This window comes from Ranitomeya imitator, chromosome 1 (genome assembly GCF_032444005.1).
Source record: "Ranitomeya imitator isolate aRanImi1 chromosome 1, aRanImi1.pri, whole genome shotgun sequence".
NCBI classification, from domain to species: domain Eukaryota; kingdom Metazoa; phylum Chordata; class Amphibia; order Anura; family Dendrobatidae; genus Ranitomeya; species Ranitomeya imitator.
Window position 1 is genome coordinate 411,496,603 of NC_091282.1, and position 72,089 is coordinate 411,568,691.

The following is a 72,089-nucleotide window of genomic DNA, read 5'->3' on the forward strand; positions in this document are numbered from 1 at the left end:
CATAATCTAGTTGATTAAATTCCTGACATGCAATTTATGCATCATCTCCTCTCATTTCTTGGTTTAAAAAAAAAGCCCAGACTTTACAATGTTTCTCTTGGTTCCAACTAATTGTGAAAGACAAAAGAAGAAATGTGTTAATGAGTTTTATAGATGGACTTCGTTATCTGCATGCATAATTGAAAGCTTTACTTGAGCATAAATTCTTGATGCAGAAAAATGATCATTACCGTGACAGACACTTTTGCACTGGCAATTACTCTATTCTGTTCATGAATTAATTATGATTAGAATAAAAATTTATGTAGAGAGAAACACAGTGTCTTAACATGATAAGCCTTTCTGCTGAAAATTCTTATTATTATGTACTTATTTCCACTGTTTTTAAGGTATGTTCTTCCTTGTAACATTTTGGTTTTTATGGCTTTCACAATCTCACCAGTAACATGACTGTCTTGCCTTCAAAAACTGTAAGATCCAATATGATTTAATGAAAAGACTCTATAATTTTGAAATCTGTGTTCACCAGTTTTAACAAACTTCCCCAAATTATTATCTGAAATTCTTAATACAGCAAAGCCTCTGATTTAACTGAAAACAGATGTTTAAGGTCTCCTGGGTCTGTATTGAACCCTGTTCGAGCTCTTCATTGAAAACACAACCTTATTAACCCCTTCCCGACCCATGACGCCACGTAGGCGTCATGAAAGTCGGTGCCATTCCGACCCATGACGCCTATGCGGCGTCATGGAAAGATCGCGTCCCTGCAGATCGGGTGAAAGGGTTAACTCCCATTTCACCCGATCTGCAGGGACAGGGGGAGTGGTAGTTTAGCCCAGGGGGGGTGGCTTCACCCCCTCGTGGCTACGATCGCTCTGATTGGCTGTTGAAAGTGAAACTGCCAATCAGAGCGATTTGTAATATTTCACCCATTATAACGGGTGAAATATTACAATCCAGCCATGGCCGATGCTGAAATATCATCGGCCATGGCTGGAAATACTAGTGTGCCCCCACCCCACCCCTCCGATCGCCCCCCCAGCCCTCCGATCTGGCCGGTACACTGCTCCGGCTCCCCTCCGTCCAGTGCTCCGCTCCCCCCCGTGCTCGTGTCCGCTCCCCCCGTGCTCCAATCACCCCCCCGTGCTCCAATCACCCCCCCTGCACTCCGATCCACCCCCCCCCGTGCTCCGTTCCACCCCCCCGTGCTCCATTCCAGCCCCCCCGTGCTCCGTTCCACGCCCCCCGCGCTCCGTTCCACCCCTCCCGCGCTCCGATTCCCCCCCCCCGTGCTCCGATCCCCCCCCCCGTGGTCCCCCCCCACCCTATCATACTTACCGATCCAGCCGTGGTCCCGTCCGTCTTCTCCCGGGCGCCGCCATCTTCCAAAATGGCGGGCGCATGCGCAGTGCGCCCGCCGAATCTGCCGGCCGGCAGATTCGTTCCAAAGTGCATTTTGATCACTGAGATAGATTATATCTCAGTGATCAAAATAAAAAAAATAATAAATGACCCCCCCCCCTTTGTCACCCCCATAGGTAGGGACAATAAAAAAATAAAGAATTTTTTTTTTTTCCACTAATGATAGAATAGGGTTAGGGTTAGGGGTAGGGTTAGGGGTAGGGTTAGGGTTAGGGGTAGGGTTAGGGGTAGGGTTAGGGTTAAGGTTAGGGCTAGGGGTAGGGGTAGGGTTAGGGTTAGGGGTAGGGTTAGGGTTAGGGGTAGGGTTAGGGGTAGGGTTAGGGTTAGGGCTAGGGTTAGGGTTAGGAATGTGCACATGTATTCTGGTCCTCTGCGGATTTTTCCGCTGCGGATTTGATAAATCCGCAGTGCTAAACCGCTGCGGATTTATGGCGGATTTACCGCGCTTTTTTCTGCGCATTTCACTGCGGTTTTACAATTGCGATTTTCTATTGGAGCAGTTGTAAAACCGCTGCGGAATCCGCACAAAGAAGTGACATGCTGCGGAATGTAAACCGCTGCGTTTCCGTGCAGTTTTTCCGCAGCATGTGTACAGCGATTTTTGTTTCCCATAGGTTTACATTGAACTGTACACTCATGGGAAACTGCTGCGGATCCGCAGCGTGTGCACATACCTTTAGAATTAGGCTATGTGCACACGGTGCGGATTTGGCTGCGGATTCGCAGCAGTGTTCCATCAGGTTTACAGTACCATGTAAACATATGGAAACCAAATCCGCTGTGCCCATGGTGCGGAAAATACCGCGCGGGAACGCTGCGTTGTATTTTCCGCAGCATGTCAATTCTTTGTGCGGATTCCGCAGCGTTTTACACCTGTTCCTCAATAGGAATCCGCAGGTGAAATCCGCACAAAAAACACTGGAAATCCGCGGAAAATCCGCAGGTAAAACGCAGTGCCTTTTACCCGCGGATTTTTCAAAAATGGTGCGAAAATATCTCACACGAATCCGCAACGTGGGCACATAGCCTTAGGGTTAGGGTTGGAATTAGGGTTGTGGTTATGGTTAGGGGTGTGTTGGGGTTAGGGTTGTGGTTAGGGGTGTGTTGCAGTTAGGGTTGTGTTTAGGGTTATGGCTACAGTTGGGATTAGGGTTAGGGGTGTGTTGGGGTTAGTGTTGGAGGTAGAATTGAGGGGTTACCACTGTTTAGGCACATCAGGGGTCTCCAAACGCAACATGGCGCCACCATTGATTCCAGCCAATCTCGTATTCAAAAAGTCAAATGGTGCTCCCTCACTTCCGAGCCCTGACGTGTGCCCAAACAGTGGTTTACCCCCACATATGGGGTACCAGCATACTCAGGACAAACTGCACAACAATTACTGGGGTCCAATTTCTCCTGTTACCCTTGTGAATCTAAAAAAATGCTTGCTAAAACATAATTTTTGAGGAAAGAAAAATGATTTTTTATTTTCACGGCTCTGCGTTGTAAACGTCTGTGAAGCACTTGGGGGTTCAAAGTGCTCACCACATATCTAGATAAGTTCCTTGGGGGGTCTAGTTTCTAAAATGGGGTCACTTGTGGGGGGTTTCTACTGTTTAGGCACACCAGGGGCTCTGCAAACGCAACGTGACACCCGCAGACCATTCCATCAAAGTCTGCATTTCAAAAGCCACTACTTCCCTTCTGAGCCCCGACGTGTGCCCAAACAGTGGTTTACCCCCACATATGGGGTATCAGCGTACTCAGGAGAAACTGGACAACAACTTTTGGGGTCCAATTTCCCCTGTAACCCTTGGGAAAATAAAAAATTCTGGGCTAAATAATTATTTTTGAGGAAAGAAAACGTATTTATTATTTTCACGGCTCTGCATTATAAACTTCTATGAAGCACTTGGGGGTTCAAAGTGCTCACCACACATCTAGATAAGTTCCTTTCAGGGTCTAGTTTCCAAAATGGGGTCACTTGTGGGGGGTTTCTACTGTTTAGGCACATCAGGGGCTCTGCAAACGCAACGTGACGCCCGCAGAGCATTCCATCAAAGTCTGCATTTCAAAACGTCACTACTTCAATTCCAAGCCCCGGCATGTGCCCAAACAGTAGTTTACCCCCACATATGGGGTATCACCGTACTCAGGAGAAACTGGACAACAACTTTTGGGGTCAAATTTCTCCTGTTACCCTTGGGAAAAATAAAAAATTCTGGGCTAAATAATTATTTTTGAGGAAAGAAAACGTATTTATTATTTTCACGGCTCTGCATTATAAACTTCTATGAAGCACTTGGGGGTTCAAAGTGCTCACCACACATCTAGATAAGTTCCTTTGGGGGTCTAGTTTCCAAAATGGGGTCACTTGTGGGGGGTTTCTACTGTTAAGCCACATCAGGGGCTCTGCAAACGCAACGTGATGCCCACAGAGCATTCCATCAAAGTCTGCATTTCAAAACGTCACTACTTCACTTCCGAGCCCCGGCATGTGCCCAAACAGTGATTTACCCCCACATATGGGGTATCAGCGTACTCAGGAGAAACTGGACAACAACTTTTGGGGTCAAATTTCTCCTATTACCCTTGGGAAAATAAAAAATTGCAGGCTAAAAGATCATTTTTGAGAAAATATTTTTTTTTTTTATTTTCATGGCTCTGCGTTATAAACTTCTGTGAAGCATTTGGGGGTTCAAAGTCCTCACCACACATCTAGATTAGTTCCTTTGGGGGTCTAGTTTCCAAAATGGTGTCATTTCTGGGGAATCTCCAATGTTTAAGCACACAGGGGCTCTCCAAACGTGACATGGTGTCCGCTAATGATTGGAGCTAATTTTCCATTTAAAAAGCCAAATGGCGTGCCATCCCTTCCGAGCCCTGCCGTGCGCCCAAACAGTGGTTTACCCCCACATATGGGGTATCAGCGTACTCAGGACAAACTGGACAACAATATTTGGGGTCCAATTTCTCCCATTATCCTTGGCAAAATAGGAAATTCCAGGCTAAAAAATCATTTTTGAGGAAAGAAAAATTATTTTTTATTTTCATGGCTCTGCGTTATAAACTTCTGTGAAGCACCTGGGGGTTTAAAGTGCTCAATATGCATCTAGATAAGTTCCTTGGGGGGTCTAGTTTCCAAAATGGGGTCACTTGTGGGGGAGCTCCAATGTTTAGGCACACAGGGGGCTCTCCAAACGCGACATGGTGTCCGCTAACAATTGGAGCTAATTTTCCATTCAAAAAGTCAAATGGCGCGCCTTCCCTTCCGAGCCCTGCCGTGTGCCCAAACAGTGGTTTACCCCCACATATGAGGTATCGGCGTACTCGGGAGAAATTGCCCAACAAATTTTATGATCCATTTTATCCTACTGCCCATGTGAAAATGAAAAAATTGAGGCGAAAATAATTTTTTTGTGAAAAAAAAGTACTTTTTCATTTTTACAGATCAATTTGTGAAGCACCTGAGGGTTTAAAGTGCTCACTAGGCATCTAAATAAGTTCCTTGGGGGGTCTAGTTTCCAAAATGGGGTCACTTGTGGGGGAGCGCCAATGTTTAGGCACACAGGAGCTATCCAAACGCGACATGGTGTCCGCTAACGATGGAAATAATTTTTCATTCAAAAAGTCAAATGGCGCTCCTTCCCTTCCGAGCCTTACCATGTGCCCAAACAGTGGTTTACCCCCACATGTGAGGTATTGGTGTACTCAGGAGAAATTGCCCAACACATTTTACGATCCATTTTATCCTGTTGCCCATGTGAAAATGAAAAAATTGAGGCTAAAAGAATTTTTTTGTGAAAAAAAAGTACTTTTTCATTTTTACGGATCAATTTGTGAAGCACCTGGGGGTTCAAAGTGCTCACTATGCATCTAGATAAGTTCCTTGGGGCGTCTAGTTTCCAAAATGGGGTCACTTGTGGGGGAGCTCCAATTTTTAGGCACACGGGGGCTCTCCAAACGTGACATGGTGTCCGCTAAAGAGTGGAGCCAATTTTTGATTCAAAAAGTCAAATGGCGCTCCTTCCCTTCCAAGCCCTGCCGTGCGCCCAAACAGTGGTTTACCCCCACATATGAGGTATCAGCGTACTCAGGACAAATTGGACAACAACTTTCGTGGTTCAGTTTCTCCTTTTACCATTGGGAAAATAAAAAAATTGTTGCTAAAAGATAATTTTTGTGACTAAAAAGTTAAATGTTCATTTTTTCCTTCCATGTTGCTTCTGCTGCTGTGAAGCACCTGAAGGGTTAATAAACTTCTTGAATGTGGTTTTGAGTACCTTGAGGGGTGCAGTTTTTAGAATGGTGTCACTTTTGGGTATTTTCAGCCATATAGACCCCTCAAACTGACTTCAAATGTGAGGTGGTCCCTAAAAAAAATGGTTTTGTAAATTTCGTTGTAAAAATGACAAATCGCTGGTCAAATTTTAACCCTTATAACTTCCTAACAAAAAAAAATTTTGTTTCCAAAATTGTGCTGATGTAAAGTAAACATGTGGGAAATGTTATTTATTAACTATTTTGTGTCACATATCTCTCTGGTTTAACAGAATAAAAATTCAAAATGTGAAAATTGCGAAATTTTCAAAATTTTCGCCAAATTTCCGTGTTTATCACAAATAAATGCAGAATTTATTGACCTAAATTTACCACTAACATGAAGCCCAATATGTCACGAAAAAACAATCTCAGAACCGCTAGGATCCGTTGAAGCGTTCCTGAGTTATTACCTCATAAAGGGACACTGGTCAGAATTGCAAAAAACGGCAAGGTCTTTAAGGTCAAAATAGGCTGGGTCTTGAAGGGGTTAATGTTCAAGTGGCCTCAGTCTATCTGTCTGGGGAAAAAGGGATGGTAACAGGAGGTAAATGAATGGTTATTTCACAACACACTTCAGTATAAAGGTACTGTCACACTAGACGATATCGCTAGCGATCCCTGACGTTGCAGCGTCCTCGCTAGCGATATCGTCCAGTGTGACAGGCAGCAGCGATCAGGCCCCTGCTGGGAGATCGCTGGTCGAAGAAGAAAGTCCAGAACTTTATTTCGTCGCTGGACTCCCCGTAGACATCGCTGAATCGGCGTGTGTGACACCGATTCAGCGATGTCTTCACTGGTAACCAGGGTAAACATCGGGTAACTAAGCGCAGGGCCGCGCTTAGTAACCCGATGTTTACCCTGGTTACCAGCGTAAAAAAACAAACAGTACATACTTACATTCAGCTGTCTGTCCCTTGCCGTCTGGTTCCTGCACTGACTGCTGGCCGTAAAGTGAAAGCAGAGCACAGCCACAGCGGTGAGTCACCGCTGTGTGACTCACCGCTGTGCTGTGCTTTCACTTTCACTTTACGGCCAGCAGTCAGTGCAGGAACCAGACGGCAAGGGACAGACAGCTGAATGTAAGTATGTACTGTTTGTTTTTTTACGCTGGTAACCAGGGTAAACATCGGGTTACTAAGCGCGGCCCTACGCTTAGTTACCCGATGTTTACCCTGGTTACCGGGGACCTCGGGATCGTTGGTCGCTGGAGAGCTGTCTGTGTGACAGCTCTCCAGCGACCAAACAGCGACGCTGCAGCGATCCGGATTGTTGTCGGTATCGCTGCAGCGTCGCTAAGTGTGACGGTACCTTAAGACTTGTTAGGCTATTTAAATTGTAGAAATTGTAGAAATCGGCCAAAAATTATCCCTTTTTGGACTCAGATGTCTGCCTTTTTAGTGTTTTGTAAGCAGGTAGTGCAAACAGAAGAAAAAGTGGATTTTTCACTATGCAGAGTTTCAAAAGCTTTTTTCTTTTGTAATGATTAAGCAAAAACTTTTGTTACAATCCATGAAAAAATTAACTATTTACTTACGGAGCAAAAACAGGTGTACTCTACACTTTTGAAAATGAAGAAGCATTGGCTTCTTAACTAGGAGTGAAAATATTATTAGTTTTTAGAAATCCGCAACAGGATTGCTATTCTCAAAACCAGAAAACAATTAAAAACGCATTTTAACAATCCATCCAAATGTTATCACTTTTTTAAAGAAAGCTGGAATCAGCTACTTATTTTCAAAGTGGAGAAGCAATTAGGGTTGAGCGAAACGGATCGGACAATTAAAAAAATCGCCGACTTTTGGCAAAGTCGGGTTTCGTGAAACCCTGGGATCGGCCATGAGGCCGGCGATCTGCCCGCCAAAGTTGCATTTCGTATGACACTTTAAGCGTCATTTCTCCGCCAATGAAGGAGCACGCAGAGTGTGGGCAGCGTGATGACATAGGTCTTGGTCCCCACCATCTTAGAGAAGGGCATGGCAGGGATTGGCTTCCTTTCTGCGGCATCACAGGGGCTATAAAGGGGCGTGCACGCCGACCGCCATCTTACTTCTGCCGATCTTAGCATAGGGAGAGGTTGCTGCAGCTTCATCAGAAGACGGGATATAGTTAGGGAGGGAAGATTAACTATGAAGCTACTTGTGCTGTAGCGATTTCCACTGTCCAACACCACCTTTTCTTTGCAGGGGGAGAGTGGACACCCCAGAGCTGAGGGGTTAGATTGAGAAAGAAAGAAGGCGGTGTAGCTTGCTTCATGGGTGGGGTACTCTGCTGAGTAGCAGAAATTGCTACTAGGCCCAAAAGGATTTCCTGGGCCAAATGCCGTTAAAAAATAGTACTTAGGTAAACAGGCGGTGTAGCTTGCTTCATGGGTGGGGTACTCTGCTGAGTTGCACCAAATTCTACTAGGCCCAAAAGGATTTCCTGGGCTAGATGCCGTTACAAAATAGTAGTTAGGTAAACAGGCGGTGTAGCTTGCTTCATGGGTGAAGTACGCTGCTGAGTAGCACCAAATTCTACTAGGCCCAAAAGGATTTCCTGGGCTAGATGCCATTACAAAATAGTAGTTAGGTAAACAGGCGGTGTAGCTTGCTTCATGGGTGAAGTACGCTGCTGAGAAGCACCAAATTCTACTAGACCCAAACGGTTTTCCTGGGCTAGATGCCATTACAAAATAGTAGTTAGGTAAACATGCGGTGTAGCTTGCTTCATGGGTGAAGTATGCTGCTGAGAAGCACCAAATTCTACTAGGCCCAAAAGGATTTCCTGGGCTAGATGCCGTTACAAAATAGTAGTTAGGTAAACAGGCGGTGTAGCTTGCTTTATGGGTGAAGTACGCTGCTGAGTAGCACCAAATTCTACTAGGCCCAAAAGGATTTCCTGGGCCAGATGCCATTAAAAATAGTACTTAGGTAAATAGGCGGTGGGTGGCTGGGCTACTCTGCTGACTAGCAGACACTGAAGCTTTGGAGCAGACCTCTGAATCCCAGGCCATAGTATGAGGAAACAACTCTGCAGACGACCCCACCCACCTGGAATTGACGATGGCAACGTCATGTAAAACTCAACAAGGGGACTAAATAAAAGAGTCTCATGTTTTTTCAAAAATTCGGCCACAGACACCACTTAAGTGGCATCAATTTCGCCGGCGTTTTTTAAAACGGTTGGTGAGGTGATTGTCAAAAATCATCAAGCTTTTAATCTCCCCAAGATGACACAGGGGTAGAAAAGTCCTTGCAGATCCAGGATTTGTTCATCTTGATGAACGTTAGTCTGTCTACATTATCACTGGACAGCCGCGTGCGCTTATCTGTCAGCACACCACCAGCAGCGTTCAGAGTGAACGCTGGCTGCGGGGCATGACAAGATCTCCAAGGCATGAGTGGTGGGCTCAGGCCATTTTTCAAGATTGGAAGCCCAAAATGAGCAAGGGTCCAGTTCCACAGTCATGGCATCGATGTTAACTTGGAGATACTCTTGTACCATCCTCTCTAGGCGTTGGCTGTGCGTCAGACTCCTTGTCTCCTGTGGCCTTGCAAAGGATGGTCTAAAAAAATCTTGAAACGATTGGAAAAAATTGCTGTTACCACCAGATACAATGTTACTGTTGCAGTTTGAGTGATGACTCGATAGTCCCACGGTTGGCAAGTTAGAACTCAGAGATTCACTACGTGCACCACTGGTGTTTTGTGGAAAAGCAGATGTTAGATTCTGTAACAGTCTCTGCTGATACTCCTGCATGCGTGAATCCCTTTCTATGGCAGGAATTATTTCGCCAAATTTGCTTTTGTACCGGGGATCTAAGAGTGTGGCAACCCAGTAGTTGGCATTACTTCGGATTCTGACAATCTGTGGGTTATGTTGCAGGTAGTGCAGCAAGAAGGTACTCATGTGTCTTGCGCATCCAGGAGGACCAAGTCCTTGTTGTCTTGGTGGTGGCGAGGTGAGAATCATGCATCCTTTGTCAGCCCTCTCCCCCCAACCTTGCACAACAGAAATTTGATCAAGGTCTCCCTCATCTGATGAGTCTTACATGCCCAGGGCCAGTTCGTCCTCCACTTCTTCCTCGCCTCCTGCACCTTCCTCAACAGTTTGGCTGCTGCCATGCGCCCTCGGTAATCCCTCTCCCCCAGCCACCAATGCCAGCCACCTTGGTGCTGCTAACCTTCTTGACCTTGGAGATATGATCCCTTCCGCATATGACTCCTCCTGTTCCTCCTCCTCCTCCTCCTCTTGTTCCACCACCTGACTCCGAACACTGTGTAAGGTGTGCTCCAGCATGTAAATCACCGGAATGGTCATGCTGATAATGGCATCGTCAGCACTAAACATCTTCATCGCTATTTCAAAACTGTGCAGAAGGGTGCACAGGTCCCTGATCTGAGACCACTCCTGCAGCGTGATTTGCCCCACCTCTTGATCTCCTTGGCCCAGGCTATATATCATAACGTATTGACCAGGGCTCGTCGGTGCTGCCACAGTCGCTGCAACATGTGCAGAGTTGAATTCCACCATGTGGGCACATCGCATTTCAGCCGGTGAACTGGCAGGCCCAACGACATCTGTAGAGATGCAAGTCATCGAGCTGTGGGATGTAAACGGCGGAAGTGAGCACACAGCAACCGTGCCCTCTGCAGAAGCCCATCTAGTCTGGGATAGTGGGATAAAAATTGCTGGACAACCAGGTTCAAAACGTGAGCCATACAAGGCATGTGTGTGACATTGCCCCGGCGAATGGCCGCACCCAGGTTTGCAGCATTCTCACACACAGCCTTACCTGGCTGCAGGTTGAGTGGAGACAACCATTGATGGAACTCGGTCTCCAGAGCTGACCACAACTCATCAGCTGTGTAACTCAAATTTCCCAGACATTTCAATGTAAACACTGCCAGATGCCGTTGAGCTCTGGTGACAGCATAGTGAGGAGGTGTGCAGGATTCCTTCTGCACAGTTACAACACGGGTGGCATTACCAGACAGCCTTTGGGTGCAGGTGGAGGACCGAGAGGAGGTTGAGGAGGCAGAAGCAGTGGAGGAACTTATAGATACAGAGGATTGATGAGCAACTCGTGGCGATGGCAAGACTTGGACAGCAGCCCCTTCTCCTGATGTCACCGTAGTTACCCAGTGCCCAGTCACTGACATGTAATGCCCCTGTCCATGTCTACTCGTCCAAGTGTCTGTGGTGTAATGCACCCTGTCACACACAGAGTTTCTCAAGGAAGCGGTGATATTGTGTGCGACATGCTAGTGTAGCGCAGGCACAGCTTTCTTTGAGAAGTAGTGGCGACTGGGCATCTGGTACTGGGGCACTGCGACGGACATAAGGTCTCGAAAATCCTCTGTGTCTACCAGGCGGAAAGGCAGCATTTCTGTAGCCAACAGCTTGCAGATGGAGAAATTCAACCTCTTAGCTTTGTCATGGCTAGGAGGAAATGGTCTTTTACTTGTCCACATCTGAGGGACTGAGGGCTGGCTGCCGTGCTTAGATGGAGTTGAGTAGGGTGTCCCCGGCAAACTGCTGGTCTGTGAGGAAGGTGCAGGCAGAGACGTTATGTTGCCTTGATCAAAATGTGGTGTCGATGTCGGAGAGCGCTCAACACCAGCAGGTGTTTCCACTTGCAAATGTCCTGACGACCTGCCAATCACACTGGCTGTTGCGGGTAAAGAGGTGGAAGGTCTTTATCCAAAACCATGTGCGACTGCTGTCTCCACAGTCACAGAGGATGAAGAGGAAATGGATGCACTTGATGGGGCAGACGGTGGTTGACCCAGCCCACTAGGCCACATTGTAGCACAGTGAGCTTCCCAGTGCAACTTATGCCTCATATCCATGTGACGGTTCATGCATGATGTACTCAAGCTAGTGATTTTTTGGCCTCTACTGAGATTTTGTTGACAAATCTTACAGACAACATGAGTTGGGTCATCATCCTTTGTGATGTCAAAAAATGCCCAGGCTATGCAAGGCTTAGAGCCCTTGCGACCTGAAGAGCCACCACGACTTCTGGTCTGAGGCACAGTTGGGGTTGAGGATGCAGTTGTTGACATGCTTCCAGTACTCCGTCTCTGTCCAGGAAGGCGCACCATTACCTTGTTGTCATTCTCGTCTCTAGCATCCTCTTCCACCTCCTCTGCTGACCTCATGGACTGGCGGACTGGGGGTTGACAGTAACTGGGGTCTATAACCTCGTCATCATCATCCCGTGTGTTCTCACACCCGTCGTCATCAGAGCCAGCCTCTTCCTGCCCTGACCGAAAAGTCAAGTTTTCATTCCAATCAGGTATCTCAGTCTCATCATCATCTTCCTCATTGTCTCCACCAACAGGAGTTACAGTTTGGGAACGAGGGTCTACATTGTGCTCAGAACCTTCTTCATCTGGGCCTGAATCCGACTCACAAAGATTCTGGGCATCAGTGCAGATCATTTCCTCATCTGGATTCACAGAAGCTCTGGAGCAGACCTCTGATTCCCAGGCTGTAGTATGCGTAAACAGCTCTACAGACTCAACCATGTGTGTTACCCCATGCTCAGACGGGCAGCTGGAGACTTGGGAGCTGTGAGGAAGCAAGTGCGATTAAGGTGACAACTCTGAGGACTGGAGCAGTTGTGATGTTGAAGTTGACATGGAGGAGAGCCCACTTGAACGAGCAATTGATATCCGTTCAAGCACCTGCTGTTTTTGTGCCTCATCTGGAATATCAGATTGTCCACGAAAAGAAGTAGACATCTTACTTTGGCTGGAAGATGGTCTTTCTTTTGCAGATGTTACTATTGCTCTACCACTAGTGTTGAGCATTCCAATACCGCAAGTATCGGGTATCGGCCGATATTTGCGGTATCGGAATTCCGATACCGAATTCCGATACTTCCCGCGTATCGGATACCGGAATCGGAAGTTCCCAGAATTCAAACTGCACGCATCCTGTTTAGCATGGTGGGCATGTAAGTACTGGCAAGGCTGTGATTGGCTGCTGAAATGATGTCACTCTGCACTATAAAAAACGCTGCCGCCATTTTGCGCTCACTCTGCTGTGATTTCTGTTAGGGACAGGACGCTGTGTTCTAACTGAGGGCCAGTTGAGATAGCTAATTACTTTATTTTGCTTTCCCAAGGCTAATTTAGCAAAACGCTGTGTGTTCTTCACTGTTCACCTTGCTCTTGCCTTGCAGCGCTGTTTTAACAGCGTTCTGCAAGGTCTCTGTGTGTGTGTGTGCAGCTCACTCTGTAGTCTGTGTGCAGCCATATACCCGGTTGTATTTAGCTCAGGGGGGGTTCACACTGCCTCATACAGTTCTATCCATTGTCCTTTTTTGCTCATAGTGCAGCCTGCTGCACATTTTTTCTAAAATTTCCTATTAGTGTTTTTCCACCCGTCTCTAGCTAAATAGTGGAAAAACACTACATAGGATAACCTAGAGGAGGGTTTTTGGGCCTTGCAGCGCCGTTTACGGCTGTCTGCACGGTCTCCGTGTGAGCGCAGCTCGCCCTGTAGTCTGTGTGCAGCCACAGCCCGTTGTATTCAGCTCAGGGTGCGTCACTGCCTCATACCGTTGAATAACTTGTCCTTTTTTTCAAATAGTGCAGCCTGTTGAAAATTTTTTAAAAAATTTCCTATTAGTGTCTTTCCACCCGTCTCCAGTTAAATAGTGGAAAAACACTACATAGGATAACCTAGAGGAGGCTGTATGCACGGTCCCCGTGTGAGTTAAAGTCGCTCTGTAGCCCGATCTGCAGAAAAAAAAAGTAAAGTTCACCAAACACCACTTAACACTTGTGTAGGCCACATTTTATCAAAAATAAAGTCTAGTCCACACTTTACAACATTAGTGTTTCTTACACCTGTTAGGAGGAGCATTTCAGGAATAAGCACACTAAGGCCTTAGTACTTTTCTGCTTATCTTTATCTGTCAACCAAGATGAAGAGGGCAGGGAGTAAGGCACGTGGGCGTGGGCGCGGAGCAGGGAGAGGAGCAGGGAGAGGACATGGTGATTCTGTGCCTGCTGCGGGCATCGGTGACTCGTCATCACTCAGTTTCAGCAGGGAACAGTCCTTCATGCGCAGCTTTGTCGGAGAGCGCCGTGCACCGCTGCTGCGTGAAGATCAAATTGAAGCCGTTGTCGGATGGATGGCAGCTAACGCATCGGCATCGACTTCAATTAGTGCCACATCCTCTCAGGCACAGACCACTGGAGAGCAGCCATCTGTCTCTTCACCACCTGCCAAATTGGCCAGGCAGTCAGAGAGCCCAGGACAGGAGCCGTCTCTACTTCTGTTCTCTGAATCTCTTGGCTTGGAAACAGAGGGCCAGCCAAGCAGTATTGGAGAAATGGAAGAAGAGGCAGTGTGCAGTGATGCCCAACAGCTTTGTCTCTCTGACTCTGAAGAGGCGGGTGGGCCAGTGCCTGCGGTGACCACAGCGCAGTACGCATCTGATGATGAAACTCAGGTGCCGCTTTCTGGAGCATACTGTGCTGCCGACACTACCCAGGAGGAGCAGTTGGTGGCAGAGGGTAGTGGAGATGATGAGGTCCTTGACCCATCGTGGCGTGAGGAACAGGAAGGTGGTGGGAGCAGCTCCTCTGAGGAAGAGATTCCCCTAACGGGCCAAAGAGGGAGAGGGAGGGGGAAGACTGCGGAGCCTGTAGCCTCCACTTTGGCACCCGTTAGGAGCCTGTCTCTTTCAAAAGCCAAAAAGGGCGCTCCCAAGACTTGCAGTGCCTGGTCCTTTTTTGACACAGTTGCAGATGACATTTGTTTTGTCAAATGCAAGCTGTGTCATCAGAAAGTCAAAAGAGGTAAAAGTGTCAGCAACCTCAATACCACAAATATGTGGAAACATGTGCGGACCAGGCACGCGGTGGAGTTACAAAAACACACTGAAGACCTAGGCCAACCAACAGCGGCAGCTACCACCTCTTCAGCTCGTGTTGCCTCTTCCTCCAGCTCACACACAGCTGGTTTGGCTTCCTCCCAGTATCGCCATGGAAGAACCTCTGGCACTGTTGTCCAGAGACCTAGTGTAATTCCACCCACAGCACCACATTCCCAGTCATCCTCACACTCCCAGTCTACTCTACAGCCATCGGTAGTACAGGCATGGGAGAAAAGGCGGGCATTCTCGGCCAACCACCCCCGAGCACAGGCTCTGAATGCAGGCATTGCCAAACTTCTGTCACTGGAAATGCTCTCATTCAGGCAGGTGGAGACTGACAGCTTCCGTGACTTGATGGCATTGGCAGTCCCACAGTACAAGGTGCCCAGCCGCTTTTACTTCAGCAGGCAAGCTGTCCCTGCCCTGCACAAGCATGTGGAGGGACACATAAAACACGCGCTACTGAACGCCGTCAGTAGCAAGGTCCACCTCACCACCGATGCGTGGACCAGTCAACATGGACAGGGGCGATACATTTCTCTCACTGCCCATTGGGTTAATGTTGTTGAGCCAGGTACAGATCGTGCGAGTGGCGCAGGACGTGTCCTGCCCACTCCAAGGATTGCAGGAATCCAGTCTGTACGCATTGACTCCTCCTCATACACAAGTTCCTCAGAATCATCGCTGCAGGAGCTGTCACAGTCCACCTCCACATGGGCCCGTGAACGTTTACCTGTTACGACCGACATGAGCACAGCCGTGGCCAAACGTCAACAGGCCGTCAGCTGATCCCTAATAGCATGCCACGGCCGTGACGCCGCACAGTCTGAAGAAGAGGGAAGGAGGGGAGTGGTAGTCGAGGATATGCACTGTGCATGCCCATGGATCCAAGGCCCGCAGTGGGATTACATTAGACGACACTGCGAGGTGGGATCTGTAGCAGCGTGGACACACAGGCACTCACAGCCTGACACCAAATTATGTCAGAAGACAGGCAGCGCAAATTGGGCATGGCCAAGCGATAACAGAACAGCGCAGGCTCCGTGACAGCTTTAAACAACGCTGAGGAGGCAGCGCACGGCACCAAGGGGATAGGAATGACAGCTGTGCTGCGTCCCATTACGAAGGAAATTCCCACCTCCGGGACGGTTTTACTGTATAAGGGGACACATTTTTAGTGTTTACTTCTGTGTTTGCAAGGAGCATAATTAAAAGAGCAACCTTTTCCTTTTGCATCCTTAGTGCTGCACAAGATGGCTTTTTCAGCTACAAACGTCTTGGGGGGGGGGGAATTAAAGGTTCCCTTTCAACTTGCTCCAATCTGGCTTCGGCCTACACTCTGTTCCTCGGCTCCTCCTGCTGTCCCTGGGCTCTAACACCGCCAGTTGGTGCCTGGAAGTGCTGTCTGCACAGTCAACAGTCGCTCCTCTGTTATTGGGGTTCAGTAACGTCAGCTGATCCTCAGCTGTGTGTGCGGCAATACCTCCAATCTGCTCCTCCTGCTGTCCTTGGGCTCTAACACCGCTAGTTGGTGCCTGGAAGTGCTGTCTGCACAGTCAACAGTCGCTCCTCTGTTATTGGGGTTCAGTAACGTCAGCTGATCCCCAGCTGTGTGTGTGGCAATACCTCCAATCTGCTCCTCCTGCTGTCCCTGGGCTCTAACACCGCCAGTTGGTGCCTGGAAGTGCTGTCTGCACAGTCAACAGTCGCTCCTCTGTTATCGGGGTTCAGTAACGTCAGCTGATCCCCAGCTGTGTATCTGGCAACGTGTCATGCAACCGCCACGCTGGCACAACAAAAATGTAAGGAAACCTGTCCCCCCCCCTAGGCGTTTGTTACTGAAAGAGCCACCTTGTGCAGCACTAATACTGCACAAGGAAAAGGTCGCTCTTGAAATTATGCTCCTTGGAAACGCTGAACTACACACTCATGTAATGTGTCCCCTCACACCGTCAAACCGTCCCGGAGGTGGCACTTTCCTTTGTAATGTGACGCAGCACAGCTGTCATTCCTACCCCCTTGGCTCCTTGCGCTGCCTCCTTAGCGTTGTTTGATTCTGTCATGGACCCTGCGCTGTTATGTTATCCCTTGGCCATGCACAGTTTGCGCTGCCCGTCCTCTGACATCATTTGTTGTCGTCCTGGCTGCGTCTGTGCGTCCACGCTGCCCGAAATCCCACCTCGCAGTGTCGTCTAATGTGATCCCACAGTGGGCCTGGTATCCATGGCCATGGGCAGTGCATTTACTAGCCTCTCACTCCCCTTCTTCACGCTTCTTCAGATTAGGCAGAGTCAGCTGATCCCTAATAGCATGCCACGGCCGTGACGCCGCACAGTCTGAAGAAGCAGGAAGGAGGGGAGTGAGAGGCGATGATATGCACTGCACATGCCCATGGATCCCAGGCCCGCAGTGGGATTACATTAGATGACACTGCAAGGTCGGATCTCGGGCAGCTTGTACACACAGGCACTGCCAGCCTGACACCTAAATGATGTCAGAAGACGGGCACCGCTAACTGTGCATGGCCAAGGGATAAGCTGAGGAGGCGGCGCACGGCACCAAGGGGGTTGGAATGACGGCTGTGCTGTGTCACATTACAAAGGAAAGTCCCACCTCCGGGATGGTTTAACGGTGTGAGGGGACACATTATATGAGTGTGTACTTCAGCGTTTGCAAGGAGCTTAATTTTAGGAGCCGCCATTTTTCATGTGCAGTATTACTGCTGTACAAGATGGCTCTTTCAGCAACAAATGCCTGGGGGAAGGTTAAAGGTTCCCTTTCAACTTGCTCCACTGCAGGCTTCGCCTACACTCTGCTCCTCTTTGATTCCCTGGGTTTCAACACTGTCAGTTGTCACCTGGAAGTGTTATCTACACAGAAAAAACACTCGCTGATGTGTCAGTGGGGTTCAGCGCCGCCAGCTGTTCCCCTGCTGTGTAGTCGGCAACGTGTCCAGCACTAGCCACGCTGGCACAACAGAACAAAAGCTGCCACCAGTGCAGGCTTCGGCCTACACTCTGCTCCTCTCCTCCTCCTGCTGACCCAGGGCTCTAACACCGCCAGTTGGGGCCCGGAAGTGCTGGTTGCACAGAGAAAAACACCAGCCAATGTGTTAGTGGGGTTCAGCACTGCCAGCTGTTCCCCTGCTGTGTAGTCGGCAACGTGTCCAGCACAAGCCACGCTGGCACAACAGAACAAAAGCTGCCACCAGTGCAGGCTTCGGCCAACACTCTGCTCCTCTCCTCCTCCTGCTGACCCTGGGCTCTAACACCGCCAGTTGGGGCCTGGAAGTGCTAGCTGCACAGAGAAAAACACCAGCCAATGTGTTATTGGGGTTCAGCACCACCAGCTGTTCCCCTGCTGTGTAGCTGGCAACGTGTCCTGCAAACGCCATGCAGGCACCTGAACTGAAATTAAAGGGAACCTGCCCCCCCCCAGGTGTTTCTATGTATAACAGCCACCTTGTACAGCAGTAATGCTGCATTTGTACAAGGTGGCTGACTTTTTCTCCTTGCCCACGTGCAACTAAACACCTACAAAATGTGTCTCACTGGAGACCATTACACTGTCCCAGAGGTGTGACTTTCCTTGTTAAGGATACGCAGCACCACCCTTGTTAGCGCTGCCCGTCTTCTGACATCATTGGTTGGCTGCTTGTGCTTGTGCGTCCGCACTGCCCGACACAGCGCCCCTCGTTGTCTCATATATTTTGACTGCGAGGGTGTGATTGATGGGCATATGTAGTGCATATGTTCGCCTGTCTTCACTCATCTTCTTCCGCCTTCTCCAGACTGTGCGGCCTGAAGGGATCAGCTGAGGCCGCCCAGTCTGAAGCAGGTGTAAGGACATGTGTGAGCGGCAAACATATTTACTGCGCAAGGCCACGAATCACAGCCCCGCAATGTGACTTTATGAAAAGACACTGTGGGTCTGGGATTCATGACCATCGCTAACCGCACCGGCCAACGTGAAATGAGGTGAGAAGACAGTCAGCGCTCACAGCGCATGGCCAAGGGCTAACAAGAGCGCAGACTCCTGTACAGCAAATAACAACGCTCAGGAGGCTGCGCCCAGCACCGAGGCGTTATTTTTGGACACCTGTGCCGCATCTCCTTAAAAAGACAAGTCACGCCTCCAATACAGTTCTACTGTACAATGGGCAAAATTGTGTACGTCTTTCATTCTGCGCGTGCAATGAGCAAAATTTAAAGAGCAACCTTTCACTTGTGGAGCATTACTGCTGCACAAGGTGTGGATCTTCTACATTGTAACACCTGAGGGTGTGTTAAAGATTACCTTTGAAATTGGTTCAATTAGGCTTCGGCCTACACTCTGCTCCTCTCCTCCTCCTGCTGTCCCTGGGCTCTAACACCGCCAGTTTTTGCCCGGAAGTGCTAGCTGCACAGAGAAAAACACCAGCCAATGTGTCAGTGGGGTTCAGCACCGCCAGCTGTTCCCCCGCTGTGTAGCCGGCATCGTGTCCTGCAAACGCAACGCAGACACAAAGCTGCCTCCAGTGCAGGCTTCGGCCTACACTATGCTCCCCCTGCTTACCCTTTGCTCCAACACCGCTAGTTGGGGCTCTAGGAAGACAATCTTGAATAGGCAACGCATCCGTGTTCCAGCACCGCCAGCTGGTTCTCGGCAGTGCTTTTGTCACGGGTACTCCCTCGTGCCCAGCCTGGTTCCAGCACCGTCAGCTGTTTCCGGGTACTGTCAAGCTCACTGAGACGCCTATGCGTTGCCCTGTCGTGTTGTGGTCGGGTTAGCCAACTCCAGGGTGCCTCCACTTTAGGAGCTTCCTATGTGGGCTGCGTGAATTGGCAGTCAAGGCTGGTTCTGTAGTGCCAGTAGGCCAAGCTCCCCCCTGTAGGACTGTTGGGGTTCGGTAACTGCGGCTGCCTCACGGCCTAGCTGTTCTCTCCTCTCCTGTGGACCTTCTGGTCCACATCCTGGTTCCAGCACCGTCAGCTGGTTCCGGGCAGAGCCTTTGGCTTAGGTGCCTCCTCCTGGGTATCCGAGTTCCGCCAACGCCAGGCGGTCCTTGGTAGTGCTTTTAAGCGCGGGCACCTACAGCTTAGTAACCGGGTTCCAGCACCGTCAGCTGGTCCTCGGTGCCATTGGCTCTTGCACCCTGGGGCAACGCATCCGGGTTCCAGCACCGCCAGCTGGTTCTCGGCAGTGTTTTTGTCACGGGTACTCCCTCCTGCCCAGCCTGGTTCCAGCACCGTCAGCTGTTTCCGGGTAGTGTCAAGCTCACTGAGACGCCTATGCCTGCCCCGTCGTGTTGCGGTCGGGTTAGCCAACTCCAGGGTGCCTCCAGTTTAGGAGCTTCCTATGTGGGCTGCGTGAATTGGCAGTCAAGGCTGGTTCTGTAGTGCCAGTAGGCTAAGCTCCCCCTGTAGGACTGTTGGTGTTCGGTAACTGCGGCTGCCTCGCAGCCTAGCTGTTCTCTCCTCTCCTGTGGACCTTCTGGTCCACATCCTGGTTCCAGCACCGTCTGCTGGTTCTCGGCAGTGTTTTTTGCTCTTGTACCTTCTGCTCCCCATCCTGGTTCCAGTAACGTCAGCTGGTTCCGGGCAGAGCCTTTAGCTTAGGTGCCTCCTTCTGGGTATCCGAGTTCCGCCAACGTCAGGCGGTCCTTGGTAGTGCTTTTTAGCACGGGTACCTCCTGCTTAGTAACCGGGTTCCAGTAACGTCAGCTGGTCCTCGGTAGTTCCATAGGCTCTTGAACCTTCGGGTAGCCATCCGAGTTCCAGTTCCATCAGCTGGTTCTTGGCATTTTCTCAGCCTTCTTGTACCTTCTGCTACATTTCCAAGTTGAAGACCCTAAAGACAACGACTCGGAACACCACCCCTAAGATGACGACGACACCAGAGACGACAACCAGTGAGATGACAACGACCCTGAAGACCACCCCGATGACGACGACGACGGCGGAGACGTCGACGGCGGAGACGACGACCCTGGAGACGACGACCCTGGAGACGACGACATGGAAGACCGAGAAGCAGAAGAACAAGAGGCTGCAGAACAAAGAGCAGAAGAACATTAAGCATAACACTTAATATCAGAGCAAAAGATATTATCTAAATTATATGCAGAAGAAGACTAAGCAGTGTATGGGGGTGAGTCCGTTCCTCCTCGTGGTGCCCCTGGATAAAGCCTGATGCTGCAGGCCAAACTGAACGCGGACAAATGTAACTTTTGTGACAGGCAGAACGGAAGGTGTAATCTTCAAACTTTTATAGATAACAACTACAGGAATGCCTGTCACAAATGAGAATATGATGAAGAAGTAGAATAGGAAGAATAATAATAGTTGAATAAAATGAATATGTAGAATAGGAAGAATAATAATAGTTGAATAAAATGAATATGAAGAATGTAATAAAAAAAAAATAGGTAGAAGATGAAGAAGAAGATGAATAAGGTGAAGAAGAAGTTGATGTCAAAGATGCTGATGATAATGAAGATGAAAGTGTGGGAAAAGTAAAAAAAAAGAAGGGGAAGGGCGTGGAATAGTGAAACATCAATATCTGACAAAATAAAAAAAAATTTACATAGTCAATATCTTTGTCACTCCGAACGTCTTTAAAAAAAAAAAAAAATCATGCTATTCTATTTGATTGGGCTAAACCTCTATGCCTTTAATGTCTCCGCCACCTCCCCAAATACATCCTGCATTATTCTTAGTTGTTTTCCTTCATGTAGAATGAACCTACAAGGAAAGAAAGGGTTTATTTTAATACCGATATATTGGTCCCTTTGACTTGCATTGGGATCGGGTATCAGTATCGGCGATATCCGATATTTTTTGAATATCGGCCGATCCAATCCGATACTGATACTTTCCGATATCGGAAGGTATCGCTCAACACTATTTACCACCTACCCCACGGACACAACCTTTTTTTCCCTTTCCAACACACCTATTCCCCTTTCCACCAGCAGCAGGCCTTTTGCCACTCATTTTAGTGTTTAACTAATTGGCAAATCTGTATCTGTAGTTGTTGGCACAACAAGCAATGGATGAAAACCGAGCAGAACTGAGTGGCCAAAATGTGGTACTAGGCCCAAAACTAATAACTGGATTAGATGCAGTGAAAATTGAGATACACAGGTGGTATGGATAGTTTAACAGGTGGGGTACTCTGCTGACGTGCAGACACTGCTCCTATGCCCTAAACTATTAACTAGATTAGATGCAGTGAAATTTGAGATACATAGGCGGTGTAGTTAGTTTCACAGGCGGGCTACTCTGCTGACTAGATTTGAGCGACTTTTAAATTTTTAGGATCGAGTCGGGTTTCGCGAAACCCGACTTTGTCAAAAGTCGGGTCGGGTGAAATCGGCCGATTATTGCAAAAAGTTGGGTGCCGACTCAAACCCAATGCAAGTCAAGGGGGAATCAAAGTCGGCAGTGAGTTGAGGACAGGAAAACACCTACAGTGCCCATTTTAATGCCAAAAACATCAATTCATATTAATGAAGTTTGTCAATCTTAATTTACCTTATAATAATAGTTAGGCATTGAAAACAAGGGCTCATTTGGCTAAAGTTGTGGGGGTAGTGCTGGCTCAAGATTTTCGTGGGCCCAGGAAACGCAGAATATGTCACGGCATGGAGCAGGGAGAGGTAAGTATTTCAACTTTGCAAGTGCTGTGATCCTGAGCAAGCAGGGATGGCCGACTAGTTGGCACTGGCACAGGGCCCCTCATAGTACGGTGGTGTGCTTGATGGCGGGCGGCGCCTCCCACTGCCAGAGACACTTTTGCGTACTATGAGGGGCCCTGTGCCAGTGCCAACGAGTATGCCCCCCACACCTAATGAAGGAACCTGCACTTTCATCTGCACCTTCCTCTTTGTCCCCGTGTAAGGTGGTATAGTCTAAGGGAAGGAGAACCTGACTTTCAGCAGGGTCAGATTCTGGCTGTTTAGAGTGCAAGGGGAATGTAGTGGTCTGGAGGAATGTACCAGCAGACTCATCTATCAGTGGCTGGGCAATGGGCAGGATGAGGAGGAAACACAGACATAGGCCCAAAATAAAAAAAGTAGGCTAAAAGCAGTTCAAAATTGGTAACAGGACTAAACAGGTGGCATTGCTTTGTTCAGTGGAGGACAACTGTAATAGGTGGCTCAGACAGACTTAGCAGGCTTAAAATAAAAAAGTAGGCTAAATGCAGTTCAAAATTGGTAACAGGAGTACACAGGCGGCATTGCTTTGTTTAGTGGAGGACAACTGTAATAAGTGGCTCAGACAGACTTAGTAGGCCTCAAATAAAAAAGTAGGCTACATGCAGATCAAAATTGGCAACAGAAGTACACAGGCGGCATTTCATTGTTCAGTGGAGAACTACTGTAAGGAGTGGCTCACACAGTTACTAGGACCAAATAAGTAAGTAGGCTAAATGCAGTTCAAAATTGGTAACAGGAGTACACAGGCGGCATTGCTTTGTTCAGTAGAGGACAACTGTAAGGAGTCGCTCACACAGTTACTAGACCAAAATAAGTAAGTAAGCTAAATGCAGTTCAAAATTTGTAACAGGAGTACACAGGCGGCATTGCTTTTTTCAGAGGAGGAGGACAACTGTAATGAGTGGCTCAGAAAGACTTAGTAGGCCTAAAATAAAAAAATAGGCTAAATGCAGTTCAAAATTGGTAACAGGAGTACACAGGTGGCATTGCTTTGTTCAGTGAAGGACAACTGTAATAAGTGGCTCAGACAGACTTAGTAGGCCTAAACTAAAAAAGTAGGCTACATGCAGATCAAAATTGGCAACAGAAGTACACAGGCGGCATTTCATTGTTCAGTGGAGAACTACTGTAAGGAGTGGCTCACACAGTTACTAGGACCAAATAAGTAAGTAGGCTAAATGCAGTTCAAAATTGGTAACAGGAGTACACAGGCGGCATTGCTTTATTCAGTGGAGGAGGACAACTCTAATGAGTGGCTCAGACAGACTTAGTAGGCCTGAAATAAAAAATTTGGCTAAATGCAGTTCAAAATTGGTAACAGGAGTACACAGGCGATATAGCTTTGTTCAGCAGAGGACAACTGTAATGATAGGCTGACACAGTTACTAGGCCCAAATAAGTAAGTAGGCTAAATGCAGTTCAAAACTGGTAACAGAAGTACACAGGCAGCATTGCTTTGTTCGGTGGAAGAGGACAACTCTAATGAGTGGCTCAGACAGACTTAGTAGGCCTGAAATAAAAAATTTGGCTAAATGCAGTTCAAAATTGGTAACAGGAGTACACAGGCGACATAGCTTTGTTCAGCAGAGGACAACTGTAATGATAGGCTGACACAGTTACTAGGCCCAAATAAGTAAGTAGGCTAAATGCAGTTCAAAACTGGTAACAGAAGTACACAGGCAGCATTGCTTTGTTCAGTGGAAGAGGACAACTGTAATGAGTGGCTCAGACAGACTTAGTAGGCCTAAAATAAAAAAGTTGGCTAAATACAGTTCAAAATTGGTAACATGAGTACACAGGTGGCATTGCTTTGTTCAGTGGAGGACAACTGTAATAAGTGGCTCAGACAGACTTAGTAGGCCTAAAATAAAAAAGTAGGCTAAATGCCGTTCAAAATTGGTAACAGGAGTACACAGGCGGCATTGCTTTGTTCAGTGGAGGACAACTGTAATAAGTGGCTCAGACAAACATAGTAGGCCTAAAATAAAAAAGTAAACTAAATGCAGTTCAAAATTGTTAACAGGAGTACACAGGTGGCATTGCTTTGTTCAGTGGAGGACAACTGTAATGAGTGGCTCACACAGTTACTAGGCCCAAATAAGTAAGTAGGCTAAATGCAGTTCAAAATTGGTAACAGGAGTACACAGGTGGCATTGCTTTGTTCAGTGGAGGACAACTGTAATGAGTGGCTCATACAGTTACTAGGCACAAATAAGTAAGTAGGCTAAATGCAGTTCAAAATTGGTAACAGGAGTACACAGGCGGCATTGCTTTGTTCTGTGGAGGAGGACAACTGTAATGATTGGCTGACACAGTTACTAGGCTCAAATAAGTAAGTAGGCTAAATGCAGTTCAAAATTTGTAACAGTAGTACACAGACAGCATTGCTTTGTTTAGTGGAGGAGGCCAACTGAAATGAGTGGCTCAGACAGACTTAGTAGGCCTAAAATAAAAAAGTTGGCTAAATACAGTTCAAAATTGGTAACATGAGTACACAGGTGGCATTGCTTTGTTCAGTGGAGGACAACTGTAATAAGTGGCTCAGACAGACTTTGTAGGCCTAAAATAAAAAAGTAGGCTAAATGCCGTTCAAAATTGGTAACAGGAGTACACAGGCGGCATTGCTTTGTTCAGTGGAGGACAACTGTAATAAGTGGCTCAGACAAACATAGTAGGCCTAAAATAAAAAAGTAAACTAAATGCAGTTCAAAATTGTTAACAGGAGTACACAGGTGGCATTGCTTTGTTCAGTGGAGGACAACTGTAATGAGTGGCTCATACAGTTACTAGGCACAAATAAGTAAGTAGGCTAAATGCAGTTCAAAATTGGTAACAGGAGTACACAGGCGGCATTGCTTTGTTCTGTGGAGGAGGACAACTGTAATGATTGGCTGACACAGTTACTATGCTCAAATAAGTAAGTAGGCTAAATGCAGTTCAAAATTGGTAACAGTAGTACACAGACAGCATTGCTTTGTTTAGTGGAGGAGGCCAACTGAAATGAGTGGCTCAGACAGACTTAGTAGGCGTAAAATAAAAAAGTAGGCTAAATGCAGTTTAAAATTGGTAACAGGAGTACACAGGCGGCATTGCTTTGTTCAGTGGAGGACAAATATAATGAGTGGCTCATACAGTTACTAGGCACAAATAAGTAAGTAGGCTAAATGCAGTTCAAAATTGGTAACAGGAGTACACAGGCGGCATTGCTTTGTTCTGTGGAGGAGGACAACTGTAATGATTGGCTGACACAGTTACTAGGCTCAAATAAGTAAGTAGGCTAAATGCAGTTCAAAATTGGTAACAGTAGTACACAGACAGCATTGCTTTGTTTAGTGGAGGAGGCCATCTGAAATGAGTGGCTCAGACAGACTTAGTAGGCGTAAAATAAAAAAGTAGGCTAAATGCAGTTCAAAATTGGTAACAGGAGTACACAGGCGGCATTGCTTTGTTCAGTGGAGGACAATTGTAATAAGTGGCTGACACAGTTAGTATGCCAAAATAATAAAGTGGCCTATATGTCTGCCAAAATAATTTTCATAAATAAACAGGTGGCATAGCTAGGTGCAGGGGTGGGCTCCTCTGCTGAGTAGCAGACAGTGGTAGTTGGCGCAAAGTATTAACTGGTCTAAATGGAGGCCAGGGTCCCTGTATATTTTTACTATCATCTATTATTTCAACAAATTTGTACTGGCAGTGCCATTGAAGAATTTAACAGCACAGACTACACATTCGTGGAGCAGGGAGAGGTAAGTTTTGCAAGTGGTAGAGCACAGTTTGAGCTGGGGGAAACACTCTCTCGTGGGAGGCGGTACTGGCACAGGGCCTCTCATATTACGACGGTGTGTCTGACATTGGTTGTGCACCACCACCGTCAGAGACACTTCATTGTACTATGAGGGACCTTGTGCTAGTGCCGTCGCCCAAGAGTGGGCACCCCCACCTGTCCAGGCAAACGGCACTTGCACAGGTGCTTGTGCCAAGTGGTGACCACAGCACTGTGGGGGGAGTCAGCCCATTTAGGGAGGTATAAAAATGGCCTATGGTGGACATTCAGCAGCTGCAAATGGAGGAATTGGAGAAGTCAGTAAGAGGAGGCCAAAAGCAAGACATTTTTCAGGCAAATTACGTGTCAGCAGGGGAAGATGGGGCAAAATAATTTGAAATCCATGATTGGTTCATTTTAATGAAGGTTAGATCATCAACATTTCGGATAGCCAGATGTGTCCTTTTTTCGGTCAGTATTGAACCAGCAGCACTGAAGACTCTTTCTGATAGCACACTAGCAGCTGGGCAAGCGAGCTCCTGTAATGCATATTCTGTCAATTAAGGCCAGGTGTCTATTTAAGATGCCCAGTAATCAAAGGGGAATGACCTGTGAGGGAGAACATCGATAAGGGAGGAAAAATAGTTGGTAACCATACTGGACAAATGCTGTCTCCTGTCACTTTGAATCGATGCAGCAGTACCTGTCGTGTCTGCGGTCATTGCAAAATCACTTCACAACCTGGTAATAAAACCCCTCTGTCCAATGCCACTTCGGATTTGTGCATCTCTAACACCTCTGCCATGTTGCCCCCTACAGCTCGTGTGAGAACCATCACCACCGCTGTGTGCTGGGAATGTCTGAACCAAATGGTCTACAAGAGTTGCTTGTTTGGTAGCCAATATTTGCTCAAGGTTCTCATGTGGCATGATATTTTGTAATTTTCCTTTATATCGTGGATCCGGGAGGCAGGCCAACCAGTAATCGTCATCAGTCATCATTTTCATAATGCGGGGGTCCTTTTTAGGATACGCAAGGCATACTCAGCCATGTGGGCCAATGTTCCAGGTCTATTCACTGCTTGTGCTGGGTTGAGGAGCACTTTCTTGCAAATCAACATCACTTGTGGCCCGCAAAAACCATGTAACTGACCTTGCAATGCCACCAGTTTCTATTGCCCCCTGAGAAGCATCCTCCTCCCATAAAAATTCATCCCCATCATCCTCCTCCTCTTCATCCGCCACCTCATCCAGGAGAGTTCCCTGAGCAGACAATGGCTGACTGTCATCAAGGCTTCCCTCCTCCTCAGCTGCAGACGCATGCTCCTTAATGTGCATCAAACTTTGCATCAGCAGACGCATTAGTGGGATGCTCATGCTTATGATGGCGTCGTCTGCACTTACCAGCCGTGTGCATTCCTCAAAACACTGAAGGATTTGACAGAGGTCTTGTAGCTTCGACCGCGGCACACCAGACAACTCCATGTCTGCCATCCAACTGCTTGCCCGTGTATGTGTTTCCTCCCACAAATAAATGACAGCACGTCTCTGTTCGCACAGCCTCTGAAGCATCTGCAGTGTGGAGTTCCACCGGCGGATGTGCGAGCAAAGTCTATACACCTTCAGGAGCAGGGCTGATAACGCTGGATAATTTTTCAGGAAGCACTGCACCACCAGGTTCAAGGTGTGAGCCAGGCAAGGTATGTGTTTCAGTTCTGAAATGGCTATGGCAGCCATAAAATTCCTTCCATTAGCACTGACTATCTTACCTGCCTCAAGATGTACACCGCCCAGCCATGACTAAGCTTCTTGCTGCAAGTACTCGCCCAGTACTTCCGCAGTGTGTCTGTTGTCTCCCAAACACTTCATTTGTAGCACAGCCTGCTAACGCTTACCACTAGCTGTTCGATAATGGGACACCTTGTGTGCAACACTGGCAGCTGTGGATGGAGTGGTCGTGCGACTGCACTCTGTGGACGAGCTTTCGCTTCTGGAGAAGGAAGAGGAGGGTGGCTAATGCCTACAGCCAACTGTTTCCTATACCGTGGGCTAGGCAGAACTGTGCCTCTATGGCTGTCCCCTGTGGACCCAGCATCCACCACATTAACCCAGTGCGCCGTGATGGACACGTAACGTCTCTGGCCATGCCTACTGGTCCATGCATCTGTTGTGAGGTGCACCTTTCTACTGTCTGATTGCCTCAGTGCATGGACAATGTCTTTGACATGCTGGTGGAGGGCTGGGATAGCTTTTCTCGCAAAGAAGTATCGACTGGGTAGGTCATAGCGTGGTATTGCGTAGGCCATCAGGGTTTTGAATGTTTCGCTTTCCACCAACCGGTAGGGCATCATCTCTAACGAGATTAGTCTCGCAATGTGGGCGTTCAAAACCTGTGTACGCGGATGAGAGGTGAGTACTTTCTTTTCCTAGTCTCTTGTAGGGTGAGCTGGACTGGAGAGCTGCATATGGTGGAACTAGCAGGGGTGGTGGTGGACATGGCAGATTGAGAGAGGGTTGGTGATGGTATTCTTGATGTTGGCCTACATACAGTGTTTCCTACCAAGATCCTTGTGATTCCCTGACTGCTTTGGCCTTGCCATGATACCTCCTCATTTGCTGCTGGTGGTGTCCTAACCGGTGGGCTTACAGTGAGGGAGGCAATGTAGCATTGCTGATTACCTTCATTCTGAGCATGTGAACCAACGGTACGGGACGTTTGGTAGTTAGTCCAGGATTGTAAATGCATGCTGTATAAATGGCTAAGCATGCACGTTGTATTTAAAATTTGGAGATTCTTCCCTAATCTAAAGGTCTTTGAGCATTTCTTACAGATAACTTTGCACTGATCATTCAGATCTTGGTTAAAAATTCCAACACTGCACTCTTCCTACTATGGAATACCTTTTCAGGCATTGCACGCTGTGCTACTTTCACCGGATGGCCACGCTGTCCTAAAATTGTTTTTGGTTTTGACAAACGTTTTGGGCCAGATACGGGCCTGCCAGATGACAGCTGTTGCGATGTAGATGGCTGCGGATCATCCTCCTCCGCTTCTGAGCTACTGGCAGCGGCACCCTCTTCTCCCAATGGCTACCAATCTGGGTCAACAACTGGGTCATCTATCACCTCCTCTTCATTGTCATGTGCACCTTCCTCTGTGTCACCGTGTAAGGTGCTATAACTTTCGGGATGGGGCACCATAGTCTCATCAGGGTCAGATTCTGGCTCAGTACACTGCAAGGGCAATGTAGTGATCTGAGTCAATGGAACAGCATAATAATCTAGCTGTGGCTGTGCATCGGTGCACTCCATGTCCGATTCGTCTTGTAATGGGCTCTTAACAATTTCCCTCTCTAACCCAGGCATGGTTTGTGTAAAGAGCTCCATGGAGTAAACTGTAGTGTCACCTGCTGCATCCTTCACTTTTGGTTTGGGTGAAGGACCCAAGGAAGAGACTTGTTCCTGACCGGGAGCATCCACTGATGACTGGCTGCTTTTATATTTCGAACTTTCTGAAGAGGAGGCAAAAGAGCTAGAGGCTGAGTCAGCAAGGAAAGCCAAAACTTTTTCCTGCTCCTCCGGCTTTAAAAGCTGTTTTCCTACTCCCAGATAAGTGAGCCTTTGAGGCCTTGTGTAGCCAGACGATGACGCAGGCTCATCACCTCGAGTGTTTGGTGATATTTTGCTTTTCCCACTACCACCAGATGCTCCACCACCACCACCACCACCATCAGTACCAGCTGGCAACGACCGCCCATGGCCTCTTTCACCAGACTTCCTCATTTTTGGAAAAATCCAACCAAAATAACAACCGTTATATGGTACTGTAAAACAAGGTAGCAGGTGTATATAAACTTGTTGAGAATTTAAATCTCCCTTTTTTTGGGGGGAGACCGCACCAAAACTCAGGCACAGTGAATTACACTACACAATGTAAGTGGCAGAACGTGGCTGGAAGATGTACGACAAACTAACAGAACTGACGTACATCCACTTAGTGACAATTTAAATCTCCCTTTTTTGGGGGGGAGACTGCAACAAAACTCAGGCCCAGTGTATTACACTACACAATATAAGTGGCAGAACGTAGCTGGAAGATATATTAAAAAAAATACAAGGGATGTAGTACAATTTCAATCTCCATACAATGATCTCAGGACAAATATGGCAGCAATAAAAAGGACTGCTGCACACAAAAGTGTGGACAAATAAACAAGATAACTGTGCAGAAAGGAGCAACAGGATTTTTGCTTTTAAAAAAGCAGTTGGTTTGCACAACGGCATACAAACAGCAATGCAGCTATCAGGGAGCCTTATAGGGCAGCCTAATAAGCTACAGAGCTGATGCACAAAAATGTAAACTCCACTGTCCCTGCAAAGAAAAGGTGGTGTTGGACAGTGGAAATCGCTACAGCACAAGCAGTTTCGGGGCTCAATCTTCCCTCCCTAACGATATCCCTTCTTCTGATGCAGCTGCAGCAACCACTCCCTATGCTACGATCTGCAGAAGTAAGATGGCAGTCGGCGTGCATGCCCCTTTATAACCCCTGTGATGCCACAGAAAGCAAGCCAATCACTGTCATACCCTTCTCTAAGATGGTGGGGACCGAGACATATGTCATCACGCTGCCCACACTCTGCGTCCTCCTTCATTGATGATACACTAGCGAAGAAGGTAGCATAGACACTAAAATTTGTTGAAAAATGTACAGATATTTTATTGATAAACAAATATCAAAAAAGTGACATACAAATAATCAACATGACAGAATACATATAAAATTCCACCATGTGGAGAGAAGGAAAACCAGCCAGTACACTAAAGGTAGGGCACACCAACACAATATGACCTGGGTAAGTAACAAAAAAACAAGGTTTCCTTGGATAACAGTGTTCCTACAATGAGAGATCGTCTCCCAGGTACCAAGAAACCCCATATACAACTAAGAGTCATATGATATCATATTCAAACATGTCACCGAGGTAGTATGAACTTTCCCATCATAAGTCCGAGTTCTTTGTGTGGCCTTCCCACCACCCCTGACGCGCGTTTCGCGTAGTCGCTTTCTCAAAGGGGGAGTGCTCATTCATTGGCTGAAAAATGGCTGAAAAATGGCACTGAAAACATCATACGAAACGCGACATTGGCACGCTGATCGCCGACCTCATAGCCGATCCCACACTAGGATCGGGTCGGGTTTCACGAAACCTGACTTTGCCGAAAGTCGGCGATTTTTGAATTTCATGAAGAAAAGAAAAAATCGTTCCAGCTCCAAATAGTAAAATCCAAATTCCAACTTTATTAAGCCAATATTAAAACAACGGTGGACATATGCTCTACATGTGCATATCAGGACACGAGCGACGCGTTTCGATCCTACACAGATCTTTATCAAAGCTACATATGAAATGGTCATCAACCAATATATAGACCCTATACACCAATGGCATTCAAATGAACATTATATTACATGATCGTATGGGCGGTCCTTCATGAATACACATAGTAATGAAAAAAAAGAAAGAAAAAAAGGAGAAAAAAAAGGGAAAAAAAAAAAAGTAATAAAAAACAAAAAAAATGAAAAAAAAAAAAAAAAAAAAAAAAAGGAAACAAAAAACAAAAAAACAAAAAAAGGAGAAAAAAAAACAAAAAACACACTATGATAAAACCAAATCTGTGATAAACCACATAGCAACAACATATATAAACACATTCTAATAATGAAACATTAATTCGTTACGTCTATTCAAACCTGTGGGAGATCGAGTGCTGAGATGGTAAATCCAAAAGGCCTCACGGGTATGGAGGCAACGAATAGTGTCTCCACCCCGTAGAGGTTTATTAACACGTTCAATCCCGTATGCCCGAAAGAATTTGGTGCTGCGAGCATGAGCAGTTACAAAGTGTCTGGAAGCCGCTGATAAGGTACGTGTAGATTCACCTGTATAACCTATATCATAAAGATGTTCATTGATACGAATTTTCAACTTTCGTGACGTACATCCAACATAGGACAACTGACATGCAGTACAATCAATTTTGTAAATAACACATTTAGTATTGCAGTTAATATACTGCTTGATATTAAAACATTGTGTGTTATTATAATTAGAAATTTTTTTGGTAATAACAGCATGTGCGCATGTTCTACAGTTATTAGTACCGCACTTGAAAAAACCATTGCACTCTAGCCATGTTTTATTTCTTTTTTTATCTGTGCAGAAAAAACTCGGTGAGACTCTGTTACCTATAGACGGTGCTTTTCTTGCAACAACATTGACACCAGTTTTCAAAATTTCTGCTAAATTTGCATCCTCATATAATATGGGAAGGAATTTATTTATGATCCCTTTAATTTGGTAAAATTGTCGACTAAATTGAAAGCACACATAGGGCTTTCTGTATGTGGGAGATGTCGATGTTGATATTTTCTTCTCTTTCCGTGCAATAAGATCATAATAATAATGATAATAAAAATCGTGATGATCTTATTGCACGGAAAGAGAAGAAAATATCAACATCGACATCTCCCACATCATAAATAAATTCCTTCCCATATTATATGAGGATGCAAATTTAGCAGAAATTTTGAAAACTGGTGTCAATGTTGTTGCAAGAAAAGCACCGTCTATAGGCAACAGAGTCTCACCGAGTTTTTTCTGCACAGATAAAAAAAGAAATAAAACATGGCTAGAGTGCAATGGTTTTTTCAAGTGCGGTACTAATAACTGTAGAACATGCGCACATGCTGTTATTACCAAAAAATTTTCTAATTATAATAACACACAATGTTTTAATATCAAGCAGTATATTAACTGCAATACTAAATGTGTTATTTACAAAATTGATTGTACTGCATGTCAGTTGTCCTATGTTGGATGTACGTCACGAAAGTTGAAAATTCGTATCAATGAACATCTTTATGATATAGGTTATACAGGTGAATCTACACGTACCTTATCAGCGGCTTCCAGACACTTTGTAACTGCTCATGCTCGCAGCACCAAATTCTTTCGGGCATACGGGATTGAACGTGTTAATAAACCTCTACGGGGTGGAGACACTATTCGTTGCCTCCATACCCGTGAGGCCTTTTGGATTTACCATCTCAGCACTCGATCTCCCACAGGTTTGAATAGACGTAACGAATTAATGTTTCATTATTAGAATGTGTTTATATATGTTGTTGCTATGTGGTTTATCACAGATTTGGTTTTATCATAGTGTTTTTTTTTTTTCTCCTTTTTTTGTTTTTTTTTCCTTTTTTTTTTTATTACTTTTTTTTTTCCCTTTTTTTTTCTCCTTTTTTTCATTACTGTGTGTATTCATGAAGGACCGCCCATACGATCATGTGACCGTTCATTTGAATGCCATTGGTGTATAGGGTCTATATATTGGTTGCTGACCATTTCATATGTAGCTTTGATAAAGATCTGTGTAGGATCGAAACGCGTCGCTCGTGTCCTGATATGCACATGTAGAGCATATGTCCACCGTTGTTTTAATATTGGCTTAATAAAGTTGGAATTTGGATTGTACTATTTGGAGCTGGAACGATTTTTTTTTTTCTTTTCTTTTCTTCATGAGATGACCGCGTGGATCAGCGTTGGGTTCCGTGCTCCTGCGGTGGCTACTTGGTGAGCTGGCTTTTTTTCTTCTTTGCTATTTCCAGTTGTGATTGCCGTTGCTCCCTTGTGGATTGTTTCTATTTTTCTGTTTCTATGGCAAATAGTGCTGACAAATAAATTGACATTGCTGCATTCAGGACCGATATTTTATTTTATCATTCATTTATCATTTTTTCGTTATGGCTACAAATCTAACAAGAGACAGATCACACAAAGCTGCTCAGGTGTTCTCTAATGATATGGAGGAATGTATTGTGGCACCTGACTTGCATGATGGTTTAAAAAGTCTGGAAAAACTTTTACTGCAAGAGACTAAGATTTGGTGGGATCAAACAACGTTGAATAACTATATTTAGAAAGATATGGTCCCAAGGGGACTGCGCATTAAAAAATTACCCACCACCGTTTATTCCATGGAATTTATGGATGAATGGAATACTCTTTTAAGCAATTGTTCTTTGAATCTCATGAGACTAATCGTCAAGCATGAAGAGGTTAAACTGAGGGAAGTTCAGCAAGAAATGGAGGCTGTTAATTTGTCCCTGGTTCAATTTAAAACTATGGCACAGTTTGATTCTCTTGTTAATAAAATGCAGGACAATGTGAATGCTGTGGAAGAGGACATTATGGAGAGAAAAAAACGCAAGTTTGCCCGAGATCTCAATGACTATGCCACTAACAAAGTCTATGAGTGGGGCCAATGGGAGCACGGCAATAGGACCCCTAGGTCCATTTTGAAAAGCAGCTCAGGTAACCGTAGACAACTAGCCAAACCGCATGTCAATTTCAACCCATCTGATCCTGAGTCATCGGACAATAATCTCAGCATGTCAGATGTGTCATCGGGAGAATCTGTATTTGGAGCTAGAAGAAAGTTTTTTCGTCACTCAAAAAACGCAAAAGGCGTGGTGGCAGGAAGCACCACAGAAGCATACGGAATTGTGACTCGTCGGAAGAAACGTCTGTTCAAATAAATTCTACGGCTAATAACAATGTTTTGAATTTATCATCAAGGACTCTAACACAAGACCAACTTGAGGTTCTGTCTCTGGGTCTGAATTTTGTGCCCAATCAGAACTTTGACTTATTTTCTACAATTTTAGATATCAACAAGTTTGTCCGAAACCTTACTGTGAAAAAACATTTTCTGAATAATATGGACAACACAGATGGTATTAATCCTGATGAACATATCTGCCGTGACACAGGTTTGATTAATGAGTTTTTGGGTATGAATTTTTCAGAGCAAGTCGCTTTGGTTTCTTTACAGTCTCTTGATATGGAGAATCGGGTTGATAATGTTATTATAGATCATTCCCCTAGTTTTGTAACGAAAAATCCATATTTTTATCCAGTCCATGCTAGATCTGACTGCATGGACAGATTTCAGGAGATTGTGGAGAGAGAACTAAAAAAGCTGAGTGATAATCTCACCTCTGTTAATGGTAATTACCAGTCTGGCAATTTCTCCTATAGACAACGCAAAGCGCTACATGAACTCAAAGAAATGGATGACATTGTGATTAAGATGTCAGATAAGGGTGGATTGGTGGTTGTATTAAATTCTACAGATTATTGCTCTAAAATCATGGAATTGCTTTCTGACACACTAGTGTATGATAAACTGAGTTGTGACCCTTCGGTTAAATTTAAAGAAAAGGTGGACAAAATTATTGAGGAAGGGCACAGCATTGGTGTATTATCTGTGAAACAAAAAGAGTATATGATTGTGCACAATCCTGTGTGCCCAATCCTTCATGGTCTCCCCAAAGTCCATAAAAGCGATGTGATTCCACCCATGAGGCCAATAGTGTCAGGCATTGGCTCAGCAAATGAGCACCTGTGTGAATGGGTAGACTCAGTATTGCAGCCTCTGGTACGTAGAATTCCTGGTTATTTGAGAGATTCCAAAGAGGTATTAAAAGTCTTCTCTGACAAATTATGGTTGCCCAACTATTCATGGCTATGCTGCGATGTCATCTCATTATACACATGTATCCCACACAAATTGGCTATGCATGCTATTCAATTTCATTTGGATCATTTCAGTAATTATTCGTTTGATTTAAAAAATTTCATTTTACAGACAATTCTCTTTCTGATGACACATAATTTTTTTTCGTTTAATGGTAATTTTTTTTTGCAAAAATCAGGCGTGGCTATGGGCGCTAAATTCTCACCATCTCTAGCTAACCTTGTAATGGCCTTTTGGGAGTACGAATTTATTTTTTCAGCATCCAATCCTTTTCTGTCGTGTTTGATATGGTATGGTAGATATATTGATGACCTACTAATTATTTGGGGGTCCGATATATCTGCCATACCTAAATTCATTGAATATTTGAATTCCAATCAATACAACATTCGTTTCACATACAGGCAAGATCCGGCTCATATTCAATTTTTGGATTTAAAATTAAAAGGTATAAATAATTGTTTCATTTCTACTAGCACCTACCATAAGTCGTTAAGTGGAAACACTATACTACATGCCAGCAGCGGCCACCCCAGACACACCATCCGGTTTGTGCCGGTTGGTGAATTTGTTAGAATTAAACGTAATTGTAGCGATCAGGGTGATTTAAATGCGGAGATAGATTTGGTCTCTAGCAAATTGAAACGTCGTAACTATCCAGATTGGACGCTCAAAAGAGCTAAAAAGATTCTTGATAATAAAAATCGTGAAGATCTTATTGCACGGAAAGAGAAGAAAATATCAACATCGACATCTCCCACATACAGAAAGCCCTATGTGTGCTTTCAATTTAGTCGACAATTTTACCAAATTAAAGGGATCATAAATAAATTCCTTCCCATATTATATGAGGATGCAAATTTAGCAGAAATTTTGAAAACTGGTGTCAATGTTGTTGCAAGAAAAGCACCGTCTATAGGCAACAGAGTCTCACCGATTTTTTTTCTGCACAGATAAAAAAAAGAAATAAAACATGGCTAGAGTGCAATGGTTTTTTCAAGTGCGGTACTAATAACTGTAGAACATGCGCACATGCTGTTATTACCAAAAAATTTTCTAATTATAATAACACACAATGTTTTAATATCAAGCAGTATATTAACTGCAATACTAAATGTGTTATTTACAAAATTGATTGTACTGCATGTCAGTTGTCCTATGTTGGATGTACGTCACGAAAGTTGAAAATTCGTATCAATGAACATCTTTATGATATAGGTTATACAGGTGAATCTACACGTACCTTATCAGCGGCTTCCAGACACTTTGTAACTGCTCATGCTCGCAGCACCAAATTCTTTCGGGCATACGGGATTGAACGTGTTAATAAACCTCTACGGGGTGGAGACACTATTCGTTGCCTCCATACCCGTGAGGCCTTTTGGATTTACCATCTCAGCACTCGATCTCCCACAGGTTTGAATAGACGTAATGAATTAATGTTTCATTATTAGAATGTGTTTATATATGTTGTTGCTATGTGGTTTATCACAGATTTGGTTTTATCATAGTGTGGTTTTTTTTTTTTTTTTTCTCCTTTTTTTGTTTTTTGTTTCCTTTTTTTTTTTTTATTACTTTTTTTTTTTTTCCCTTTATTTTTCTCCTTTTTTTCTTTCTTTTTTTTCATTACTATGTGTATTCATGAAGGACCGCCCATACGATCTTGTGACCGTTCATTTGAATGCCATTGGTGTATAGGGTCTATATATTGGTTGATGACCATTTCATATGTAGCTTTGATAAAGATCCGTGTAGGATCGAAACGCGTCGCTCGTGTCCTGATATACACATGTAGAGCATATGTCCACCGTTGTTTTAATATTGGCTTAATAAAGTTGGAATTTGGATTTTACTATTTGGAGCTGGAACAATTTATTTATTTTTTTTTTTTTTTCTTTTCTTCATGAGATGACCGCGTGGATCAGCGTTGGGTTCCGTGCTCCTGCGGTGGCTACTTGGTGAGCTGGCTTTTTTTCTTCTTTGCGATTTTTGAATTTGTCTGATCCGTTTCGCTCAGCCCTACTGCTGACGTGCAGACACTTCTAGGCCGAAAACTAATAACTGGATTAGATGCAGTGAAAATTGAGATACACAGGCAGTGTAGTTAGTTTCACAGGCGGGCTCTTCTGCTGACGTGCAGACACTGCTCCTAGGCCCTAAACTATTAACTGGATTAGATGCAGTGAAAATAAAGATACACAGGCGGTGTAGTTAGTTTCACAGGCGGGCTACTCTGCTGATGTGCAGGCACTGCTCCTAGGCCCAAAACTAATAGCTGGATTAGATGCAGTGAAAATTGAGATAATAATAATAAATAATAATCTTTATTTTTATATAGCGCTAACATATTCCGCAGCGCTTTACAGACATTATCATCACTGTCCCCAATGGGGCTCACAATCTAAATTCCCTATCAGTATGTCTTTGGAATGTGGGAAAAAAACGAAGGGCCCGGAGGAAACCCACGCAAACAAGGAGAGAACATACAAACTCTTTGCAGATGATGTCCTTGGTGGGATTTGAACCCAGGACTCCAGCTCTGCAAGGCTGCAGTGCTAACCACTAAGCCACCGTGCTGTCCACAGGCGGTGTAGTTACTTTCACAGGCAGGCTACTCTGCTGATGTGCAGACATTGCTCCTAGGCCCAAAACTAATGACTGGATTAAATGCAGTGAAAATTGAGATACGCAGGCGGTATAGTTTGTTTCACAGGCGGGCTACTCTGCTGACATGCAGTCACTGCTCCTAGGCCCTAAACTATTAACTGGATTAGATGCAGTGAAAATTGAGATACATAGGCGGTGTAGTTAGATTCACAGGCGGGCTACTCTGCTGACGTGCAGACACTGCTCCTAGGCCCTAAACTATTAACTGGATTAGATGCAGTGAAAATAGAGATACACAGACGGTGTAGTTAGTTTCACAGGTGGGCTACTCTGCTGACGTGCAGACACTGCTCCTAGGCCCAAAACAATTAACTGGGTTAGATGCAGTAAAAATTGAGATACACAGGTGGTGTAGCTAACTTCACAGGCAGGCTACTCTGCTGACGTGCAGACACTGCTCATAGGCCCAAAACTATTAACTGGGTTAGATGCAGTAAAAATTGAGATACACAGGTGGTGTAGCTAACTTCACAGGCGGGCTACTCAGATGACTATCAGACAATGCTACTAGCACAAAACGATTGGCTGAGCTAGATTACACCAAATGCTGTGACAAACACTTGCACAGCACTGGCGCAAACTTACCTGGCAAACAGTGCTATGAACTGCTGTAACCTACCCTGAAAAGGGCTGATATTACAACTAGTCCCAACTCCCTAAACCTATCTCTCTGACAATTCGCTCCAAAAAAACACTCTTAGTCTGTATAGCGCCCACAGCAGCAGCGGTGCCATCTAACACTAAGCTGCAGAAGTGAGGAAATGGTGGCGACTAGGGTTGAGCGACCTTCACTTTTATAGGATCGGGTCGGGTTTCACGAAACCCGACTTTTGGAAAAGTCGGGTCGAGTGAAATCGGCCGATCCTATAAAAAAGTCGGGGTCGGGGTCGGCCGAAACTCGAAACCCAATGCAGTGCATTGGGTTTCCATGGTTCCCAGGGTCTGAAGGAGCGGAAACTCTCCTTCAGGCCCTGGGATCCATATTTAAGTGTAAAATATAGAATTAAAATAAAAAATATCCTTATACTTACCCTCTGACGCGCCCTGGTACTAACCGGGAACCTTCCTTCCTTAGAATCAGCCTTCCAGGACCTTCGGTGATGTCGCGGGTGACGTCGCGGCTTGTGATTGGCCGCGCGGCCGCCCATGTGACCGCTCGCGCGGCCAATCACAAGCCGCGACGTCACCCGCGACGTCACCGAAGGTCCTGGAAGGGCTGATTCTTAGGAAGCAGGGCGCTTCCGAGGGTGAGTATATTCCTATTAGGTATATACTCACCCTCGGAAGCGCCCTGCTTCCTTCCGACAGCCTTCCTTCCTAAGAATCAGCCCTTCCAGGACCTTCAGTGACGTCGCGGCTTGTGATTGGCCGCGCGAGCGGTCACATGGGCGGCCGCGCGGCCAATCACAAGCCGCGACGTCACCGCGACGTCACGGCAAGGTCCTAGAAGCGCGGATTCGAAGGAGGAAGGCTGCCGGTTAGTACCAGGGCGCGTCAGAGGGTAAGTATTGCAATATTTTTTATTTTAATTCTATATTTTACACTTTAATCTGAATTCCGATACCAATTCCCGATATCTTAAACATATCGGGAATCGGGATCGGAATTCCGATTCCAGATTCAAAAGATCGCCGACTTCATGGCCGACCCCCCACTGGGGTCGGGTCGGGTTTCATGAAATCCGACCTTGCCAAAAGTCGGCGACTTTTGAACAATTTCGACCCGTTTCGCTCAACCCTAGTGGCGACGGGGCAAATGGCTGGTTCTTATAGGGCAAGGAGGACATGTGACATACACAGCCAATGAAACATACCCTTGTTTGTGTGCATCACATGCACATTGCTGTGTGTGTGCATACTGCTGATAGGCTGGGAGACTGCACCACCCCACTGTAAATGCGGGAAAAAAAAAAAAGGAGATCGGCGTTATTTCAGCACAGATCTATCCCCCGCCCACTATACACTGAAACAGTCCATTAACAATGATAAACAGTTTTAATATGCAAATCAAGCTAGGCTTTTGGTGAACGAACAGTTATCGAACAGAAACTCGAACAGCCGAATTTTAAGCAAATTGTTCGGGTTCGTCGAACGACTCGATCACCGCCAAAAACAGCTCTATGCCAAGTTGGAGAAGTGCGTGTTTGAGCAGGAGTCCTTGCCTTTCCTGGGCTATATGATCTCCGCCCAGTGATTGGCTATGGATCCTGCAAGCTACAGGCTGTGATAAACTGGCAGGATCCCCATTCTCTCAAATCGGTGCAGCGCTTTATAGGGTTCATTAACTATTATCGTCAGTTCATTCACCACTTATCCACTTTGGTAGCTCCCTTGGTAGCCCTAACCAAGAAGGGAGCAAATCCCAAATTGTGGTCGGAGGAGGTGTCCAAGGCCTTCCTCTCTATCAAGTCCCACTTCACTAGAGCTCCCATTTTACATCATCCCTATGTAGATAAACCATTTATAATGGAGGTGGATGCCTCATCCGTCAGAGCTGGAGCAGTCCTCTTCCAAAAGGATGCTCAAGGTCGGAAGCATCCTTGCTTCTTTTTCACCAAGACCTTCACACTGGCGGAGAGGAATTATTCCATTGGGGACAGGGAGTTGCTAGCTATGAAGTTGGCCTTCTCGGTGTGGAGAAACCTCCTGGAGGGGGCTCATTTTCCCTTCCAAGTCTACACTGACTACAAGAATTTGGTGTACCTAAAGACTGGCCAGCAGCTAAATTCCCGCCAGCCTAGATGGTCCCTGTTATTCTCCCTCTTCCATTTCACTCTCCGTTTTCTCTCCGGGGAGAAGAACATTCGTGCCTACGCTCTCTCCCGTTCTGTAGTGTCATCAGAGGAGGAGGCTCAGTTAATTGTCCCTTCTGAGAGCCTGAGGACCATGGCTTCGGTTTTGCTAGAGTCTGTGCCCCCGGCAAAAACTTTTGTGCCACCTAATTTGTGACCAGAGGTTCTCTCTTGGGCTCACTCGTCCAGGGTGGGTGAACATTTTGGGAACAAGAGGACATCTGAGCTTCTGGCGAGGATGTACTGGTGGCCGCATGTGGCCCGTGGCATCGGAGACTATATTCAGGTGTGTGTCTCATGCACCATGAGTAGGTCTTCTCGACAACGGCCTGCTGGGCTACTTTACCCCATGCCGGTGGCGGACAGGCACTGGGAAACAGTCAGAATGGATGTTTGGTTTGCTTACCCAAGTCCCTTTGCTGCACAGTCACTTAGGTAGTCACCGACCGTTTTTCCAAAATAGTGCACCTGGTGCGTCTCCCGCCGGTACTTTCTGCACGGGTCTTGGCGGCATTATTCATTAAGCACATTTTTTACCTACATGGTATGCCTGACAAAATTGTCAGTGAGTGGGGTCGCCAGTTTTCATCTCGGTTCTGGAGAGAGCTTTGTCTCCTACTCAGCATTGAGTTGAATCTCTCTTCAGCTTACCATCCCGAGATAAATGGGTTGGTGGAGAGGGCCAACCAGACCCTGGTCACATATCTGCAACATTTTTTTTCAGCCAGGAAAGATGACTGGGCATCCTTGCTACCATGGGCGGAGTTTGCGCTGAACAACGCTGCAGCTGATTCCACTGTGCAAACCCCATTCCTCCTTAACTAAGGCCACAGGTTCCTGTATCCATGCCCATGTCTTCGACCAACTCTAGGCTGGCAGGCTGGGTGGTGAAGGCACGTGACATTTGGGACTGCACTCAGGATGCCATCCAGGCCTCCAAGGAGAAAATGAGGTTTTTCGCCGATGCACATCACCCCCACTCTGACCTTTGCTCCTGGTGACTTAGTGTTGCTCTCTGCCTGTAATATTAGGCTGTAAATTTAGTCCGCTAAGCTTGTGCCTCGCTACATAGGTGTCTTCAAGGTCCTGGAACAAGTTAACCCTGTGGTCTATTGTCTGGCTTTTCCTCCACGCCAAGGTATCACTCACACCTTTCATGTGTCCCTCCTAGAACCCGTTCATATGTCCTGGTTTTCCAAGTGATTTACCTGGACAACGGTCTCATCTACAGACGATTATGAGGTGAACGCTATTTTTGGGTGCAAGGTTGTATGTGGCAAAAAATACTATCTGGTGGACTGGAAGGGTCATAGCCCAGGACCTGGAATCCTGTTGAGCACATTCAGGCTCCTCAGTTCATCACAGCTTTTAAACGTAGTGAGGCCCAAGAGGGAGGGGCCCTAGTGGGGAAATGTTAGGTGTCAAGTTCCCGCCGCTGTGGAGAATCTTAAACCATGTCTTCTGCGGTCTCCCATTCTTCCCCAGCCGCAGAGGAGCCTGCTCAGCAGAGATGTTGGTCCCTTGCTCAAGCTGATGCTGAGCATCTGGTCGTTGCTGCCGTTCTAGGTTCAGCTATTGTAACCAGCAATATCAGTGATGAGCAGATGATCAAGGAACTAAGTCCTGCTTTTTGTCAACTCAGCATGCTCGCGGGACGACCGTTTATTGGATGTCTAGGGTCACTTGCTCAAGTCCTGAAGCGGTCTTGATTGGACCACTGGGAAGGTCCCGGAAGGACATAGCTATGTGCCAGTATAAATCCAGAATTATGTATGTATGGATGTCTGTATTCAATCTGATGAAAGCTCCTAAATGATCCCCTTCCCTAGCATTGATAGCTGAGTGTGGGTGATTGGAGCTAACTAGCGTCAGATTGTGCCATCCAGCACTAGGCATGACAGTACTACGTCTACAGCAGCATCCGTCAGAGTGGCACCATGTGCAAATAGTGCGCTTTCCGGGCCCAAGCTTAGGGTTGTTAGTGGCGTCCACCAGAGCGTCACTGTATGCACATAGCAGTAAATCTTCAGTTAGTTTTTTCCTGGCACCGCAGTTGCAAACGCTAGTGGGTCTAGAGGGACTCTAACCCCGTGTCCTTGGGGCAGAGTCCTGTGACCAAAACACTAGTGTTCACTCTGCGGTATTTCAGCCCTGTGATGCAACAGGGTTCACCTCCTACCTACCTAACCCGCATGTGTTTGTTATATCGCCATTTACTGTCCGTAATTACTAAGCAGTAGGTGTCATCTCTGCACGGTGGACCCCGGGCTGCACCTTATATCCCCTTTAATATTATTTGGTGCATTCCGCCAGCTCTATCACCGAGCCTACAAAATGTTTAACTTGAGTAATATTAAAGTTATTGCCCACCAGGATTGCATATTTTAAGACTGTGGTCTCGGCGGTCTGCTGCTACAGGCAACACGCATGGAGGAGACCCAACCAGGAGTGTTCACATTTCCAAAAATTAATGGCGGACAATATCAAAGCGTCATCAATTTCACCACATTAGAAATAGTACAATAGGGACCGACAGGAATTCCACTACACCCAATACAGAAGATGGACATCCAATCAGGAATGTTCGCATTTCAAAAAATTATTGGCAGACACCACCAAAGTGGCATCAATTACACCACAGCAGAAATAGTATAATAAGGACCGACAGGTCTTCCACTACACAAAATCCAGCAGATGTACACCCAACCAGGAGTGCTCACATTTCCAAAAATTATTGGCAGATAGGGTTGAGCGAAACGGATCGGTCAGTTTCATAAGTCGCCGACTTTTGGCAAAGTCGGGTTTCATGAAACCCGATCCGATCCCATGGGATCAGCCATGTGGTATGCAACCTTCACGCCAAAGTCGCGTTTCATATGACGCATTCAGCACCATTTCTCAGCCAATGAAGGAGGACGTAGAGTGTGGGCAGGGTGATGACATAGTTCTCGGTCCCCACCATCTTAGAGAAGGGCATGGCAGTGATTGGCTTGCTTTCTGCGGCATCACAGGGGCTATAAAAGAGCATGCACGCCAACCGCCATCTTACTGCTGCTGATCTGAGCATAGGGAGTGGTTGCTGCTGCTTCGTCAGAAGCAGGGATAGTGTTAGGCAGGGAATATAAACCCCCAAACCGCTTGTGCTGTAGCGATTTCCAATGTACAACACCACCTTTTCCTTGCAGGGACAGTGGAGGCTAGATTTCTGTGCATCAGCTATGTAGCTTATTAGGCTGCCTTATAAGGCTCCCTGATAGCTGCATTGCTGTTTGTACGCCGCTGTGCAAACCAACTGCTTTTGTCAAAGCACAAATCCTGTTGCGCCTTCCTTTCTGCACAGCTATCTTGTTTGTTTGTCCACACTTTTGTGTGCAGCAGTCCTTTTTATTGCTGCCTGCCATACTTTTCTGAGATTACTGTAGGGAGATAGTAATTGTAGTACAGTCCCTTTTTTTATATATATATATATCTTCAAGCCACTTTCTGCCCCTGAAACTGTGTAGTGTGAAACAGTGGGCCTGTATTTTTCTGCACTGTCCCACACCTAAAAAGTGAGATTTATATTGCCAATCAGTGCATCTGTGCCAGTCCAGTCTGTGGTATATGTCTGTCAGTCATTTTCTGCCACAGAAACAATACTGTAAATCAGTGGGCCAGATTTATTCACTAGTCTCTGTGACGGGGTGTACGGCAGAGCAAGAAGGGACAACAGGCCGAGGGATGATTCAACAGATTTATTATCAAGAACGCTGGAACAACACATGCAGGTAGATCTACAGAGTCCACAATTAGTCCAATGGAACAGATTCGGGGGCACCTCCCGATAGTCCTTGTGCCAGCTAACAAAGCAATAGTCCACATGAGTCCAAGGGATTCCAAAACAATCCCACGAACGACGAGATATGTCCTCAGCTCAAGTCTCGCACCGTTCGCTTCCGCAGTCACAGATGGACATGGGGTCTTGCCTCAGCTAAGAATCCCCACTCCTTCTCCTTTAAGGATCAACTCGCATCTGATCTCAAAATAAGACTGGATTGTCTGCGCTCCTGGGATCCGCCCATGAAGGGGGGTAGGGGTCACACCTTCTATTCAATGGTTGGGTCCACCAGAAGATTCTAGACTGGTGGGCTCCAAGTAGTCTATGTAGTATGTACATTTGACTAGCAACCTGCTGTGAGGAAGAATGGCTATTCCTCCACTAGTGATGTTGACAAAGCTTAATTACATTATAGCTTAGGGCTGCAGGTATTGGGGGAAGGAGACATATTGTTACAGGTGAACTCCCAGCACAAGAAAATACATAAATTACAGCTAATAGAAACCAGAGAACAGTTACATACATCAAATGGCATATTATTCAAATACAGGACAGGGCAAAAGTACATATCATGACAATCCCTTCCCCTCCCAATTTGTGTACGTACTAGGGACCTCTACAGGTCGCTGGTTAAGTACACACAGGCAGAGTGTTACTTACATGTGGCTTCATGCAGCCATGAATTGGCATCGTAGCTCTCCCACATCATTGCCCAGGAGAACATCTGCAGGTAGACCACCCATCACCCCAACCACACATCGCCTGACCCCAAAACCAAAGTTCAGATCCACAGTGGCTGTGGGAATAGTGCTCCATTGTCCACCAGCCAGTTCAATGACAATCCCAGGTCCTCGATGGATTGCCTCAGGCCGAACCACTCGGGGATCAGCCAGTGTGAGGAAAGCCCCTGAGTCACAAAATCCAATAAGTCTCTGTCCATCCAGCACGACCTCCTGCAAGTGCTTACCTTGATGAGCAGAAGTCGTCATAGCTGCAGGTCGCACACCATAAACTCCTAGTGGTGCAACATGGGTGGGTGAGGCACTAGGCCAGTCCTCACGTAGTGGTGACACGTCGTCCTCCATGGCACTTGGCTGTACATAATTAATAATACGACTGGGTACAGGATTAATTCTCATTTGAACAGCTGGGCAGGAGGCTTGCAGATGCCCCGGCTGTCCACATCGATAGCATCTGTGCTGGGTCTCACTCCATCCAAGGCGTCCTCTTGGGCGAGGGGTAAGGGAACCTGGAGGCTGGCCCCCACCTGAAGGTGCTGTAGGGTTTTGAGGACAACTCTTCCATGGGCTGGCTGGGCATGAGGCCTGCAGATGCCCCGGATGTCCACAACCATAACACCTGCGCTCTGCTACTTCCTCTCCTCGTCGTATTCCAGAAAATGCAGTAGAAGCAACTGGAGGCACATGTACACGGGTATCAGCATGAGGTGGTGGCTTAGAGGAACGGGATACAATGGGGACAGACGAACAGGGGGCCACCGGTGTTGTGGAGCTGGTAGGCCTCTCTCCATCCTCCAACAGAACCCTCCACTGAGGCTTGATGGTGAGAGCCTCATCAGCTAGAGCTGCAGCTTCCTCCACAGTGGCTGGTCTCCTCTCATGCACCCATTCCCGGATCTCAGCAGGGCACTTGAAGTAAAACTGCTCTTTTAGGATAACCTGGAGGAAGGTCTCCCAGGTTAAGGCCTCCTCTGCCTCCAGCCAGCGATGACATATTTGTTTGAGTCTGTGGAGCATACATCTTGAAAGACACATCCTCATCACAGGCTAAAGTACGGAACTGAGTCCTGTAAGTGTCTGGAGTAACAGCATAATGTTCTAGAATAGTCCGTTTAATCTCCGCATACTCACAGTTCCCCTGAGGGTCCATAGCTGTATAGGCTGCGGCAGCTCCACCCTCTAAGAGCCCCACCAGATGTCAGACTCGGTCCCTTTCCGGGACTTCCATTAATCGACACTGATGCTCAAAGTCCTGGAAGAAGCCCTCAATGTCACCTGCAGCCTCATTAAAGGACTTGAAGTCTTTGCGGGACACTCTGGCGAGTTCCCTCATGGTGGGTGCTGGGGTTAGAGTCTGTCTGGAGCTTCTAGCTGCTTCCAAAGCGATCTGCCTCTCCAGCAATGCCATCTCCTGAGCTCTGTCCTCGGCTCTGTGAATGGCCTCCCTCTCCTCGGCTCTGTGAATGGCCTCCCTCTCCCTCTCCTGAGCTCTGTGAATGGCCTCCCTCTTATAGTCTATGGTGGCCTCTTCTCCCAGCAATGCCAACTCCTCCTCGTACCACACAACCCACTGACTTTCTTGGGTATTTACCTCCGGCTGCAGTCTTTCCTCCATTTGCTGTGAGGATCCTTCCTCGGCGTCATCTTGCAGGCGAACTCCTTCCAAAGCCTCAATAAGCTGCTCTTTGGAGAGTCCCTTAAAAAGGACTCCTACTTCACGGGCCTTTGATTGTAGGCTCCCCGAAGTCCAGTTCTTGTACTCTGCGGTGTTGGTTCCCGATGTTGGGCCATTGTCCTCCATTCCTTCTGCTCTGATCCCACCGCTGCCACCAGTTTGTGACGGGGTGTACGGCAGAGCAAGAAGGGACAACAGGCCGAGGGATGATTCAACAGATTTATTATCAAGAACGCTGGAACAACACATGCAGGTAGATCTACAGAGTCCACAATTAGTCCAATGGAACAGATTCGGGGGCACCTCCCGATAATCCTTGTGCCAGCTAACAAAGCAATAGTCCACACGAGTCCAAGGGATCCCAAAACAATCCCACGAACGACGAGTTATGTCCTCAGCTCAAGTCTCGCACCGTTCGCTTCCGCAGTCACAGATGGACATGGGGTCTTGCCTCAGCTAAAAATCCCCACTCTTTCTCCTTTAAGGATCAACTCACATCTGATCTCAAAATAAGACTGGATTGTCTGCGCTCCTGGGATCCGCCCATGAAGGGGGGTAGGGGTCACACCTTCTATTCAATGGTTGGGTCCACCAGAAGATTCTAGACTGGTGGGCTCCAAGTAGTCTATGTAGTATGTACATTTGACTAGCAACCTGCTGTGAGGAAGAATGGCTATTCCTCCACTAGTGATGTTGATAAAGCTTAATTACATTATAGCTTAGGGCTGCAAGTATTGGGGGAAGGAGACATATTGTTACAGGTGAACTCCCAGCACAAGAAAATACATAAATTACAGCTAATAGAAACCAGAGAACAGTTACATACATCAAATGGCATATTATTCAAATACAGGTCAGGGCAAAAATACATATCATGACAGCCTCCCATAAAAAAAAAGAAGGGGAGATTAATATTGGCAAATCTGTGCATCTGTGCCAGTCCAGTCTGTGGTATCTGTCATTTTCTGCCACAGAAACAATACTGTAAAACAGTGGGCCAGATTTATTCACTAGTCTTCCATATAAAAACAAAAAGGGGAGATTAATATTGGCAAATCTGTGCATCTGTGCCAGTCCAGTCTGTGGTATCTGTCTGTCATTTTCTGCCAAATAAAAAATACTGTAAAACAGTGGGCCAGATTTATTCACTAGTCTCCCATAAAAAAAGAAGGGGAGATTAATATTGGCAAATCTGTGCATCTGTGCCAGTCCAGTCTGTGGTATCTGTCTGTCAGTAATTCTCTGCCACAGAAACAATACTGTAAAACAGTGGGCCAGATTTATTCACTAGTCTTCCATACAAAAACAAAAAGGGGAGATTAATATTAGCAAATCTGTGCATCTGTGCCAGTCCAGTCTGTGGTATCTGTCTGTCAGTCATTTTCTGCCACAGAAACAATACTGTAAAACAGTGGGCCAGATTTATTCACTAGTCTCCCATAAAAAAGGGGAGATTATTATTGGCAAATCTGTGCATCTGTGCATCTGTGCCAGTCCAGTCTGTGGTATCTGTCTGTCATTTTCTGCCACAGAAACAATACTGTAAAACAGTGGGCCAGATTTATTCAGTAGTCTCCCATACAAAAAAAGAAGGGGAGATTAATATTGGCAAATCTGTGCATCTGTGCCAGTCCAGTCAGTGGTATCTGTCTGTCATTTTCTGCCACAGAAACAATACTGTAAAACAGTGGGCCAGATTTATTCACCAGTCTCTAGTGTTGAGCGATACCTTCCGATTTCGGAAAGTATCGGTATCGGATTGGATCGGCCGATATTCACAAAATATCGGATATCGCCGATACCGATACCCGATACCAATGCAAGTCAATAGGACAAAAATATCGGAATTAAAATAAACCTTTTCTTTCCTTGTAGGTTCATTCTACATGAAGGAAAACAACTAAGAATAATGTAGGATGTATTGGCGGAGGTGGCGGAGACATTAAAGGGATAGAGGTTTAGCCCAATCAAATAGAATAGCAGGATTTTTTTTTTTAAGACGTTCGGAGTTACGAAGATATTGACTATGTAAGATATTTTTTATTTTGTCAGATATTGATGTTTCACTACTTCCACGCCCTTCACCTTTTTTTTTACTTCTCCCACACTTTCTTCTTCATCATCATCAGCATCTTTGACATCAACTTCTTCTTCACCTTATTCATCTTCTTCTTCATCTTCTACCTATTATTTTTTTTGTTACATTCTTCATGTTCTTTTTATTCAACTATTCTTCTTCTTCATATTCTACTTCTTCATCATATTCTTATTTGTGACAGGCATTCCTGTAGTTGTTATCTATAAAAGTTTGAAGATAACACCTTCCGTTCTGCCTGTCACAATAGAGTTACATTTGTCCGCGTTCAGTTTGGCCTGCAGCATCAGGCTTTATCCAGGGGCACCACGAAGAGGAACGGACTCACCCCCATACACTGCTTAGTCTTCTTCTGCTTATAATTTAGATAATATGTTTTGCTCTGATATTAAGTGTTGTGCTTAATGTTCTTCTGCTCTTTGTTCTGCAGCCTCTTGTTCTTCTGCTTCTCGGGCTTCCATGTCGTCTCCGGGGTCGTCGTCGTCGTCGTCATCGGGGTGGTCTTCAGGGTCATCGTCTCCAGGGTCGTCGTCATCTCAGTGGTTGTCGTCTCTGGTGTCGTTGTCGTCTTAGGGGTGGTCATCAGGGTCGTCGTCTTTAGGGTCTTGAACCTTTGAAATGTAGCAGAAGGTACAAGAAGGCTGAGAAAATGCCGAGAACTGGAACTGGAACTTGGATGGCTACCCGAAGGTCCAAGAGCCAATGGAACTACCGAGGACCAGCTGACGTTACTGGAACCCGGTTACTAAGCAGGAGGTACCCGTGCCTGAAAGCACTACCAAGGACCACCTGACGTTGGTGGAACTCGGATACCCAGAAGGAGGCACCTAAGCCAAAGGCTCTGCCCGGAACCAGCGATGGTACTGGAATCAAGATGGGGAGCAGAAGGTACAAGAGCAAAAGACACTGCCGAGAACCAGCTGATGGTACTGGAACCCGGATGGCTACCCGAAGGTAGAAGAGCCAATGGCATGACCAAGGACCAGCTGACGGTGCTGGAACCCGGTTACTAAGCAGGAGTTACCCGTGCTACAAAGCACTACCAAGGACCGCCTGACGTTGGTTTAACTCGGATACCCAGAAGGAGGCACCTAAGCCAAAGGCTCTGCCCGGAACCAGCTGACAGTGCTGGAACCAGGATGTGGAGCAGAAGGTCCACAGGAGAAGAGAGAACAGCTAGGCTGCGAGGCTGCCGCAGTTACCGAACACCAACAGTCCTACAGGGGGAGCTTGGCCTACTGGCACTACAGAACCAGCCTTGATTGCCACTTCCCGCAGCCCACATAGGAAGCTCCTAAACTGGAGGCACCATGGAGTTGGCTAATCAGACTGCAACACGACGGGACAACGCATAGGCGTGTTGACCTTGACACTACCCGGAACCAGCTGACGGTGCTGGAACCAGGCTGGGCAGGAGGGAGTACCCGTGACAAAGACACTGCCGAGAACCAGCTAATGATACTGGAACCCAGATGTGTTGCCCAAGTGTGCAAGAGCCAATGGCACGACCGAGGACCAGCTGACTGTGCTGGAACCCGGTTACTAAGCAGGAGGTACTAAAAAGCACTACCAAGGACCGCCTGACGTTGGCAGAACTCAGATACCCAGAAGGAGGCACCTAAGCCAAACGCTCTGCCCGGTACCAGCTGACGGTGCTGGAACCAGGATGTGGAGCAGAAGGTCCACAAGAGAAGAGAGAACAGCTAGCCCGCGAGTCTGCCGCAGTTACCGAACATAAACAGTCCTACAGGGGAAGCTTGGCCTACTGGCACTACAGAACCAGCCTTGATTGCCACTTCCCGCAGCCCACATAGGAAGCTCCTAAACTGGAGGCACCAAGGAATTGGCTAACCCGACCGCAACACAACGGGACAACGTATAGGCGTGTAAGTGAGCTTGAAACTACCCGGAACCAGCTGACGGTGCTGGAACCAGGCTGGGCAGGAGGGAGTACCCGTGACAAAGACACTGCCGAGAACCAGCTGACGGTACTGGAACCCGGATGCGTTGCCCAAGTGTGCAAGAGCCAATGGCATGACCGAGGACCAGCTGACGGTGCTGGAACCTGGTTACTAAGCAGGAGGCACCCATGCTTAAAAGCACTACCAAGGACCGCCTGACGTTGGCGGAACTCGGATACCCAGAAGGAGGCACCTAAGCCAAAGGCTCTGCCCGGAACCAGCTGACGGTGCTGGAACCAGGATGTGGAGCAGAAGGTCCACAGGAGAAGAGAGAACAGCTGGGCCACGAGGCTGCCGCAGTTACCGAACACCCACAGTCCTACAGAGGGAGCTTGGCATACTGGCACTACAGAACCAGCCTTGATTGCCACTTCCCGCAGCCCACATAGGAAGCTCCTAAACTGGAGGCACCATGGAGTTGGCTAACCCGACCGCAACACGACGGGACAACGTATAGGCATGTAAGTGACCTTGAAACTACCCGGAACCAGCTGACGGTGCTGGAACCAGGCTGGGCAGGAGGGAGTACCTGTGACAAAGACACTGCCGAGAACCAGCTGACGGTACTGGAACCCGGATGCGTTGGCCAAGTGTGCAAGAGCCAATGGCACGACTGAGGACCAGCTGACGGTGCTGGAACCCGGTTACTAAGCAGGAGGTACCCGTGCTAAAAAGCACTACCAAGGACCGCCTGACGTTGGCGGAACTCAGGTGCCCAGAAGGAGGCACCTAAGCCAAAGGCTCTGCCCAGAACCAGCTGACGGTGCTGGAACCAGGATGTGGACCTATTCAAGATTGTCTTCCTAGAGGCCCAACTAGCGGTGTTGGAGCAAAGGGTCAGCAGGGGGAGCAGAGTGTAGGCCGAAGCCTGCACTGGAGGCAGCTTTGTGTCTGCATGGCGTTTGCAGGACATGTTGCCGGCTACACAGCAGGGGAACAGCTCGCTTTGCTGAACCCCACTGACACATTGGCGGGTGTTTTTATCTGTGCAGCCAGCACTTCCGGGCACCAACTGGTGGTGTTAGAGCCCAGGGTCTGCAGGAGGAGCAGAGTGTAGGCCTGAAGCCTAATTGAACTAATTTCAAAGGTAACCTTTAACCCCCCCTCAGGTGTTACAAACTAGAAGAGACACACCTTGTGCAGCAGTATTGCTGCACAAGTAAAAGGTTGCTCTTTAAATTTTGCTCCTTGCACACGCTGAATGAAACACGTATACAATTTAGCCCCTTATACAGTCAAACTGTCTTGGAGGCGTGACTTGCCTTCTTAATGAGACTCAGCACAGCTGTCAAAAATACCATTTTGGTGCTGGGCGCAGCCTTCTGAGCATCGTTATTTGCTGTACAGGAGTCTGCGCTGTTGTGTTATCCCTTGGCCATGCGCTGTTGGCGCTACCCGTCTTCTGACCTCATTTCATGTCAGCCGGTGCGGTTAGCAATGCCCATGAATCCCAGCCCCGCAGTGTCTTTTCATTAATTCACACTGCGGGGCTGGGATTTATGGCCTTGCGCAGTACATATGTTCGCCTCTCACACATGTCCTTACACCTGCTTCAGACTGGGCGGCGTCAGCTGATCCCTTATCACATGCTACGGCCATGAAGCCACACATCTGAAGAAGGCGGAAGGAGATGAGTGAAGACAGGCGAAGATATGCACTGCTCATGCCCATCAATCACACCCTCGAAAGTCAAAATAAATAAGACACTGAGGGGTGTTGTGTCGGGCAGGGCGGACACACAGGAGCAGCCAGCCAACCAATGTCAGAAGACGGGCAGCGCTACCAAAGGGGGTTGCTGCTTGTCATTAAAAAGGAAAGTCACACCTCAGGGACGGTTTAATGGTCTCAGGGGACACATTTTTTACGTGTTGAGTTCGACGTGTGCAAGGAGAATAATTTAGTGAGCCACCTTGTACAAATGCAGCATTACTGCTGTACAAGGTGGCTGTTATATATACAAACGCCTGGGGGGGGACAGGATCCCTTTAATTTCAGTTGTTGTGTCTGCATGGCGTTTGCAGGACACATTGCCGGCTACACAGCAGGGGAACAGCTGGCGGTGCTGAACCCCACTGACACATTGGCGGGTGTTTTTATTTGTGCAGCCAGCACTTCCGGGCACCAACTGGCGGTGTTAGAGCCCAGGGTCTGCAGGAGAGGAGAAGCAGAGTGTAGGCCGAAGCCTAATTGAACCAATTTCAAAGGTAACCTTTAACCCCCCTCAGGTGTTACAAACTAGAAGAGCCACACCTTGTGCAGCAGTAATGCTGCACAAGTAAAAGGTTGCTCTTTAAATTTTGCTCCTTGCACACGCTGAATGAAACACGTATAAAATTTAGCCCCTTATACAGTCAAACTGTCTTGGAGGCGTGACTTGCCTTCTTAATGAGACGCAGCACAGCTGTCAAAAATACCACCTTGGTGCTGGGCGCAGCCTCCTGAGCATCGTTATTTGCTGTACAGGAGTCTGCGCTGTTGTGTTATCCCTTGGCCTTGCGCTGTTAGCGCTGCCCGTCTTCTGACCTCAATTCATGTCGGCCGGTGCGGTTAGCGATGCCCATGAATCCCAGCCCCGCAGTGTCTTTTCATTAATTCACACTGCGGGGCTGGGATTCATGGCCTTGCGCAGTAAATATGTTCGCCTCTCACTCATGTCCTTACACCTGCTTCAGCCTGGGCGATGTCAGCTGATCCCTTATCGCATGCCACGGCCATGAAGCAGCACAGTCTGAAGAAGGCAGAAGGAGATGAGTGAAGACATGCGAAGATATGCACTGCTTATGCCCATCAATCACACCCTCGCAGTCAAAATAAATAAGACACCGAGGGGCGTTGTGTCGGGCAGGGCGGACGCACAGGCCCAGGCAGCCAACAAATGATGTCAGAAGATGGGCAGCGCTACCAAGGGGGTTGCTGCGTGTCATTAAAAAGGAAAGTGACACCTCAGGGACGGTTTAATGGTCTCAGGGGACACATTTTTTACGTGTTGAGTTCGACGTGTGAAAGGAGAACAACTTAATGAGCCACCTTGTACAAATGCAGTATTACTGCTGTACAAGGTGGCTGTTATACATACAAACGCCTGGGGGGGGGACAGGTTCCCTTTAATTTCAGTTGTTGTGTCTGCGTGGCATTTGCAGGACACGATGCCGGCTACACAGCAGGGAAACAGCTGGCGTTGCTGAACCCCACTGACACATTGGCGGGTGTTTTGCTCTGTGCAGCCAGCACTTCCGGGCACCAACTGGCGGTGTTAGAGCTCACGGTCAGCAGGAGGAGGAGAGGAGCTGAGTGTAGGCCGAAGCCTGCACTGGAGCAAGTTGAAAGGGAACCTTTAACCCCCCCCCCCAGGCGTTTGTTGCTGAAAGAGCCATCTTGTACAGCACTAATGCTGCAAAAGGAAAAGGTGGCTCTTTTAATTATGCTCCTTGCAAACGCTGAACTAGACACTTATGAAATGTGTCCCCTCACACCGTAAAACCGTCCCGGAGGTGGGACTTTCCTTTGTAATGTGACGCAGCACAGCCGTCATTCCTACCCCCTTGGTGCCGTGCGCCGCCTCCTCAGCTTTGTTTGAATCTGTCCCGGAGCCTGCTCTGTTATGTTATCCCTTGGCCATGCACACTTAGCTCTGCCCGTCTTCTGACATCATTTGGTGTCAGGCTGGCTGCGCCTGTGCATCCACGCTGCCCGAGATCCCACCTCGCAGTGTTGTCTAATGTAATCCCACTGCGGGCCTGGGATCCATGGGCATGCGCAGTGCATATCCTCACCTCTCACTCCCCTCCTTCCGGCTTCTTCAGACTGTGCGGCGTCACGGCTGTGGCATGCTATTAGGGATCAACTGACGCCGCACAGTCTGAAGAGGCCGGAAGGAGGGGAGTGAGAGGCGAGGATATGCACTGCGCATGCCCATGGATCCCAGGCCCGCAGTGGGATTACATTAGACGACACTGCGAGGTGGGATCTCGGGCAGTGTGGAAGCACAGGCGCAGCCAGCCTGACACCAAATGATGTCAGAAGACGGGCAGCGCTAGCTGTGCATGGCCAAGGGATAACATAACAGCGCAGGGTCCTTGACAGAATCAAACAACGCTGAGGAGGCGGCGCACGGCGCCAAGGGGGTAGGAATGACAGCTGTGCTGCGTCACATAGCAAAGGAAAGTCCCACCTCCAGGACGGTTTAACGCTGTGAGGAGACACATTTCATAAGTGTTAGGTTCAGCGTGTGCAAGGAGCACAACAAAAATAGGCACCTTTTCCTTGTGCAGCATTACTGCTGCACAAGGTGGCTCTTTCAGTAACAAATGCCTTGGGGGGGACAGGTTCCCTTAAATTTTAGTTGGGCCAGCGTGGCGGTCGCATGACACGTTGCCGGATACACAGCAGGGGAGCAGCAGGCGTGACTGAACCCCACTAACATATTGGCAAGGTGTTTGGCTCTGTGCAAACAGCACTTTCGTGCAGCAACCAGCAGTGTTGGAGCCCAGGGACAGCAGGAGGAGCAGAGTGTAGGCCGAAGCCTGCACTGGAGGCATGTAAATGTCTGTTAGTGTGCCAGCGTGGCGGTCGCATGACACGTTGCCGGATACACAGCAGGGGAGCAGCTGACGTTACTGAACCCCGATAACATGGCAGCAAGTGTTAACTGTGCAGCCAGCACTTCCAGGCACCAACTGGCGGTGTTAGAGCCCAGGGACAGCAGGAGGAGCAGATTGGAGGTATTACCACACACACAGCTGGGGAACAGCTGACGTTACTGAACCCCAATAACAGAGGAGTGACTGTTGACTGTGCGGACAGCACTTCCAGGCACCAACTGTCGGTGTTAGAGCCCAGGGAAAGCAGGAGGAGCAGAGGAACAGAGTGTAGGCCGAAGCTTGATTGGAGCAAGTTGATAGGGAACCTTTAACCTCCCCCAAAAGGCATTTGTAGCTGAAAGAGCCATCTTGTGCAGCACTAAGGATGCAAAAGGAAAAGGTGGCTCTTTTAATTATGCTCCTTGCAAACACAGAACTAAACACTTATAAAATGTGTCCCCCGATACCGTGAAACCGTCCCGGAGGTGGGAATTTCCTTCGTAATGGGACGCAGCACAGCCGTCATTCCTACCCCCTTGGTGCCATGCGCCACCTCCTCAGTGTTGTTTGAAGCTGTCCCGGAGCCTGTGCTGTTATGTTATCCCTTGGCCATGCACACTTAGCGCTGCTCATCTTCTGACATCATTCAGGTGTCAGGCTGGCAGCGCCTGTGTGGCCACGCTGCCCGAGATCCCACCTCACAGTGTCGTCTAATGTAATCCCACTGCAGGCCTGGGATCCATGGGCATGCACAGTGCATATCCTTGCCTCTCACACCCCTCCTTCTGGCTTCTTCAGACTGTGCGGCGTCACGGCCGTGGCATGCTATTAGGGATCAGCTGATGGTGCACAGTCTGAAGAAGGCGGAGGGAGAGGAGTGAGAGCCTGAGGTGAAGATATGCACTGCGCATGCCCATGGATCCCAGGCCTACAGTGTGATTAAATCAGAAGACACTGCGAGTCGGGATCTCGGGCAGCACAGTCGCACAGGCGCAGCCAGCCTGACACCAAATGATGTCAGAAGACGGGCAGCGCTAAGTGTGCATGGCCAAGGGATAACAGAACAGCGCAGGCTCTGGGACAGCTTCAAACAATGCTGAGGAGGCGGCGCATGGCACCAAAGGGGTAGGAATGACGGCTGTGCTGCATCCCATTACGAAGGAAAGTCCCACCTCCGTGACGGTTTTACGGTATCAGTGGACACATTTTATAAGTGTTAAGTTCTGCGTGTGCAAGGAGCTAAACTAAAAGAGCTACCTTTTCCTTGTGCAGCATTACTGCTGCACAAGGTGGCTATTTCAGTAACAAACGCCTTGGGGGGACAGGTTCCCTTAAATTTCAGTTGTTGTGTCAGCGTGGCAGTCGCAGGACACATTGCCGGCTACACAGCTGGGAATCAGCTGACGTTACTGAAACCCAATAAAACTGGGTCATATGTTTTGACTGTGCAAATGGCTCTTCTGAGCCTCAACTGGCGTGTGGGAGCCCAGGAATTACAGTTCAGGTGGTTGAAAGATGAACACAACAGGAGACCTGGATACTGTAGACACTCAATTATTTAATCAGGAAGAGGAGTGGCAAATTCCTGCGAGATCCAGGCCTGGTTCATTTTCAGAAAAGTAAGCCGGTCAACGTTATCGGAGGATAGTCGCATGCGATGGTCTGTTAGTACACCACCTGCGGCACTAAAGACGCGTTCCGATAAGACACTAGCCGCAGGGCAAGCCAGCACCTCCAATGCATACTGGCTTAGCTCTGGCCATGTATCCAGCTTGGAGACCCAAAACTTGAAAGGGGAAGAGCTGTCTGGGAGTACAGTAAGAGGGCAAGACATGTAGTCTGTCACCATCTGATGGAACCGTTGCCTCCTGCTGACTGGAGCCGCCGGTGATGGTGTAGACATTTGGGGCGGGCACACAAAAGTGTGCCACAGTTGGGCCATACTGGTCTTGCCTTGGGCAGAGGCACTGCTTCTGCTCCCTCTTTGTGCAGAGCCTCCTCCACTGCCTCAACGCACTGAGCTGCTTTGTAAAGCACTAGCAGCACTGCTCTCAGTTGGACTGGAGAAGATGATGGAATTCACCAGTGTGTCTTGGTACTCCCTCATTTTATGCTCCCGGGTCAGCGGTGTGATGAGGTTTTGGACGTTGTCCCGGTAGCGAGGATCGAGGAGGTTGTACACCCAATAATCAGCCATGTTGAGAATGTGGTCAATGCGGCGGTCTTTTCTCAGGCACTGCAGCATGAAATCAACCATGTGATGCAGACTGTCAACTGGCCAAGAAACGCTGTCCCCTGCTTGAGGCGTGATCTCTGCCCGCTCTTCATCACCCCACCCTCGCTGTACACACTGACTACTGGACTCCTCTGGACGGATGTCTTCCTCCTCCATTGACTCCTCCTCATCCTCCTCACAAAGTGTCCCCTGCCTTCGCCTTTGGGAGGAATCACGTGGCACTGACTCTCCAGAAGCTGATGGAAATGCTGACTCCTCATCCTCCACCTCTTCCACAACATCATCCCTTAGCGCTTGCAGTGTTTGTTGAAGCAGGCAGATAAGGGGGACAGTCATGCTGACTAGTGCATCATCTGCACTCGCCATCCGCGAGGAATAATCGAAGGGATGCAAAACCTGGCAGACGTCCTTCATAGTGGCCCACTCTCTGGTTGTGAAGTCTGAACGGCGCGTATTGCGACTTCTTTGCGCCTGATGCAGCTGGTACTCCATTACTGCTTGCTGCTGCTCACACAACCGCTCCAACATATGTAACATGGAATTCCACCTGGTAGGTAGGTCACATATGATGCGATGTTCCGGTAGGCGGAATCGGCGCTGCAGAGCTGCAATGCGCGATCTTGCCGTGCTGGAACGCCGCAAGTGAGCACACTCTAGGCGGACCTTGTGCAGCAGTGCATCAAGATCTGGATAGTCCCTCAGAAAACTCTGCACAACCAAATTGAGCACATGTGCCAGACATGGGATGTGAGTGAGGTTGCCAATGGCCAAAGCTGCCACCAGATTTCGGTCATTGTCACACACTACCATGCCTGGCTGGAGATTCGCTGGCACAAACCTGGCTTCGATTCGCCAAAGAAACTAATTTCAGTACGGCCTGTTGACGTTTGGCCACGGCTGTGCTCATGTCAGTCGTAACAGGTAAACGTTCATGTGGAGGTGGACTGTGACGGCTCCTGCAGCGATGATTCTGAGGAACTTGTGTATAAGGAGGAGTCAATGCGTACAGACTGGATTCCTGCAATCCTTGGAGTGGGCAGGACACGTCCTGCACCACTCACACGATCTGTACCCGGCTCAACAACATTAACCTAATGGGCAGTGAGGGAAAGGTATTGCCCCTGTCCATGTTGACTGGTCCACGTGTCGGTGGTGAGGTGGACCTTGCTACTGACGGCGTTCAGTAGCGCATGTTTTATGTGTCCCTCCACATACTTGTGCAGGGCAGGGAAGGCTTGCCTGCTGAAATAAAAGTGGCTGGACACATTGTACTGTGGGACTGCCAATGCCATCAAGTCACGGAAGCTGTCAGTCTCCACCAGCCTGAATGAGAGCATTTCCAGTGACAGAAGTTTGGAAATGCCTGCATTCAGAGCCTGTGCTCGGGGGTGGTTTGCGAGAATGGCCGCCTTTTCTCCCATGCCTGTACTACCGATGGCTGTAGACTGGGCTGGGAGTGTGAGGAGGACTGGGAACGTGGTGCTGTGGGTGGAATTACAGTGGGTCTCTGGACAACAGTGCCAGAGGTTCTTACATGGCGATCCTGGGAGGAAGCCGAACCAGCTGTGTGTGAGCTGGAGGAAGAGGCAACACAAGCTGAAGAGGTGGTAGCTGCCGCTGTTGGTTGGCCTAGGTCTTCACTGTGTTTTTGTAACTCTACCGCGTGCCTGGTCCGCACATGTTTCCACATATTTGTGGTATTGAGGTTGCTGACACTTTTCCCTCTTTTGACTTTCTGATTACACAGCTTGCATTTGACAAAGCAAATGTCATCTGCAACTGTGTCAAAAAAGGACCAGGCACTGCAAGTCTTGGGAGCGCCCTTTTTGGCTTTTGGAAGAGACTTGCTCCTAACGGGTGCCGAAGTGGAGGCTACAGGCTCTGCAGTCTTCCCCCTCCCTCTCCCTCTTTGGCCCGTTCAGGGAATCTCTTCCTCAGAGCTGCTCCCACCACATTCCTGTACCTCATGCCATGATGGGTCAAGGACCTCATCATCTACACTACCCTCTGCCACCAACTGCTCCTCCTGGGTAGTCTTGGCGGCACAGTACGCACCAGAAAGTGGCACCTGAGTCTCATCATCAGATGCGTACTGCGGTGTGGTGACCGGAGGCACTGGCCCACCCGCCTCTTCAGAGTCAGAGAGACAAAGCTGTTGGGCATCACTGCACACTGCCTCTTCTTCCATTTCTCCAATGCTGCTTGGCTGGCCCCCTGTTTCCAATCCAAGAGATTCAGAGAACAGAAGTAGAGACGGCTCCTGTCCTGGGCTCTCTGACTGCCTGGGCAATTTGGCAGGTGGTGAAGAGACAGATGGCTGCTCTCCAGTGCTCTATGCCTGAGAGGATGTGGCACTAATTGAAGTCGATGTGTTAGCTGCCATCCATCCGACAACGGCTTCAATTTGATCTTCACGCAGCAGCAGTGCACGGCGCTCTCCGACAAAGCTGCGCATGAAGGACTGTTCCCTGCTGAAACTGGGTGATGATGAGTCACCGGTGCCCGCAGCAGGCACAGAATCACCACGTCCTCTCCCTGCTCCTCTCCCTGCTCCGCGCCCACGCCCACGTGCCTTACTCCCTGCCCTCTTCATCTTGGTTGACAGATAAAGATAAGCATAAAAGTACTAAGGGCTTAGTGTGCTTATTCCTGAAATGCTCTTCCTAACAGGTGTAAGAAACACTAATGTTGTAAAGTGTGGACTAGACTTTATTATGAGCTAATGTGGCCTACACAACTGTAAAGTGGTGTGTTTGGTGAACTTTATTATTTTTTTTTGGGGGGGGGCAGATCTGACTACAGAGCGAGTTGCACTCACACGGAGACCGTGCAGACAGCCGTATCGGCGCTGCAAGGCCCAAAAAAACCCCTCTATGTTATCCTATGTAGTGTTTTTCCACAATTTAGCTGGATACGGGTGGAAAGCCACTAATAGGAAATTTTTGAAAAAATGTGCAGCAGGCTGCACTATTAGCAAAAAAGGGCAATATATTTTACGGTATGAGTCAGTAACGCACCCTGAGCTGAATACAACCGGCTATGGCTGCACACAGACTACAGGGTGAGCTGCACTCACACGGAGACCGTGAAGACAGCCGCAAACGGCGCTGCAAGGCCCAAAAAACCTCCTCTATGTTATGCTATGTAGTGTTTTTCCACAATTTAGCTGGATACGGGTGGAAAGCCACTAATAGGAAATTTTTGAAAAAAATGTGCAGCAGGCTGCACTATTAGCAAAAAAGGACAATGTATTTTATGGAATGAGGCAGTGATCCACCCTGAGCTGAATACAACCGGCTGTGGCTGCACACAGACTACAGGGCGAGCTGCACTCACACGGAGACCATGCAGACAGCCGTAAACGGCGCTGCAAGGCCCAAAAACCCTCCTCTAGGTTATCCTATGTAGTGTTTTTCCACTATTTAGCTAGAGACGGGTGGAAAGCCACTAATAGGAAGATTTTGAAAATATGTGCAGCAGGCTGCACTATTAGCAAAAAAGGACAATGGATAGAAAAGTATGAGGCAGTGTGATCCACCCTGAGCTGAATACAACCGGCTGTGGCTGCACACAGACTACAGAGTGAGCTGCACACACACACACACACAGAGACCTTGCAGAACGCTGTGAAAACAGCGCTGCAAGGCAATAGCAAGGTGAACACACAGTGGTTGCTAAATTAGCCTGGGAAAAGCGCAATGAAGCAAATCGCTATCTCAACTGGCCCTCAGTCAGAACACAGCGTCCTGTCCCTAACTGAATTCATAGCAGAGTGAGCCCAAAATGGAGGCAGCGTTTTTTATAGTGCGTCATGACATCATTTCAGCAGCCAATCACAGCCTTGCCAGTAGTTACATGCACACCATGATGAACAGGATGTGCCCACACTTGCAATCATTCCTCATTGGCTGAATTAGTGCAGTTTGAATTCTGGGAACTTCCGATTCCGGTATCCGATATGTGGTAAATATCGGAACTCTACTTGCGGTATCGGAATGCTCAACACTACTAGTCTCCCATAAAAAAAAAAGAAGGGGAGATTAATATTGGCAAATCTGTGCATCTGTGCCAGTCCAGTCTGTGGTATCTGTCTGTCAGTCATTTTCTGCCACAGAAACAATACTGTAAAACAGTGGGCCAGATTTATTCACTAGTCTCCCATAAAAAAAGCGGAGATTAATATTGGCAAATGTGTGCATCTGTGCCAGTAAAGTCTGTGGTATCTGTCTGTCAGTCATTTTCTGCCACAGAAACAATACTGTAAAACAGTGGGCCAGATTTATTCACTAGTCTCCCATAAAAAAAGGGGAGATTAATATTGGCAAATCTGTGCATCTGTGCCAGTCCAGTCTGTGGTATCTGTCAATTTCTGCCACAGAAGCAATACTGTAAAACAGTGGGCCAGATTTATTCACTAGTCTTCCATATAAAAACAAAAAGGGGAGATTAATATTGGCAAATCTGTGCCAGTCTAGTCTGTGGTATCTGTCAGTCATTTTCTGCCACAGAAAATATACTGTAATAGAGTGGGTCAGATTTATTCACTAGTCTTCCATATAAAAAAAAGAAGGGGAGATTTGTATTTCCAGTGAGTGCATCTGTGTCAGTCCTGTTAGTGGCATATCTGTCTGCCACTGAAACTGTGTACTGTAATACAGTGGGCCTGATTTTCCCTGCAGTCTCTCACACCTATAAAGGGAGATTTAAATTCACAACAATTTTGGATCCACCTTGTAACTGGTTTTACAGTACCAAATACCGTTTGTTAGTTTGGTTACATATTTCCAAGAATGGGGAAGTCTGGTGGAAGAGGTCGTGGCCGTGGGCGGTTATTGCCAGCTGGTAATGATGGTAGTGGTGGTGGAGCATCAGGTGGTCGTGGAAAAAGCAATATAGCACCTAAGTCTCGAGATGTTCAGCCACCGTCATCATCTGGCTACACAAGGCCTTGAACGCTCCCTTTTCTGGGAGTAGGAAAACCGCTTTTAAAGCCGGAGCAGCAGGAACAAGTTTTGGCTTTCCTTGCTCACTCTGCCTCTAGCTCTTTTGCCTCCTCTTCGGAAAGTGCAAAATGTAAAAGCAGCGCGTCGTCAGTGGATGTTCCCGGTCAGGGACAATTCACTTCATTGCGTTCTTCACCCAGAACAACAGAGAAGGATGCGTCAGGCGACACAACGGGTTACTCCATGGAGCTCTTCACACATTCCGTTCCTGGGTTAGAAAGGGAAATTGTTAACAGGCCATGCCCATTACAACATGAATCAGACATGGAGTGCACAGATGCACAGCCACAGCCAGATTATTATGCTGCTCCTTTGGCTCAGATCACAACATTGCCCTCGCAGTGTACTGATCCAGAATATGACCCTGATGAGACTATGGAGCCCCGTCACGAACGCTATAGCACCGTCTTACACAGTGACACAGAGGAAGGTGCACAGGACATAGAAGAGGAGGTCATAGATGACCCAGTTGTTGACCCCAATCGGCAGCCATTGGGGGAACAGGGTACAGCTGGCAGCAGCTCTGAAGCGGAGGAGGAGCCGCAGCAGGCATCAACATCGCAACAGGTTCCATCTGGCAGGCCCATATCTAGCCAAAAACGTGTGGCAAAACCAAAACCAGTTGTAGGACAGCGTGGCCATCCGGTTAAAGTAGCTCAGTGTGCAATGCCTGAAAAGGTATCCGATAGTAGGAAGAGTGCAGTCTGGCATTTTTTTAACCAAGAACCAAATGATCTGTGCAAAGTCATCTGTAAGAAATGCTCAAGGACCTTCAGCAGAGGTCAGAATGTTAAAAATCTAAATACAAGTTGCATGCATAGACATTTAACCACCATGCACTAACTACCAAACGTCCCTTAACGTTGTAGCCCCCTCTCACAATGAAGCTAGTCAGCAAAGCTACATCCCTTCCCTCACTGTAAGCCCACCATTTACCACACCACCTGCAGCAAATGTGGAGGTTTAGTCGCAAGGCCAAAGCAGTCAGGGAATCACCAGGTTCTTGGTAGGAAACACTGTATGTAGGCCAACTGCAAGAATGCCATCATCACCAACCCTCTCTCAGTCTGCCATGTCCACCGGCACCCCCGCTTGTTCCACCTTATGCAGCTCTCCAGTCCAGCTCACCCTATAGGAGACTCTCGTTAGGAAAAGGAAGCACTCATCCTCTCATTTGCGTACACAGGGTTTGAACGCCCACATTGCTAGACTAATCTCGTTAGAGATGATGCCCTACCGGTTAGTTGAAAGCGAAGCTTTCAAAGCCCTGATGGACTACACTGTACCACGCTACGAGCTACCCAGTCGACACTTCTTTTCGAGAAAAGCAATCCCAGCCCTCCACCAGCATGCAAAAGACCGCATTGTCCATGCACTCAGGCAATCTGTGAGTAGAAAGGTGCACCTGACAACAGATGCATGGACCATTAGGCATTGCCAGGGGTGTTACGTGTCCATCATGGCACACTGGGTTAATGTGGTGGATGCAGGGTCCACTGGGGACAGCAATATTGGGACAGTTCTGCCTAGCCCACGGTCTAGGAAACATTTGGCTGTAGGCGTTCGTCCCCCCTCCTCCTCCTTTTCCTCCAGCAGAAGCGAGAGCTCGTCCACAGACCGCAGTCGCACGACCACTTCATCCGCAGCTGCCACTGTTGCACATGAGGTGTCCCATTATGGAACAGCTAGTGGCAAGCGTCAGCAGGCTGTATTGGCAATGAAGTGTTTGGGCGACAACAGACACACCGCGGAAGTTCTGTCCAAGTTCTTGCAGCAAGAAACTCAGCCATGGCTGGGCAGTGTACATCTTGAGGCAGGCAAGGTAGTGAGTGATAACAGAAGGAATTTTATGGCTGCCATAGCCCTTTCACAACTGAAACACATTCCTTGCCTGGCTCACACCTTAAACCTGGTGGTGCAGTGCTTCCTGAAAATTTATCCAGGGTTACCTGACCTGCTCCTGAAGGTGCGCAGACTTAGCTCGCACATCCGCCGTTCGCCCGTACACTCCAGCCGTATGCAGAACCATCATCGATCTTTGAACCTTCCCCAGCATCGCCTAATCATCGACGTTGCAACAAGGTGGAACTCCACACTGCACATGCTTCAGAGACTGTGTGAACAGAGGCGTGCTGTTATGTATTTGTGGGAGGATACACATACACGGGCAGGCAGTTGGATGGCAGACATGGAGTTGTCAGGTGTGCAGTGGTCGAAGCTACAAGACCTCTGTCAAGTCCTTCAGTGTTTTGAGGAATGCACATGGCTGGTAAGTGCAGACAACGCCATAATAAGCATGAGCATCCCCCTAATGCGTCTGCTGATGCAAAATTTGACGCACATAAAGGAGCAGGCGTCTGCAGCCGAGGACACGATTTAACCCTTAAAATGCCTGTAGCTATTAAATTTAAGGGTTAAAGGCAATTTAAGGGTTAAATCGTGGAAAAAATTGGCGTGGCCTCCCGCGCAATTTTCTCCGCCAGAGTGGTAAAGCCCACGCCAATTTTTTCCGCGATTTAATATAGCTAGAGCACCGAAATTTTGCACATACACACTACTAATACACACTACTAATATTAGTAGTGTGTAATTTGCCAAAAAAAGGGGGATATGACATGGTTTATTGTATGTAAACCATGTCTCTTATCATGTCTGATTTAGGCAGGAGAAATGAAAAGCCGGCAATTGAATTACCGGCTTTTCTGCTATATCGCGCTGCAGTAAATATATATAAAAAAAAAATTCCCATTGACTTGGGTTTCGTGTTTCGGCCGATCCCCGACTTTTCAATAAGATCGGCTGATTTCACTCGACCCGACTTTTTAGACCTGAAAAACTGAAAAGCCGCTCAACCCTAGTCTTACTGAGTGTTCCAATTTCTCCATTTGCAGCTGCTGTATGTTCAGCATACGACATGTTTACACCTCCCTAAATGGTCTGACTCCCCCCACGGGGCTGTGGTCTTGCCACTTGGCGAAAGCACCCATGAGAGTGCCGTTTGTCTGAAGAGGTGGGTGTGCCCACTATTGACCGACGGCACTGGCACCGGGTCCCTCATAGTACAATAAAGTGTCTCTGGCGGTGGTGGCACGCACCCAACGTCAGACACACCGTTGTAACATGAGGGGCCTTGGGCCAGTACCGCCGGGCACGAGAGAGTGCCCCCCACCCCCCAGCTCAAACTGTGCTCTACCACTTGCAAAATTATCTGTCACTGCTCCACCGCTGTCTATGCGGTGAAAAGCTTCAATGCCTGGCACTGACAATACCAATTTGTTGACATGTATGATGCTACTTAAAATATTCAGTGGCCCTGTCCTACATTTACTCCAGTAAATACTTTGTGCCAAATAACAATGTCTGAAAGTAAGCAGAGGAGCCCACCCCTGTACCTAAGTATGCCACCCTTTTTTTTTGTTTTGTTTTTTTGCGAGACATTAACATCTATGTATTATTTTGGAGTACTAACTGTGTCAGACACTCCTTCCAATAGTCCTCCACTGACCACACCAATGCTGCTTGTGTACCCCTGCAAGATAATTGAAACTGCATTGAGCCTACTTTATTATGTTAGGCCTACTAAGTTTGTCTTCTGTCCCTGCTTCCAATAGTCCTCCGCTGACCACACCAATGCTGCCTGTGTACCCCTGGAACCTATTTAAAAGTGCATAGAGCCTAGTTTTTTATTTTAGGCCTACTAAGTCTTTCTGCGGTCCATCCTTCCAACAGTCCTCCACTGACCACACCAATGCTGCCTGTGTACCCCTGCAAGATAATTGAAACTGCATAGAGCCTCCTTTGTTTATTTTAGGCCTACTAAGTCTGTCTGCGGTCCCTCCTTCCAATAGTCCTCCGCTGACCACACCAATGCTGCCTGTGTACACCTGCAAGATAATTGAAACTACACAGAGCCTACTTTTTTTATTTCAGGCCTACTAAGTCTGTCTGCGGTCCCTCCTCCCAATAGTCCTCCGCTGACCACAACAATGCTGCCTGTGTACCCCTAGAACCTATTTAAAAGTGCATAGAGCCTACTTTTTTATTTTAGGCCTACTAAGTCTGTCTGCGTTCCCTCCTTCCAATAGTTCTCCACTGACCACACCAATGCTGCCTGTGTACCATTGGAACCTAATTAAAAGTGCATAGAGCCTACTTTTTTATTTTAGGCCAACTAAGTCTATCTGTGGTCCCTCCTTCCAATAGTCCTCCACTGTCCACACCAATGCTGCCTGTGTACCCCTGCAAGATAATTGAAACTGCTTTGAGCCTACTTTTTTATGTTAGGCCTACTAAGTCTGTCTTCGGTCCCTCCTTCCAATAGTCCTCCGTTGACCACACCACTGCTGCCTGTGTACCCCTGTAAGATAATTGAAACTTCATAGAGCCTACTTTTTTATTTTAGGCCTACTAAGTCTGTATGCGGTCCCTCCTTCCAATAGTCCTCCGCTGACCACAACAATGCTGCCTGTGTACCCCTGGAACCTATTTAAAAGTGCATAGAGCCTACTTTTTATATTTTAGGCCTACTAAGTCTGTCTGCGGTCCCTCCTTCCAATAGTCCTCCACTGACCACACCAATGCTGCCTGTGTACCCCTGCAAGATAATTGACACTGCATAGAGCCTACTTTTTTATTTTTGGCCTACTAAGTCTGTCTGTGGTCCCTCCTTCCAATAGTCCTCCACTGACCACACCAATGCTGCCTGTGTACCCATGTAACCTTTTTTAAACCTGCATCAAGCCAACTTTGTGGTGTAAGGCCTACTAGCAGTGTCTGTCTGTGCCACTCAATACAGCTGTCCTCTTAAAAAAAAATGACCTGCAATTGTCAGGTTTTCAGCCTATCGGAATTTTAAAGCTGCAGTGGGGCTACTAGTTTGGTTGGGGCCTACTAACAGTGTCTGCCGTTCCAAGGTGTTCTCCTGGTTGCCTTTCCTGAGCTTCTATCTTCAGGCTCTTGTTAAATAGTTGTTAAATGGAACAAATGCAGTGGGGCTACTAGTTTAGTTGGGGCCTACTAACGGTGTCTGCCGCTCCTTGCTGTTCTCCTGGTTTTCTGTCCTGAACTTGCATTTTCAGGCTTTCATTAAGTAGTTGTTAATATTACACTGCATTTGGCCTACTAGTTTGGTTGGGGCCTACTAACGGTGTCTGCCGCTCCTTGCTGTTCTCCTCCACTGAACAAAGCAGTGCCGCCTGTTTACTTCTGTTACCAATTTTGAACTGCATTTAGAGTACATACTGATTTGGGCCTACTCACTGTGTCAGCCTCTCATTACAGTTGTCCTCCACTGAACAAAGCAATGCCGCCTATTTAGTCCTGTTACCAGTTTTGAACTGCTTTTAGCCTACTTTTGTATTTGGGAATATATCTGTGTTTCCTCCTCATCCTGCCCATTGCCCAGCCAGTGCTAGATGACTCTGCTGGTACATTGACCCAGACCGCTACATTCCCCTTGCACGCTACACAGCCAGATTCTGACCCTGCTGAAAGTGAGGTTCCCCTTCCCGCATACTATACCATTTTACATGGGGACAAAGAGGAAGGTGCAGATGAAAGTGCAGGTTCCTTCATCAGGTGGGGGGAAAACTCATTGGCGACGTCATTGGCACAGGGCTCCTCATAGTATGCAAAAAGTGTCGCTGCCGGTGGGAGGCGCCCCCCCCGTGCAAACACACAGCTGTACTTTGAGGGGCCCTGTGCCAGTGCCAATGCGAATGAGTGGGCCCCCCCTGCTTGCTCAGGATCACAGCACTTGCAAAGTTGAAATACTTATCTCTCCCTGTTCAACTGCCGTGACGTGGTCCACGTTTCCTGGGCCCACTAAATACTTGACCCAGCCATACCCCCCACAACTTTAGCCAAATGACCCCCAATGTCCAATGCCTAACTATTATTATAAGGTAAATTAAGATTGACAAGCTTCAGTACCATGAATGGATGTTTTTGCCATTAAAATGGGCACTGTAGGTGTTTTCCTGGCCTCCACTCACTGCCGACTATGCTCCCCCTTTGACTTGCACTGGGTTTCGTGTTTCGGTCGATCCCCGACTTTTCGCGATAATCGGCCAATTTCACTCGACTCGACTTTTGAGATAGTCGGGTTTTGCGAAACCCGACTTAAAGTCGCTCAACCCTACTGGCAGAAACTAGGGTTGAGCGAAACGGATCGGACTTGATCCTAGTGTGGGATCGGCCACGAGGTTGGCGATCTTCACGCCAAAGTCGCGTTTCGTATGACGCTTTCAGCGCCATTTCTCATCCAATGAAAGCGGACGCAGAGTGTGGGCATCTTGATGACATAGGTCTTAGTCCCCACCATCTTAGAGAAGAGCATTAGAGTGATTGGCTTGCTTTCTGCGGCGTCACAGGTGCTATAAAGGGGCATGCACGCCGACCACCATCTTACTTCTGCCGATCTTAGCATAGGGAGAGGTTGCTGCAGCTGCATCAGAAGAAGGGATATAGTTAGGGAGGGAAGATTAACCCCGAAACTGCTTGTGCTGTAGCGATTTCCAACAACACCTTTTGTTTGCAGGGACAGTGGAGTTTTTTTTTGTGCATCAGCGCTGTAGCTTATTAGGCTGCCCTATAAGGCTTCCTGATAGCTGCATTGCTGTTTGTACACCGCTGTGTAAACCAACTGCTTTTCTAAAAGCAAAAATCCTGTTGCTCCTTTCTGCACAGTTGTCTTGTTTCTTTGTCCACACATTTGTGTGCAGCAGTCCTTTTTATTGCTGCCATACTTGTCCTTTCATCATTGTAGGGAGATTTAAATTGTACTACAGCCCTTGTATTTTTTGATATACAGTGGGGCAAAAAAGTATTTAGTCAGTCAGCAATAGTGCAAGTTCCACTACTTAAAAAGATGAGAGACGTCTGTAATTTACATCATAGGTAGACCTCAAGTATGGGAGACAAACTGAGAAAAAAAACCCAGAAAATCACATTGTCTGTTTTTTTATCATTTTATTTGCATATTATGGTGGAAAATAAGTATTTGGTCAGAAACAAACAATCAAGATTTCTGGCTCTCACAGACCTGTAACTTCTTCTTTAAGAGTCTCCTCTTCCCTCCACTCATTACCTGTAGTAATGGCACCTGTTTAAACTTGTTATCAGTATAAAAAGACACCTGTGCACACCCTCAAACAGTCTGACTCCAAACTCCACTATGGTGAAGACCAAAGAACTGTCAAAGGACACCAGAAACAAAATTGTAGCCCTGCACCAGGCTGGGAAGACTGAATCTGCAATAGCCAACCAGCTTGGAATGAAGAAATCAACAGTGGGAGCAATAATTAGAAAATGGAAGACATACAAGACCACTGATAATCTCCCTCGATCTGGGGCTCCACACAAAGTCCCACCCTGTTAGGACTAGCGGAACGCACCAAGAAAGATGTAATAGATGCGTTCGCAGTCCGGGGTCCACCGTGCAGGTGAAAACCTGCTGCTAGTAAATGGCAGCGTAATATGGCGGTGGAAGCGAACCCGGTAAAGCCACAGGTCCGCAATACCGCACTAAAGAGTGCAAGCAAGGAGTTAGCGAACACAACCCCAAGACTCAGGATTGAAGTCCGATTAGACCACTTGCTGACACAACACCGCAACTGGGTGTGTTAGGTAACTATTATAATTAGAGCACCGAAGTGCGAACTGTGCCGTGCTAGCAGACACCACTAAGCACCCAGACGTGGGTCAGGAAGCGCATTACTGGCACGTGGCGCCGCACTGGCGGACACAGCAATAGACGCTGATACGTGTGTGACACGTTGAGTGGTTAGTCGGGCGCTAGATAGCAGCCATAGTTCATACGCGAACAGTCATACTATAGGGTAGGGGTATTTAATGAACGACTTGCACTCACAACAAACACACGTATACAATTGTACAGTAGCGCATGGCCGTGCGGTCATGCGAAGCTTATATAGCTGTAGTACTTTCAGGACCTTCCAATAAAGGACCAATGGGCAGCTGCCACAGAAGTTAGCCCTTTCAGGACCTGCCAGGAGGACCAATGGGAAACACTGCAGCATCTGAGCATGTGACCCTTGATCTCCAACGGGAGATCTCACCCTGGGCATGCTCAGAAGGGAAAAAGGAGGACTTAGTCCCAAAAGCGTCCGCTCGCTGCTGCCCAGCACTGGCTTTAATGGCAAAAGCTGGAGAAGCAACAGCAAGCCTAAGCACAGAGTGAGACTGGGCCAGACGCAAGGACCGACGTCTCCGCTGAGCAGGTTTACCTGCGGCAGGAGAAGAATGGGAGACCGCAGCAGAAGCGGCCCGAGATTCCCCCTGTGCAGAAGCGGGAACTCGACTCCTAACATTACCCCCCCTCCTAGGGCCCCCCCCCCTTGGGCCTCGCTAAGTTCGAAGGCAGCAATGAGCTGCGGAGCCCGAATGTGCTCAGCAGGCTCCCAGGATCTATCCTCAGGACCGTAACCCCTCCAGTCCACCAAATAAAATTTTTTGCCACGAACCACCTTGTACCCCAAGATAGCGTTCACCTCGTAATCGTCCGTAGACGAACCCGACGTCCCAGTAGATGACTCAGAAAACCGGGACATGTACACTGGCTTAAGGAGGGACACATGAAAGGTGTCGGTGATACCTAGGCGTGGAGGAAGGGCTAGATGGTAAACCACAGGATTAACCTGTTCGAGGACCTTAAAAGGACCTAAGTAGCGAGGTGCAAACTTGGTAGACTCAACTCGCAGCCTGATGTTACGGGCGGAGAGCCACACTAAGTCGCCAGGAGCAAAGGTTGGAGCGGGGCGCCGATGTGCATCAGCGGAGGACCTCATTCTCTCCTTAGAAGCCCGAATGGCATCCTGAGTGCGATCCCAAATGTCCC